The sequence below is a fragment of the Lacerta agilis genome, chromosome 8 (assembly GCF_009819535.1).
Source record: "Lacerta agilis isolate rLacAgi1 chromosome 8, rLacAgi1.pri, whole genome shotgun sequence".
Taxonomy (NCBI): Eukaryota; Metazoa; Chordata; class Lepidosauria; order Squamata; family Lacertidae; genus Lacerta; species Lacerta agilis.
This window is the reverse complement of record NC_046319.1, coordinates 54204315-54270591: the sequence shown is the minus strand read 5'-3', so window position 1 is coordinate 54270591 and position 66277 is coordinate 54204315. Positions and strand designations below refer to the sequence as shown.

The 66277-nt window shown below is 46.8% G+C and overlaps 1 protein-coding gene across 1 annotated transcript; it reads left to right on the top strand.

Moving 5' to 3' along the window:
* The first annotated feature begins 26614 nt into the window (after positions 1 to 26614).
* On the top strand, positions 26615 to 58551 carry FNDC5 (fibronectin type III domain containing 5). Its single transcript, XM_033157565.1, has 6 exons — positions 26615 to 27400; positions 44268 to 44383; positions 45802 to 46000; positions 47572 to 47664; positions 54706 to 54839; positions 57264 to 58551. The coding sequence occupies exons 1-6, from the start codon at positions 27304 to 27306 to the stop codon at positions 57303 to 57305; spliced, it is 681 nt and encodes a 226-aa protein (XP_033013456.1). The 5' UTR covers positions 26615 to 27303; the 3' UTR covers positions 57306 to 58551.
* The last annotated feature ends 7726 nt before the right edge of the window (positions 58552 to 66277 follow it).

Sequence of the window (66277 nt, the reverse complement as noted above, 5' to 3'; positions counted from 1 at the left end):
TCTGCAGGTATTCCCTCAAGTTGCCATGGCAGCTGGAGAAGAATTTCTCCACTCAAGAGTGCCGACCTTGCCACAGATTTTGCACGCGAGTCACAGATTTTGCACGGCAAGGAGGATTTCCATGAATGCCAACCGTGAGCAGTATTTGCTGTTGGAAAACCCCTTCCTAGACAGAAGAGCCCGGCAAGTTCTACATTTGCCTTATTTTTTGGAGGAAGCGTTCGTAGCCCCAGCAAGCTGGAGAACTGCTATTCCTAGATAGCCTGGCATCAGTAACCCAAACTTTAATAACCCTTCTCCAATCTGGACTGCTGCAATGCACTGGGTATGGGGCTGCCTGAAAGCTGTAGCAGGATGCTGCCTGGGCAGGGAAGAGAGATCAGATTGCACCGATCTTGAGAACTCTGCGCTGGCTGCTAGTTAACCAACGGGCCCAATCCAAGGCATTACTACTGGTGTACAATATCCTGCACAACTGTGAATGCAAGAAGTGCCTCCCTTGCATTGATGATGGGGGTCTGGGGGAAAGGTTGAAGGACGTGATAAAAGTGATATTTAACAGGTTGCATGGAAGCCACCTTCAGATATGTTGAAGGGTAGATGACGGAGCAAATGCTCCATCTGTATTGCTCTAGAGCAGCCTCTGCCACCCTGGTGCCCTCTGGATGTTGTTGGATTACAACTCTCATCAGCCATTGCTCCAGAGGGTACGACCTGGACAAGAAAACACATTTAGATTAAACATTAGGAAGAATGTCCCAACAGTATGTGCTGTTTGACCTTGGAACAGATTTGCGTGAGAAGGCAGTAGCTGTTAAAGGATCTTAAGCAGAGACTGGCATGTAACAATGGGCCCCCTGCCCTAAGCTATGGGTTGGAATAGATGAACTTTGGGGTCCCTTTCAGCTCTACGGTTCATAATCATTTAACGGGTATTGACCGGCAATCACTGTTAGGTGAAGAAGCACACACAGCACTCAGTACATACTGTTATTTCAAAGGATTGCTCGTATTGTGCACACCCACAATGATTGCTCAGGTGAAATTAGCTGCCGCCTTCTCCCCACAGCAGCAGTGTCACCTCCAGTGGTGTGGGCAAAGCACAGAGGGATAAGTGGAGAGGAAAAGGGTGAAACAACCCCATCAGTGTCTGAAGCCAACTGCAATTTTTCTTGTAGCTTCCAGAGGAAGAGCAATGATTGATTAGCACTAGCAGCAGTCCATCTGGAAGCAGCCTTAATTGATTAATCAGTGCAGCCGATTTTAATTGGTGGCATGGAGAATTCAGGGACCGTGGCGGTTTATACAGAGGCTATTTTGGTGATTGAGTGTTCTTACGGCAATGCTCTAACTGTCACGGCTGTTTATGAAATTGTTATCTCACGCTTGCTTCCATATTTTGATATTTGCTTATTTCATTCTTGCCCTGCCTTTTCTCCAAGGAGTTTCAGGCTGTGTACACAGCTCTCCCCGTCATTTTATCCTCACAACAACCCTGCAAGGGTTAGGTGGGGGAGAATAACTAGCCCAATGTCACCCAGTGAGCTTCATGGTGAAGAGGGGGCTCAAACTGGGCCTCTAGTCTATTCAGTGGTGGAGGAACCCCCTGGGGGCAGGGCGTCGTGATGTCACGACAGGCTGCACATGCGTGGAAATGCCGCGCATGCGCAGTCCATCGGCCTGGCGCTGCTGCTCCTGTGATGACCGGGCAGGCCGCCAGGCAGGCAGTGGCTTGTGGGTTGCCCCGTCCATACTGCTTTACAGACGGGGCAGCCCCACGAGCTGCCGCTCGCTTGGCGGTTCGCTTGGTCGCTACAGGAGCAGTGCTGCTGACTCGGATGCACTGTGCATGCCCGGAATTTCCGGGCATGCGCAGTGCATCTTGCCTGGCGCTGCTGCTCCCGCGGCTACCGGGGGAGCCACCGGGCAAGTGGCAGCTCGTGGGGCTGCCCCGTCTGTCCATGGAGCAGCACGGATGGGGTGCTGGGTGGCGGGGAGTGGCAGGAGGGGCCCCAAGTGTCACTCCCCTCCCCTGGAACCTCCCCTTCCTACGCCACTGAGTTTATTCACCGTAGTGGCTCAACCGAGATTTTGCCAATGTGCAGATGTATTCAGATCTGATAAATGATTACAAAAGTAGCACAGAACTGGCAAGCTTGTAGCATAATGACCTGGCAGAGGGGGAGTTTTTGTTGTTGTTCAGTCGTTAGTCGTGTCCGACTCTTCGTGACCCCATGGACCAGAGCACGCCAGGCCCGCCTATCCTTCACTGCCTCTCGCAGTTTGGCCAAACTCATGTTAGTAGCTTCGAGAACACTGTCCAACCATCTCATCCTTTGTCGTCCCCTTCTCCTTGTGCCCTCCATCTTTCCCAACATCAGGGTCTTTTCTAGGGAGTCTTTTCTTCTCATGAGGTGGCCAAAGTACTGGAGCCTCAACTTCAGGATCTGTCCTTCTAGTGAGCACTCAGGGCCGATTTCCTTGAGAATGGATAGGTTTGATCTTCTTGCAGTCCATGGGACTCTCAAGAGTCTCCTCCAGCACCATAATTCAAAAGCATCAATTCTTCGGCGATCAGCCTTCTTGATGGTCCAGCTCTCACTTCCGTACATTACTACTGGGAAAACCATAGCTTTAACTATACGGACCTTTGTTGGCAAGGTGATGTCTTTGCTTTTTAAGATGCTGTCTAGGTTTGTCATTGCTTTTCTCCCAAGAAGCAGGCTTCTAATTTCGTGACTGCTGTCACCATCTGCAGTGATCATGGAACCCAAGAAAGTGAAATCTCTCACTGCCTCCATTTCTTCCCCTTCTATTTGCCAGGAGGTGATGGGACCAGTGGCCATGATCTTAGTTTTTTTGATGTTGAGCTTCAGACCATATTTTGCGCTCTCCTCTTTCACCCTCATTAAAAGGTTCTTTAATTCCTCCTCACTTTCTGCCATCAAGGTTGTATCATCAGCATATCTGAGGTTGTTATTTTTTCCGGCAATCTTAATTCCGGTTTGGGATTCATCCAGCCCGGGCCTTCGCATGATGAATTCGGCATATAAGTTAAATAAGCAGGGAGACAATATACAGCCTTGTCGTACTCCTTTCCCAATTTTGAACCAATCAGTTATTGGTTCAAAATTGTCAATCAGTTATTGGTTCAAAATTGGGAAGTTAGCAGCCTACAAAGCCTATCCAAGTGGGTGAGGCACACAAAGTACCACTGAGATCTCAAGAGACAAATCTGGATCAATGCACCCTCCCATAAAAGAGCGAACTTGTTCCTTCCAAGTTGTGCAACCTCTCCAGAAAAGATGGTGACTCTGGACAGAAGCATGACCAACAGTACCTTAGTTTTGTCAGGAATGAAATAAGTCTATCAAAGTCACTAGCCTGTTTCCTGATACAGATCTAGCCTAGGGGACATGGGGAACAAGAAAATTTGGATAGATATATATTATATGTCAAGAAGTATAGTAGGGGGCAGATACAAATGTCAGCTTTTCAATAACCTGGGGGGAAAAGGGGGGAAAGAAGAGGGTTATGAAATTAAAACTTGGTACTGGTTGATATTGTAGTGATATAGAATGGATGTAAAGAGAGGTAAACATATTGGTTACACTCGTAAATAAGAGCTAGTTATACGGATGGGTTCAACAGGAAGTCAATTCAGTGCGGAACTTGTGTTGATTTCAGTTTTTAAAAAGGGGGGTGGGGGGAGGGAAGTTTAATTTTTTTTCTTTTTTTCTTTTTTTCCTTTTTCTTTTTTTCCTTTTCTTTTTCTTCTTCTTTTTCTTTTTCTCGTTTTTTTCTCTCCTTTTTTCCCTTTAGTTTTACATATATGTTCGTAAACGACACAATACGCTGGGTTTGATGTAGATAATTTAAATTATGATAGATCTTAAAGGACAAGCGTTAACAACAATAACCAAAATAACAGATGCTTCCTCTTTATTTTATGTTTACAAAGTTTCTATTTTTCTGTAAACGGAATGTACATGTTATATTTTTTCTTTATTGGTTTACGAAGTATATACTGTAAAGCTTTGTTATACAATGCAATAAAGTTTTTGCTCTAAAAAAGGGGGGGGGACATGGGGAACAGACCTAGCCTGTTCTCACAGCAAAGGGGAGAAATGCAATCCAACTCTTCCAGATTACTAAAAGCCCACACCTGGTCACCTGGAAGACATCCTTACTCACCATATTTAGTAACATCTGCATGAAACCAGAGTGAGGTCAGCCATGGTCTGGGAACTGGGTATCATCAGAGGACTAAGCTCTTTTCCTTTTCCTTTGCATCTCTCATTCAGGTGAGCCAGCAAATATGCTGAATTGGCGCTTGGGACCAGTAATGGCCTGCGTGTGTGGGCCACTAAACTGAATCTCTAGGAAGGGGGGGGGGAATGCTTCAGCATCAAAAAAACAGGGAGTGCAAAGCATATCTTTTTTCTGCCAGGGGAAAATTTATGCCAAATATCCTGAGGGACTGTCTGGCTGGGCTGCTGGCTTTATCCCCAGGGCCTGCTTGTAATCGTCTCCAATATTTCACTATCACCCACAACATACATCTCTAACTCTTGTCCTGTTGCTGCACAAGACCCTACAAAATCGAAAGGGACAGTCAAGGTAGATCAGGCTGCGGAGCCAGGAATCCGGGGCATTTGTGGGGGAGGAGTGGGGGGGGGGAGAGAGAGAGAGAGAGAGAGAGAGAGAGAGAGAGAGAGAGAGAGAGAGAGAGATGGGAAGGCAAGGGATTAATTGCAAATGCCCAGATAATGAGGATCTCTGCTCAAAAGCCCATTCGTATAATTTAAACCTCTAACGAGGTTTCCTGGAATACAAAGCCTTTTGTGATGTCTCTGCTCTCATCTGAAATGGAAGCTGTACTCTGGCTAAATCTAGACTTAAGGCGGTTTCAGTTGTGGGAGGCAGGGGATTCATTTAATAATGGACAATGCACGCGCGCGCACACACACACACACGAGCATGCACCCATCTCTACTTCTGTGGGCATGTTATCTGTGCTCCAAGCTCAGCAATGGTCAAGGTCAGAACAGGCTCAGAGATGGGAGAGGGAGGAGAGGAGAGGGCAATGTCAAAGCAGGGCAGCTGCTGAAGAAAAAGGGACCCTCCTCTTTTGTATGCGCACTGGAGAAGAAGGATGGTAACAATAGGATTTACTGTGTGCCAGAAATATGGTTTTAAGGTTTTTCTCTCAGGGGACCCAGAGCAACCTCCATGGAATAACATGGCTAAACTATAGACAAGTGAGAACCACAACACAGTTTTTCCTCCACTCCTGAAGACTGTCTTCCCCAAGTGCTGGGAGTTGTAGTCCAAAACCTCTGGAGACCCCCTTGCCTGGGGAAGACCACTGCAGAAAGATCATGCCTCTTCAGGCTTGCAAGCCTTGGAACTGGTTCATAAGCCCTGCAACAATGCTGTTCTTCAGGTCCTTGGGGGGCACCAGTTTTCCTTCCTCATCTCTCACAATCTTCCCTGCTTTGCTCTCCAGGACCTATATAATACACCCACCCTATATAATACACCCACCATGTGTTCATGGTGAGTTCCGGCACCTTTTTTTCCTAGAAATATAGCAATGTTTATACCCCACAGTCTCATTTCAACGCTACATAGCAAGGGGGCATCTCTGAAGAGTGGGGGAAGTTTATAATTCCGGGGAGGATTTCTTTCTTTTTTATAACCTCCCCTAACCAATATCTCCACATACAAGCCAGTCTCCTCCCCACCCATCTTAGCACTGGACTGAAACAAAGGAAGGAATATAGCTCAGAGGCATGACACCTGTTTTATATACAAACAGTCTCAGGTTCAATCTCCAGCATCACTTAAAACCTCAGAGGGTTCCTGCTAGCCATCATCAACAATACTGAGCTAGATGGGCCCTCCTAAGGCAGCTTCATGTGTCCCTGTGTTCTAAGGGTGATAATAATACTGCCTGCTTTGCAGGGATGTTGTGAGGATGACTAAGATATGTGCCTGGTTGGCATGTCATGCTAAGCCAGACCATGGCTCTTCTAGATAAACCATGAGCAGCAAACGAAGAACAAACCATGACTACATAGCTCCGTATGGTGCAGCCGCATAACAACCAGGGAGGAACAACAAGGTCAGAATCTTTTCCCTGGTAGCCTGCAGGCTCACACATTTGCACTAAGCAGCTATGGTTTGGCTTAGCATCATGCGAACCAGGTTGGCATATGCAAAATACCGAGGAGAAATCAATACAAGACATTCCTTTCAGAAGAAAAGTTACCGGTATTTTTCTTTAAGCGAGAGCTATCTGATGGAAGCCGGGTTCAAAACTTGAGGTGGGAAGCTAGGTGGAAATCCAAGTCTTCATGATATGAAGACTCTAAAAACCCACTTTGTGGCCTTGAACATTCAGAAATCCTCTCGTGCCGTGCAAATCCAGGTCACAGAATCGCAATATCAAGAGTTCCTTATGCAGAAGGCATTACTGTTAAACCCATTTAATTCTGTAAGTGTAGGTAGTCTTCATTTTCACTAGCACCGATGCCTTCAGTGCGTTGCTATGAACATTTCTGATGCATTCTGGCACCGCACCCTAAATATGCATTTGTGAGGCCAGCAGGCTGAACCACCAGGCGTGACTTTGCACATGAGCTCTCTGAATGGGAAGGAAATGTGAATCTGAACATTGCATTTGAGGAATCTGTTCCACTGTTTTCTTCTGAACAGCACATTCCTTCTACGCTGCCCCAGAGAACAGGCGGTGGCTGGGGGGGGGAGGGGAGGGAGCCCAGTCTAACTGAAACCAGAGAGGAAAACGACAAGAGAAAATTAATTCTCGGAAGAGATGACAGGAACCCACCAACCACTCCAGCACCTTGTCCTCTGAGAGCGGATTCAGACAATCATGTTTTATTCATTCTCACTGGCAACGGAGGAGGTGTGTGGAGCTGCTACTCTGGTATCAGGCTTCAGGACAGGCTGTCCTCAGGATTTCCACCAGGAGGTGGGGGGGGGATGAATAAACATTTGAGTCCCAATGAAAAATGGAGCGCTGGCAATGAATGCAGCACCCGTGGGTTACACCAAGCAGAAGGCAGGCGTGGGAGGTGAGCTTGGAGGCATCTGGCTGCTTGCTGGTCTCTGTTCTGGAGAGGCAGGGGAGCTTTTGGTTATATGGAGCAGATCCTCAAGGCTTCTTTTTTAGATGCAGAGAAAGAGGAGGACCCCCCCCCTTTCCCAATTCTAAGTCAGGCCCTGCTCCTGAGGCTGCCAGGGCACACTGATCTGCAGAGTTTCCCAGGGGGAGCTTTTCACAGGCACAGCATTGTATCTTGAAACATAATTGCAACCCATCAAGCTGCTGTCAAAGGCATAGGAACAGAGGCTTGCTGAAAAGTTGGCAACCCTCCCTGCCCTTTAGTTCTCTGTGTGGTGTTATTCACATATTAAAATGGTGATTGCAGTTTCCAGTTCAATTCTTGTGGGGTCTTTTCTATTGCTCGTGGTTTAAGAAGAAGTCCTCAAAGATAAACGAAAGTTCTGCCTCGTAGTGATGTAAATGCATATCCAATTATTTGCGACTTTAAACAAAGAGGAGGAGAGGTCAGCTAGTGGCTTATCAGCTAGGTGGAACATCCATGTTTCAAGCCAGTCTACCTGTGACCACCAGATGCTGAGAAATCAAGAGATGGCTATCACCAACTTGCCTTGCCCTGAAGCTGAATAACCGCCCCCTGCAAAATCTGTTTGACCAGGAAGAACAATAATTAGCAAATAAGCAGGCGTACTGTGAGCCGCGATGGCACGGCTGTGCTGCCTTCAAGCCTGTGAAAGGGGCTGTTTGTGCACATCCACAGCCTCCTACTCTTCCATGTCATGCCTCAACTTGGAAGCTCTCAGGAAGGAAGATGACTTATAAGCATAGCCACTGAATCGATACTGAGCCTGGGCAGCACAGAGTTCCTTGTCTTCCCATTCAGAGAGACCCATGCCTCTTCGCCCATCTTCTCTGACACCGAACAAGAAATTCTCCTTCCCCTCTCCTGTCTTCTAGGCAAACCATGAAGCAGTTGTTTGGGGCTCCCCGCTTTTGTTCTCCTTCTGCAAGGCCTGCCCCCCCACCTTCGAAACTGGGTTGATTAAAGTAGATGATTTACATTCATAAGTAAGTCTGATAGCTCTGCAGTTTACCCTGAAACCCAGAGGAGGCTTCTCTGTGTAAAGGAAGAACCAATATCAATCTCTCACATATGGATATTTATTTACCCTCTACCTTTCTTACCATATATTCTAACTATCAAACAGGCATTTAATGTTCGTCTAATAGACTCAGTGTGCATCAAACTCTCAATCCTGGGTTTTTTCATTTCTGTTTCCTACTTTGGTTTTCGGAGTAAGGCAGAGTGAAGCAAACAGAAGCAGTAGGGGAACACCTGTCAATTTTGGTTCCTTTCACTTTCCCTGTATTTCAACATCAGCTTGTGAGATATACATATATATATCTATATATATATTCTCATGAAAATTCATGAACATTTTAGTGTGGGCTTCTCCCAATGTACACATTTTTACAAAGCCGTTTCCCCTAACAATATATTTGTTTGCTTGTTTTTATTTACTACATTTATATAGCACCACCCAAGGATCTCAAGGTGGTATCAATGGTTATCCTCCAACCCATTTCATCCTCACAACAACCTTGTGAGTTAGATTAAGCTGAGAGATGGTGACTGGCCCCAGATCACCCAGTGAGCTTCATGGCTGATTGGGGATTCAAACCTTGGTCTCCCAGGTCCCAGTCCCACACTAACCATTATGCCACACATTGAAGATACACTTTTGTATGTTATCTTCACTATTATAGGATCTTTTCTTTCGCACCTTACTCCAGTAGATGCATTTCTGTACAGATGACTTGGCTCAAGAACCGCATGGCGAAACAAGGGTCACATATGACCAAGTGTGAATTATATAGGTGTGAACTGAACTGAATTCCATCACCATCTCTAGGCAGCGATAATGAGGAATATGTCCAGTGAGCAGGTTCCTATATCCAACACATGTAGACTGCCATTCCATATCCACTCACTGTTGGAATAACGCCTCTGGGGTCCACACAGCCCCCAGGTGAGACAAACCTCCTGATGAAGTGCAGCCTGGCACGCTCCCAGCGACACATATCAGAAGACTATGTGCACGCTCTTACCAGCAAAGTTTAGCAGAAACAAAGCGGAGCGTTGGTGTGTGCATTCTAAGTATTTATTAAGCAATATATACAGGACAAAGCAATCATGGCGTTCTTCTCCTTCTTCTCCAAGAGACAGAGAGAAAGACAACAGTACAAAAGTACAGTACAGTGGAAGAGATAAGACTAGCTTCCGTTCTCACACTTTCCAAGCCTGGAAACAAAACACAGACATGTGATATAACAATCACATATCCAGCAACAGAGAAGTAAAATGCTGACACTCACTTCAGAGTAAGCCCCATTCAACTCAATGGACCACAATTCTGAGTAGACATACAGAGGACTCTGTTGCTCACCTGACAAACAGCCCTGGGTGCAGCTCCTCTATAATAGAACAAATAAGAAAGACCCTGTAGGAATGACTTAAAGACTTTTGTTCGGTGGGGTGGGGTGTGCGTGAGAAAATACACTAGGACTTTAAAGAACATTCAAAACCAACTCTTTCCCTCAAAGAACTCTGGGTACTGTAGTTTACTTCCCACAGAATTACATTGCCCAGCAACCCTTAGCAAACTACAGTGCCCAGAAATCTCTGAGGGAAGAAATGTGCTTTGAATGTGCTTTATAGGTACACAAGCACATTTGGCTCCCTTTCTTGGCCTCACCTTATCTGATTTGCTCACACCAATCCCCTTCAACTGGAGATTTCAGAGGATGTCAAGCTCTGTGTATTATCTCCCCGCCCCCCGCCCCGGGGGAACCACAGCCTGCTGCTCTGTGTAAGATGCAAAAACTCGAAGGGGTTTCCTGGGTTTGCAAGATGAACAGGAACAAGGTATCCATGGCAACAGGATCCACTTTGGAAGGATGAGCTTTCTTGTATACAGAGCTCTTTCAGATGGCCAACCTTGTAGGAAGACCACCGATTTCTACTGACCCTGTACCTGTGCACACAGAAATCAAATCGGTGAAGCCCCCGACTGCACGCACGCCGCTCTGCCACCACCATGCCAGAGAATAACGTCACCTCCTAAATTTCTGCACTCATACGGCTCCTAAAGGCACAATCCCTTAAAGCAGGAATATCTCTGGACCTCCCCGGCCGACGAGCGCGGTTTGAAAGGTTGGATGGCTGCCACGCCTTTCCTTGCTGTGATCATGGAGCTCCCCCTTCTGGCTGTCTGGGCAATAGCCCAGGAGTTTGCGTTGCCTGGCTTATCAGTTTCAGAGCGGTGGGAATAGGGGAACCGTCTCCGGATAAATTAATGAAATCTATACATAAACGAAGAAAGTTTTGAAGAAGAAGAAGAAGAAGAAAACATGTGATTTGCTTTCAAATTATGCAAGATCTTCCCTCCTCCTCTCTGTGGAGACAGCAGAGATACAACTCCAAACCTAAACTGGTTGGGGTTTTTTTTTGTATGCACAGTACTCGGGTTAATAATAACCTGCTCAACTGGGGCATCCATCAAAAGGTTTTTAAGCATTGCCTCTGGGCCCTTGGTGTCATCTCATACCATGAGCCACCTTGAAGAGAGTCAGGTTGCCCCAGTGCCAACTTCGAGGGCATCTTAACATGGTTGTTTCCAATGAGCCCAATATCTGTGCCCTCCCTGCATCTGTGGGGGCTACTGCTACCCTTTTGATTGATCGAAAATGCCATTGCTCCAGCTGCAGCTCTGTGAGGCCTATAGGTTTTATAGTTCTAATCTATATATTCCATACATCCATTGGCATTAGTGGTTGGGGCAACCCAGCCAGATGGGTTGGGTAGAAATAATTTTAAAAATTATGCGTACTATAATTATTATCTATAGGCTAGGGCGTTGCATTTTAAGTCAATTAAGATGGCAGGCAGCCGTTGTGGGCAGGAGCCTAGCTTTGGCCATTCAAAAGTGGCTCTGCCACCATCTGGCAATGAGTAGAACAGCCATCTAGGGGCCTAGCAGGGAGGGCCGGGAGTGTGAGCCCCCCAGATGAGGCCAGTGAAGGGCCCTTCCGCCTCTCTGGAGCCCTTTGCCATTGCCAGGCCAGACCTGATGAGTGCTGCTGCCAGGCCGGGTTGGCCCCTGTGAAATAAAAAAGGAAGCTTAATTGTTTGTTCCAAGAAAGATCTTAGATGGGCTGTTGAGTAAACAGTACAGAAGCATTCTGGACTGAGCTAGGAAATCCAGCAGTTAACAGGATAAAGAGTGAGAAAGAGCTGAAACTTGAGCCTGGCTTTGACAAAACTGTACCTAAGGTCAAGTTTTGTAACAAATGTTTTTACAAGGCCTTGTTTAGATGGCACCTCACTCCCTTTAGGCTGGATAGTTATTTATTTATAGTATTTATGGCCTTCCCAGCTCACAATAAGATGCTCAAAGCAGTGAGGCACAATGTAATTGAAGAGCAATCGTTTAATGAGGTAAAAACCACACACCAAACCAAGCCAAACCACACAGTGGACAACCAGCAGCACATTGTTCAGCAGCGAGCCAAATGCTAACCCTCCTGGAACATAAACCTGCCATGGCCTGATGCTTTGCAGATGTTTTGGACTAACTCCCACCAGCCCCAGCCAACATGGTTATCTGGAGGACACCAGATGTGGGGTGGGGAAGGCTGGTCTGGCATCCAAAGTCCATGAAGGATGGGGAATGGTCCTTCAAGTACCCTGGTCTCTTACCCTAATGGCAATAAGCTCTAATGGCAATGATCAGTGGTTTAAATTGGATTTGGAAGAAGCTGGATGGTGGAGGAGGAGGAAGATGGACAATTGTAGTTGTAGCAGCTTCCGCACAGCTCCTGGGGCTTGGAACTGGATACTGCATTTTGGGCTAGCTGAAGATTCTGAACTCAGCAGCCGATCCGAAAGAAATCAGGAAGAGATAAGGCCACTGACCCAAGAGAAAAACAGTGCCGGTCAGCTAGAAGAAATGAGAAAATTGCAAATGCCTGCATCCATATTAGGGAAAAAGCTTTCTTAGGCCAACCAAAATGTCAGAAAATAGGGTGCAAACTTTTGAGATTCTCCAGAACTCTTCATCAAGCTTGATGGTAAATAAAGCAAGGGGTGAGGGGGTAGTTGGCTGCCAATAAAGCCAGTGACACAAAGAAGTAGTATTATACCAGTCAGGTGGCACAAATGAAAAGATCAGGAATACGGCAAGAAGGAAGGAAGGAAGGAAGGAAGGAAGGAAGGAAGGAAGGAAGGAAGGAAGGAAGGAAGGAAGGAAGGATTCTAGTGGCACCATGACTTCATTCTTTTGTTTCTTGATACTGAATTAATCCTTGGTGACCAGGCTGCCATTATTTTTGGATGAGATTCCATCACCTGCCACTGGCAAATTCAGGCTGCACAATTACTGCTGATCAGGAGGTCCAGGACAACAAACCCACTTTCCTGAAAGACCAGACTTTTTGTAGTAAGGAAAGTGATGGAGGAGTGAACTGGAAAATGTGGAATAGCCCTTGCTTCGACCTCACACCATCTAATCTACTGTACCTGCAAACAATGAGGATAGAGTAATCAGGCTGTCTGGGAGTGCCGCAAGTTACCTTGCCCCCCCCAAGGGTGCAGTCTCATGAGGCAGCAGCAGGTGGCAGCAAATCCCCATGGTTCATGCCTTCCTTGCATAATGTTGCAGGGGCTGGACTTTCCTCACTCACCTTCCGGCCAGGTAAACCAGCTGGCAGAGGGCTGCCATATTTAAGGCTTACAACTCCCTGATTATTACTATCCACCTGATTGCTGCTATCCACACCCTCACATACAGTCTGATCCCTAAACTGAATTCTGTTGCAATACAGAAATCTTACACAATACATCTTCCACTTATTTAAGACATGTGTTCATAGATTTATATGCGTTGCCGGGGTGGGGTGGGGGCACCACACTCCAGGGAGAAAAAAGAAAATGGCATGAAAATGGCAAACACACGGGGAACGTGGGTGAGAGAGAGCAAGAATTCCTGCAGCCTTCATGAGAGTGTTTGGGTGTGGAAGAGGCATCTGGAGAGGGCTTGGGTTTTTTGTTTTTGTTTTTTGAGAGAGACAATGAAGGGGTTTGGAGTGTTGGAAGAGGTGGTTGGCAGAGCTTCAGACTGGAGAATGGCCCCCGAACAAAAGGTATCCTCACCAGCTGCTGCTGAGAAACCAAAGATGCAGAGGGTGGTTGCCATGCTGGAAGAGAAATGGCTGTGCTGGGCTGCTTGAGGGATGCATGTCTGTATGTGCTGTGGCATGCAAATATGGCAAGAATGTGTCCAGCATCCGTGCCATCAAGGTGCATGAGAAGATGCGTCGGGCTGTGGCAGCACATACATCACTGGCTGCAAAGGTGGCTAGCCAAGTGCAGGGCCAGGCTTTGGTGAAGGCACTGACTGGAAGACATGAGCCAGTGGATGACAGCATCTTGTGCCAAAAGACTCTGAGCTTCTATGACCACTTTGTCGGAAAAACACTCTGGGGTGGATGGCAAACTCCCCCAAACTCCAGAGTGTTCTCCCAGTGGCTCTCTCTGGATGGAATCCCCCATCAGTCCGGAGCGCCGGTAATCTGTGACTCTTCTCTCATGAAAAGAGCACACAGGTCTTTCAGCATCAAGCAGCAAGAAGAAAGACTCATCTGTAGAACTAAGCTACTTTATTTACAGTCTTAAATACAGAGTCTCCATAATCACGTCTGTGTTCTATGAACACCAGTACAGAAGTGCGACACTGTAAAAAGTGAAACTAAACAAACAATAAACATACTCAGGCGGAAGAGAGATAAGATGAACTTCCTTTCTCACAGTCTAGCTCAGACTCGTGTGATTTACACCAAACATACTATCATAACAGTCCTGCTGTAGCAGCATAGGATAGATAAAAATCCCAACACACTTCACATCTTTCACCACAGATGGGGACCAGCCTGCCAAGGAATTCAAAGCCAGCCCCAGTTGGCTTCATGGCTTTAAGATCTGTTTCAGCCTTAAGAATGTCCAAGTGACTGGGGAAGCTACGTCTGCAAACAAGAGGCTACAAAAACGTACCTTGCACAACTAAAGCGGCTGCTGGATGTCAAGGCATATTGTCCAGAGCACGACTTCAATGCAGACAGGGCTGCATTCTGGATTCAATGCAGGGCTCTTCTGGATGAAAATGCCTGAGCAAACTTACCTTGCCAAAGCTGAAAAGCAAGCTCCTGGCTTCTAAATTGCAAAGGACGGAGTGACTATGCCATGGGTGTAGCCAGGATTTTTCTTGGGGGGCAGGCCTTTTGTTAGGGGGGCAGAACCTCAGTTAGTTATGTATTTTTATTTATTTTCATTTATTTAGGGGGCAACTGCCCCCCTGGCTCTGCCCATGGACTGTGCTGCTCTATGACACTGCAGCTGGGCATTTAATAAAGCCAAGCTTGCTCAAAACTCCTATGTCCTAAAAGGCAAGAACAGGAATCTCCTTCCTGTGTTTTGGCAATCCAACAAAAGGCCTGGGTGACTGCATCATTTCTGGACTGGTTCTACAAATACTTCATTCCAGAGATGAGGTGTTAATTCAAGGAGAAACGCCTGGAGTTTAAAGTCTTGCTGCTTGTGGACAATGCTCCTGGGCACCACAAGACACTCCACTTTGCACACAGTGAGGTTGAGGTTGTCTTTCCCGCCCACCTCCCCTCATCCAACCTCTGTGTCAAAGTGTGATTTGCTGCTTCAGGGCTGCTTACATGAAGCTCGCCTTCTTCTGGGTGATCGATGTGATGGATCGGGACCTCACTGCATGCTAAAAGTTCTTCATCATTGCCTGTTGTTGCATCACTTACATCAATGGATGCAATCAAGCTCGAAACAATAAATGCACGTGGAAGGAATGTGTGCGCCATTTCAAGGGTTTTCCATGCATTTACAGTGAGGTGGACGACACTGTGCAGATGGTCAGGGAAGTGGGTGGTGATGGCTTTGTTGACCTCATCCAGGAAAAAGTGAAGGAACTAATTGAGGCCCGACAGGTGTTGAATGTGGAAGAGCTGGAGGAACAGGTCAGATTGATTTCGGAATGCGAAGTATGAGCTTGGAGAGCAGGAGCCAGCAAACTGGACCCTGCAGAAACATTATCAACTCTTCCAAGTCATAAAGCATGTAAATGATCTGTTTGCAGAGTTTGATCCCTCCATGGAACGCAGCCTCAAGATCATCCATGGGATTACAGACACTCTGAGACCCTACAAGGAAATATTGGATGAGCTCAAGAGACAATAGCAGCTCTGTCTCTCTCCTCTCTGGCTTTGTCTCTCCTTAAGTCTTTCTTTTTCTTTTCTCCTTTCTGCCCTTGTTCTATTTTATATTAAGTAGCTGTTTTATTTCAGTATATTATAAAAAAGATACTTCGTAATGAGTATCTATTTCTGTATACAGTACAGTACTGTACCTTTGAATAAGTATCAATAAATAAGTATATTTTTATGCATTGAGAGAGAGAGAGAGAACAGCATCAGCTGCCAATCACCATGTTCCTCACAAAGAAACCACCAACACTGCCAGATGTGGCCGCACAACCCATCTCTGGATCTGAACCACAGCCAAGTACTTCTTCTGACTGCTGGTCAACTCCCCTCCTTCCCGGTCCACATATCATCTGAAGCATCATCCAGCAAGGGAGAGGAGGAGGAGGAAGACTAAGAGCAACGTTTGTCCCTCACCAGTACGTGCAGTGATTTTACAAAATAGTTTTTCAATGTCTTTCTATGGGTTGTTCTGGCTTTATGTGATTTTGCTTATATACATGATGGCCAGGAACATAAGATGCAAGTAACCTGTATTTTCTTTGATTATTGTAGCAAATTCAAGGGGGAAAGATGCATAAAATATAATCGGTTCTAGAAATGCAAGTAGCCTTTCCAGCAATTAGGAAATCAAATAGTACATCTTTGCTTTTAAAAACAGGATGCCTTGTGATACATTACCAGTTTTACACTCATTGGAGACTTTTCCATTATTTTTGTGACCCCACAGTGCTAAAAGTACCATAAGAAAGTGACATTGCTACAGTGGTACCCCGGGTTACGTACTTAATTCGTTCCGGGTTACAGTATGTAACCCGAAAAGGACGTAACCCAAACAATTCGTTCTGTGCATGCGCAGACCGCAAACCCCCGAAAAACTGCGAAAAATGCTCTGCACGTGTGCAAATCGTGCACGTGTCGGGTTGCGCTTCCGGGTTAGCGGAGTTTGTAACCCGAGAAGTACACAACCCGAAGTGTACATAACCCAAGGTACCACTGTATTTGGATGGTCCCAGGATTCAAGTATCTGAGGGTTCCACCTGAAATGGCTAGACCTCTATTCATCCTGATGGAGACACATTGAGTCAGCACAGGAGGAAGAGCAGGACAACTGCAGTGCAAGAACAGTGGGCACACTTCGAATGTACTGTTTCCAGTACGGCTCAGGCTGCCTCACCTCAAAAAGGATATTGCAGAGTTGGAAAAGATTTGGTTTGTCCGCTGCTTTCTTCTCTCACTTGCATTTACCCTTTAAACTGCAAACTGTGCAGGAACTCTACATTTATTTCAGTTTTGCCCACAAAAGCCCTCAGTTGCGGCAGAGTTGTCAGTGGAGAGGCTCCAGGAGGTGTTTGGCAGATGCAGAGGAGGAGGAGGCCTGCTTGGCCTGCGTCCAGGGAGCCTTCGTTTTTGGAGGTTGCCCAAGAGTGAGCTTGACATGAATTCTCATCAATGTTCTCAGTGCATCAGACGTGGAGCAAGGAGGAGGCACCTCCCCTCTCTCTCCCTGGTACAAAACCTAAAATGATAGTCTGTTTATGCAGCGGTCTGTAGAGTCCATTTAAAAAGCCAAGCCAAGCCATTTCTCTTGATTTCCAGCCTCTGCATTTTCTCATTCTCCACTTCAGGAATACCAAATCAAAGTTAGATCATGCCAGTGTGATGCATGGTCAGGAATCACTACATGTCAGGAGCCCATAGCCCAAACACTCTCTGTCTGGTCAAACAGCCCAGCATCTGTGGATCTCCAGTCTTTACAGCATTCAGCTCCAAAATTCAGAAGGGGGAAAAGGTAGACAGGGTATGTCCACTCTCAAGAAGAAATGGCTCCATATCAGGACATGGAAAAATACACCTGTTTGCTATCCTATAAGTTCCCTTTCCTCTACCTACAGGACCTCTCTCCTGTGAATTGTGCATCCTTTGGTAAAAATGTGGCCTGGTTCTGATATTTGGTGTTTAGGGAAGGTTTTAATATCTGATGAATTATTGTATTTTAATATTGCATTGGAAGCCGCCCAGAGTGGCTGGGGGGGCAGCCAGATGGGCGGGGTATAAATAAATTATTATTATTATTATTATTATTATTATTATTATTATTATTATTAATTCCCTTTATTCAGGCCCCGTCTGTGTAGACATAACAACAACAACAACAACAACGGTTTATTGCTTATTAATCTGCCAGTCACTTTCCCCTGCACATGGATTTCTTTTCTGTGGATTCCACGTGGATGTTTGATGCAGCCCTAATTCTCTTCTGCTCCAGCCCAGCCCTATTGCCTTAGTGGATTCGTTTAACCATTTCCCTCCACTTTCCTTTGTGTATGCCCCTTGGCTCACTTGCTTGAGTAACCTGCCAGCTATTTGTGGCACAAGCACATTATGCATGTAGTACATTGTTAATTCCTGTTGAGTTTCTGCCCTCTTTCTTTTCTTTTTTTTTACATCTGCTTCCTTTGTTCATTGTTAGCAGAACACAAAAGTTCTAAAAATTCCACCCCGCACACAAAAGCCCTGACTGACAATCACTGAAACTCCAATGACACATCTCACAATTAATATCGGATTTATAATTCATCAGGAAGAAAAGCAGTGGGCAGGCCATGGGGAACATCCCCGTCAGAGGTATTGGAAATGTATTTCATTCAGCAGCGTAAATTGGCTTTGAAGCTTAATTGTCAGTTCTGCTTGGGGCGGCGGGGTTTTTGCTCTTTCTGCTTGCATCCTGACCAGGATGTTGTTTGCTGCTGCAGGCACTTGAGAGTAGTTACCCCTTAAAGAGTGGCTTTTCCCACTCCTTCACTAAAGCCACAAGCTTTAATCAGTTTAATCAGCAGATGAACCAACTACAGTTTAGCTGATTAATCACGAGAGACCAATTTTAATTAGGGAGCGCCAATTTTAATCACCAGGGCTGTGAGTTTTAAGCGCCTCCTTGATTATTATTTTGGGGGGGGGGGTTCTATTTCAGTTCTCGTGTGTTTACCCTGCGGGGGAAAAGGAAAAGGAAGTGCTAGTGTTGCCCTTTCCCGCTAACTAGAAGGAGTCACTTTTGTTTCTCAAGCTGTAAATCAGTCACAGGTGAGGCCAGAGGCAAAAGTAGGCAGATCAACAAATGTGATTCTGACCTTTGTACGGTAGGCTGGTTTCTATACACACTCAGCTTGCTCTGTCCTCCTTCCAGACAAGCAAGTATGATTCAAATTCAAGACCACATATTCCAGCCAGGCAAAAACACTCAAGAAGGGTGCAGAGCAGGGGCAGTGGTGGGCGTGGCCTGTGGAGAGGGGTGTGGCTTGGGAGGGGAGTTCCAAGGACCTGAGGTCAAAGGTGTCTCATCCCTGATCTTGGGTATGTTCCAGCAGAAATGAATGTCCCCTGCGAAAAGGCATGAAGCAGTCCAACGGAGGGACAGCAATATCCTTAGTTGTTCCAATGAAGGACCTTACTGATGTGCAGTGGCTGTGGCAGTCCAGGTCTCGCATGGCTTGGTATCCTAACACAGATTGATCCCAGCCTCATCCTGCTGAGGCTGCTTTAAGTGAGCCACAAGACAAGTTGCTGCAGTGTTTCCAGGTTATTGGTTTTGTTACTTCTAAATCTTCTGCCTTGGCTCCAAGGAGCTCAAGATGGAATACATTATCCCTATAATTTATCCTCACAGCAGCCCTGTGAAGTAGATTAGGTTGGGAAGCTATGGCTGCCCCAAAGCCACCTGGTCAGCTTCATGGCTGAGTAGGGATTTGAACTTGGGTCTTCCTAGTTCCAGTCCAACATTCTGACCAATATGCAATGCTGCCTTTGCTCCAGCCTTGCCTGGGCGTCCCCTCCCCCAAGAGTTGCTCCAAACACCCCTGTTGGCTCTCCTCTTTGTACTAGCCTCCACTCATGCCCGCAAGTGGTTCTGTCTCCTGATGGACCCTCCCGTGGGTTTTACCTTTCTGGCCTAATCCTGCCTGGCCTTGCGCTTCAGCTTGATTGCTCAGCAGCTTGCAGCCGATCTCTGACACCTGGAGAGCCTTTGAAACAGGCTGCTGCGCTTGTGACAGGCACAAACCTCTTTTAATCTCTGACTCACGTGTGGGATTAACAGAGTCAAAGGCTTTGCTTTTATTTCACCCCAAGCCTTCCGCAGAACCTCCTATCAGTGCCAAGAACTGGCCTTCCCCACCCAGTGACATATTGCTTGACAGCTCATGTATGAGAGTGGAAAATTGCTTCTGTTCCCATCAACTAGTTACCATAAATCAGGCCACTGCTAGTTTAATTAACCTAAATGCACATTAATTTCCATGCCCCATCTAATATGCACATAGCTCTGCATTTAGAATGCAGCCTTCTTGCACAAGGCGCATTAATCCTTCCTGATAAAGCATCGGTGTGCCTCAGGAGACTTGTGGTCAGCGAATGGGACCTCCACACACTTTTACAGCAGGTTAGAAATCAGAAAACCTTATGTAGGGCAGCGAGTTTTGGTCCAAATCAGTCTTGTAGACCTGAGTCAAAGTTCTCCTTCTGTCTTCACCTAAAGCTTACCCCAGTTGAAAAACACTTGTATCCTACCTGTTTAACCAGACCGAGTTATGAAGTGACTGACTACCTACAATTGTGTTGAACACAACTTAATAGTAAGAACAAGCAAATATTCATGTAACTCATGTGTGCATTCGTTTTTATTCATGTTTGTACCGGTACATTGCCCTTGAACCTTTTGATGAAGGACAGTTAACCAATATTTTAAATAAAAACACAAACAATGGTGGCCGAGGCAGGGGTGTCTCATCCAAAAAAATTGGGAAGAGCAGCGATGTGTTCAGCCTCATAAAATTGACCAGGGTTGGAGTCAGGGAGAAAGCATTCCCATGGGGAGGCGCCACCATTGAGAAGGCTCTGCTCTTTGTTGCTTCAGAAACTGAGGGACTTCAGACTTCCAAGTCTGAAATGAGAAACTAGGGCCCTTCCTCAAAGGGTCTCCACTCCCATCATTCAGCCCGGACACTGAGGTCCAGCGCCGAGGGCCTTCTGGCATTTCCCTCACTGCGAGAAGTGAGGCTACAGGGAACTAGGCAGAGGGCCTTCTCGGTAGTGGCACCCGCCCTGTGGAACGCCCTCCCATCAGATGTCAAGGAAATAAGCAACTATCTGACTTTTAGAAGACATCTGAAGTTTTTAATGTTTGGCGTTTTATCATGTTTTTAATATTTGGTTGGGAGCCACCCAGAGTGGCTGGGGGAAAATAAATTATTATTATTATTATTATTATTATTATTATTATTGATGCTGGGAAAGTGAACATGGTAACCAACACTATCACCATTTTTAAAACGATAAGTTCTGATTGGACGTGTAAACTTGTAAAAGAACATCTCTTTAAAATGCATTGCAGAAGCAAAACTCCAGGTGAGGTTCACAAAAGAGTTAGAGATGAGAAGATGAGAACATAAGAACACAAGAAAATAAGAAAAGCCTGGTGGATCAGGCCGATGGCTCATCTTCCCACAAGCAGAATTCAAGCACAAGAACACTTTCTCCTCCTGTGGTTTCCAGCAACTAGTATTCAGAAGCATTGCTGCCTCCAAGAGTTGAGGCAGAGCCGAGGCATTGTGGCTAGTAGCTGTTGATAGCCCTCTGTGCCCTGAATTTGTCTAACCCTCTTTTAAAACCATCCAAGATGGTGGCCATCACTGCCTCTTCTAGGAGTGAGTTCCAGGGTTTAACCATGTGTTACATGAAGTCCTTTCTTTTATCAATCCTGATTCTTCCAACATTCAGCTTCAATGGATGTCCACAAATTCTAGTGTTGTGAGAGAAGGAGGAAAACTTTCTCTAACCCCCCTTTTTGCTATGCATAATTTTATAAAGTCTATCTTGTTGCCTCTTACTCACATTTTCTCTTAACTAAAAGGACCCAAAAGCTGCAACCTTGTTTCACGTATTGTTTTCTTATGATCATTTTGGTACCTCCTTTGTTGTGCCCTGCAATTGGGAAGAGGGTTTTGTCTGCTTTCATTGTGGGCTCACACACCCGCCACCAACTTCCACTATCGGGGGGGGGGGAAGAGACTGCCTTTCACCAATACAAGGATCTCATGGTCTCCACATCATATGTTAACCCCCCCCCCATGGCCCCAGCAGATTTGACATTGCGAGCCTGACCCAGAGGCAACTTGCTTTCTCCTCCACTTGGGCATCACTGCTCCAGCTAACCAGTTTACTCATTCAGCAGCTGTCAGGTGACATCAAGGGCCAATAGAAATTCATCTAACTGTATAAAGCTAGGCAAAAGATGTGACTCTGGCTTGATTCTTCAGTCAGAGCAATTTGTCTCTAGAGTGGAAGCCAGCAAGTGATCATCCAGCTTCTACCCATTCCTTCTGCCTGCCTTAGGAACATAATAAGAGCCTGGCTGCTGGGTCTGACCAAAGGCCCATGCAGATGGTATATGAGAATAGCATCCTGGGTCTGATCAAAGGCCACCATTGCCTTATGCTCCATAAATTTGTCTAATCCTTTAAAAAAGCCATCCAAGTTGGTGTGGGATAATCAGCTGATCGAACAAGTTAAAGTCTTTAAATACCTCGGCCTTGTTGTTGTTGTTGTTGTTCAGTCGTTCAGTCGTGTCTGACTCTTCATGACCCCATGGACCAGAGCACGCCAGGCATGCCTATCCTCCACTGCCTCTCACAGTTTGGCCAAACTCAAACAGGGTTATGGGGAGCACACTAGAAATATGCAAAGCAAAAAGCGTCCCAAAGTGCCAAAATTCTGACACGCTTTTTCCCTACAAAAGGTGGCAATCATATACCATTAGCCCTTGAAGTGTTTAAAGCTAAACCCCTTGCCCAGTTATTATATGGGGCTCAGATTTGGACAGGCACTCACCTTAGATCTACAGAAGCTTTTCAATCTAAGTTCCTAAGGCAATTTTTTTCTGTTCCATCCTGTGTTCCAAATGCTTCATTGCACTTAGAGGCTAACCTCCCCTCTGCTGAATTACAGATTTGGTGTAGGACATTTAATTATTGGCTCCGCATAAATTTAAACCCCACTGGTCTACTACCATTAGTATCATAAGATTGTCATGAGAGCGCTTGGACTAAAATTGTCAACCAAAAGCTTTACTTTTCTGGTTTATCAACAGTTGCTAACACTGGGCTTCAGTAAAGCAAATAGTTTAATTAGACAGCGCCTATATGATATCGAGTGACAGAATAATCTGGCCACAAGAAGTAAAATTTGTCCATGGTATGATTATTTTTCACCTAGTCATTTTGACACTTTGGCACCCTATTTGCAAAATTTAACAATTCCAAAATACAGACGTGCTTTCACTTTCACAAGATTGAATATACTGTCTTCGGCTGTACTTGAGGGTCAATTTAAAAAAAAAAATCACTGGAAAAATGGCTATGTCCCTGTGGAGATGGCAGTATTGAATCAGTGGCTCATGTGCTTCTGGCTTGCACACTTTATAAAGATTTGAGGAGTGAGGTTATCACCCCTCTATTATTGTCCATGCCGGGTCTCTCAACCATTGCTACTGTCTCCATTCTTCTAGCACGGGGGTCAGCAACCTGCGGCTCCGGAGCCGCATGCGGCTCTCTGACAGGTCTCCCGCGGCTCTGGCATGCCCCCTTTCAATGCCCTTTCAATAATAATTAAATGGTTATCGGCAAAAAAAGGGCCAAAAAACCATGAATAATCCGCATCAACGTTGAACAGCTGGGCGGTCTTTCTCAGCCCTCTCGGGGTTCCCGAGGACAGACCCAAGATTGATGTCCACCTTGACCACTCCCAGAGAGAGGAAGCAACTTCTTCACACCAATAAGCGTGTGGGGAGGGCTGAGCTTTTACCACCTCGGCGTGCCGATTGGCAGGACAGATCGCCCGCCTTGGCGCATAGGCTCGGAGCCGGGGCCTTACCGCCGAGGTAGCCACTGAGGATGAAGGCGGGAGGCGGGCACGGGAGAGCGATGCTTCGTCCGGCCAATGAGCCGCTAGGATGCCTGTTCCTGTTTGAGGGGAACATGCCAATGAGGGTGACGTTATAGCGGGGAGAAGAAGGAGCTGGGCTTTGCGAGTTATCGAGAGAGAGAGAGAGAAAAGAGTCGGGATAATAAAGGCGGCGGGAGGTGGCGGCGGCGATTGGAGCGGCCCCTGTTCTGAGCGGCCCCTGTCGGGCGGAATCCTTTTTCCAAGCGGCCGCGCAGAGGGCGGAGCAGACGGGCCAGGTGTCGCCGTGACGGGAGGGCGGTGATGGTCGCCGACAGGATGAAGTAGAGCTGCTTTGGGGCGGCGGCGGCGAAAACGTCCGGGCTGCTTCTGAAACCTCCGCCAACCGGTGCTTCGCCAGCGCTCGCTGCGGGCGGTGTACATGCTCAAGACGGCCCCAAGGGCGGCTCGGGGCCCCGGAGCCCCGAGGCCGGCGCGCTGCAGTGCCTGGCGTGATTCCCCTCCCCAAAAACCTGTTTTTTGCTTTTTGGCTTTTTGCCTTGCTCTCCCACCCCCTCTCTTTTTCTTCCTCCCCTCCTTTTTTAATCCAAGGGGAGAAATCCCATTTTTAAAACAAACAAACAAACGAAAAACAAACAAACACCCCCCACAGCTGCTGCAGCCACTCTATTTGAATTTTTATTATTACCCTTTTCTCCCTCTATCCCCCCTTTTTCTTTTCTCTTCCCCTTTTGTTTTTGTTTTCAAAAAAAGGAAAAAGAAGAAAAAGATTTTCCCCCTTTATTTTTTTTTTTAAACTACTACATATTTTTAATAGATATTCTCCCCACCCCACCCCACCCCCAATTTATATTTTTCCACCCCACTTTTCCATTCCCACCCCCCTTTTTCTTTCTTTATTAGTTCGCTTGCCAACCTATCTTAGAGGGGGAAGCCCTCTCTCCCACCCACCACACCCCCCAAAATACAACTTTGAGCTGAACCCCAAAAAACGGGGGTAGATCACTGCTGAAAGTAGATCACAGTTTCTTGGGAGTTGGCCACCCCTGGTATAAGACATGTAACTAGAATAAAAATTTTAAAAAACCAAGCAAATAATTGTAATAACTACTGTAATAAAGCACTGCTATAATTATATATAATTTCCCTAAAATTTTGGTTTCATTCGCCTTTCCGTGCTGAAATGTCACAACCTGAACAACCATGGCTTGCCCCCCCCCCTAGTTTTGATCCTGGGTACGCCTCTGAGTCAATGCAAAAAAGTAAGAACTTATTCTTGTTGTTTTTACTAATTATACTTTGCATTGGCTCCTATACGTTATTTATTATTATTGCATTAAGGTAAGAAACAATATATGCAGCGTTATATTTGTTTTAAATGTCACAATGGTTTTGCGGCTCCCAGTTGTTGTTTTTCCCTTTGGAAACGGGTCCAAGTGGCTCTTTGTGTCTTAAAGGTTGCAGACCCCTGTTCTAGCAGATCAAGATGATCAGATGACAGCAAAAACTGCAAGGTTTTTAGTGGGGGCAATGAGAATAAGATCTATTATTTCATTATTAACGTAACCCCCCCCCCAAATGTATTTTCTATAGTTAAGTTTTTAACACTGTCTTCAGTACATTTTATTTTATTGCTATGGCTAGTGGCTAGTGGCTGATGCAAATAAAGATTCTTCTGATTCTGTGCTGTAAGAAGGAGTCCTAGAATCTTGGGGCATTCAGCTTCATCAGATGGCCCTGAAAACTACTCTTATGGTGCGAAGGACTTCTGCCTATCCAACTTCTCCACACCATGCCTTCCATCACCCCAGCCTGCCTTGGACACAGCTCTGCCTCCAGGCCAGTAGCCCTGCCAGGCTGGGGAAGGAATATCCCCAGATCAGATTATGACGTGACCAAAGAGTGTGCTTTTGCCTGTTGTGTATTGCTCAGCTGCTCACCTGTCTAGTCACCTGAAGCTATTGCTTGACATGAAGATAGGATAAAATGGACACAGTAAGGGAGAAATGTCCCTGCCACCCTGAGCTCTCGGAGAAAAGGTGGGATATAAATGTAAAAGTGGTTGACTGACTGAATAAAGGACCTGTGGGATAATTAACATAAAAGAGCATAAGGCAAGCCCTGCTGGATCAGTCCAGAGGGGACTCACCCTGTCCAGCACCCTGTTCCAGCAGTGGCCAACTGGGTCACTGTCAGCCTGCAAACAGGACCTGAGTGCAAAAGCAGCCCTCTCAAGAGGTAGAGGTTGCGCATGGCCGTCAGGACTAGTAGCCATTGAGAGCCTCATCCTTCCTGGATTGATCTCATTGCTTTTATCTTGAAGCCATCCCCCCCCCCCACAGCCATTCTTTTTACAGTGACACATCCTCCCCGCTACCTATTGTCAGGTGAAGTATCCTTTGCAGTTTTGGAAGCAAAAGCATTTTTGTGTTCCAGGGTGTCTGTACCATCCTCCACACTGAACTCACATTATGCTGAGGAATTTGATTGATAACCTGGCAGGACTGTAAGACACTCCAGGTCTGGGTCTTTTTTCAGAAGTCTCCTGCCAATGTGATGGCCTTGAACGGCCCCAATTAACCTGTGCTATTAGACCATTTAAGGTCATGGGTGTCTCCCCTAGGGAGCCTTTCATGCCTTCTCCCTCCACAAACCCCCTCATGTCTTCTTGTTGGGTGCTTCTCTCTCATCCTCCTTTCTTCCTAACAAGCATCAAGTTTGGAGAAGCCTCAGGAAAAGGGGACCCCCACCAAGCCATCCCAGTCTGTGGCCCACTTTCTGCTGTTCTGTTGTTATATAATACAGTCTCCCCTGATGTTTTATGGATTCTGGCTGGGATGCCCCACATTCACCCCCAACCCCTTTGCAGGCCCAGTTCTTCCCCAAGGGTGCTAGAGGACATCCTTCCAACTGGGAAAGGGAACTGGGAGTTGACACTTTCCCCCCAGTCATCAATCTCCTTCCTTCCTTCCTTCCTTCCTCACCTCCCTGCCTCTGTCTCCCTCCAGTCAACCGAGACACACGCAGCGGAACCTCTTCCAGCGGGGAAGGTTTAAATAAATGATCTTTCTCTCCCTCCCTCTTTTTTAAAAATTGGTGTGTGTAGACGTGGTGACCTGCGAGATCCGTTTCCCCTTCAAACAGTGTCGCTCTCCCATTAAGGTTAATGAGGGAGGGGAGGAGGAGGAGGAGGAAGAGGAGGAGGAGGAGGGACTGAAGACCCCCCCCCCGCTTCCCGCCTGGTAGGATCTCGGAGCACAAATCGCCCAGCCCGGGGAGGGTGGCGTGCTTTGGGCCGGGGACGCTGGCAGGCGAGTCCGGATTCGCCCGTGGCTGTTGTTAGGGCAGGGGGAGCGTCGGGGGGCGCCTCCATCCTTTCTCTCGCTGCCTCCTCTGGATGGAGCTGCCTGGCTGATGGTGGAGGAAGCGGCCCACTGGCGGCACGTTTGCACTTTGCAGGGACCCAGCGGCTCCTCCAGCCACCGCCGCCGCCACCAGCAGCACCAGCAGGAGCGGGAACAGGAGCTGCTCGGCCGCGTCTCTCTGGCTTCGCCTCCGCGGAGCCGAGCTGCCTCACGCCGCCTCCCAGAAACTTTCTCCGGGCCCAAGAAGAGAGACCAGCCCGGCCTCGGGAACCCCAAGTCGGGGCTGCCCTTCTGCTGCCGCCGGGAGAAGCCAGCCATGAACCGGGAAGCGGCGGTGGCGGCGCGGAGCTGTCCGTGGTGCTGAAATGTCCGCGCCGGGTCCGGGAGCCTGGCGGGGCTCCTCGGCGTCCCTCTGATCGGAGGCGGCCGCCAAGGGGAGCCGAAGGGGCGCCCTCTTTCTCTCTCTCTCTCTCTCTCTGCCTGCCTGCCTGCCTCCCTCCCCATGTTGGATCGGGACCTCTGGGGCTGAAACAGCCATTCCCATGTGGATGCAGGATGGACCCGCTCTGGAGGATGGATCAACTGCTTCTCTACATCAATGCAGCCCTCCTGGTTTATTTCAGCTGTGCCGGCTTCTGTCTGGCGGATGCAGGTAAGTGGGGAAGCAGTTCCTTGGAGGGGTATTAAGAATGGGTACTGGTAGTAGGCACTCTTCCCTCCACACACCCCTCTGCTGTTCTCTGGGTTTATGTGCTCCATTCCTTAAGGGTGTCGTTTGTTTCTTGGAAAAGAAATTTTCCTCAACTTCCCAGACCTGTTGTATTCTCATGCAACGTTTGAACATCCCTTCATAAATGACTTCACCATCCAATGACACAAGAGTAGAGGAGGATCAACAAAGGAAAGGGGGGGGAATGTGTGCTTAACGTGCGGAACTCATTGCTACATGATTAAGGAAAGGTGAAGAAAGCACCACTGAGAGTTCTGTTAAGATATTTGCTTTAAAAAGAGGGATCAGCGCAGGGCAATGTAGTTTTTACTGGCTGTTAGTCATGCTCAGAGTTTCAAGGAGCCCCTACTTGTTGCGGTGAGATGGAATCATAGACTTGACCTCCAGCCTCCTATTCCTTTTGTCCAACTGTGCTTGAGAAGAAGGAGCCAGTAGGTAGCTGAAGTGACTTCCCTTTCTTATAATTCAAATGATTTATTGTGATGACCATATGGAACCAGCTCATGCAGCACCAGGCATGTGGCTTGTGACTCTTATAATCTGATTCCTCAACTACATGGGCCTTGTTCTGTCCCATGTTTGGTTCTACACAGCCTTAGTTTGTGAGTCTTCTTATTTGTGGGGGCAGGGGGAGAGACCCATGCAGGACTAGGGAGGGTCCTGAAATGTGTGGAGAGACAAAATGGAGAATTCTACATAATAGCTGTAATTGACCTCCTGTAAAGTGATAGGTTAGTGTCCAGATACCATAGTAGACAAGGTAATCTGGGGATCAGCCAAATCTGGCCACCAAAAACCACCAGCTGGATCCTCAACCCACAGGTAGAAGAGCTATGTGTATGGAATACAGTATTGGCTGTGAAGATTGAACTTGTGGGAGAACCCATCAGGCTTCTCAGAGTTGCTCTTCCCTAAGGCTAAGTTACTTTCTAGGAGAGGGGAGCAGACCATTAAACAAGCATAGTTTAATAGGTCTTGTGAAAAGAGCAGGTATTTAACTTGTACCATAATTTCATAGCCTGCCTCTGGCTTTAAGAAATTCTCCAATGGGAGAACATTAGGGCCTCAGAAGGGTGCTCAGCAGCAGCCTCACTAACAGATGCATAGGCTGGGAAATGTTGTTGTAAAGACCTGAGTCGTCCTGTGGATGCTGATAGCTCATGTGATGATGCATTGTAGACCACAAGGTCAAGTTTGCTGCTAACTCCATTATTTCTGGAGGGATACAAATTGTGACACCTCAGAAAAGGGATCTCGTCAAATAACAGACCAAGAAAATTTCCAGCTTTGAAAATTTGGGGCTCTTGTTACTTTGCTTAGTGGATGTATTTCTGTTACTCTTCTCCGGGTAAAAAAAAACCTCTCAGTGGCTAACATAAAAAAGAAACCAAAACATGGTAACAACAATACTTAGCAGCAGCAATTAGGAACCAGATTAAAATGGTTTAAAGTGCTATATTTTTTAAATGGTCTTTCTCCAAATGTCATCCAGTTCAGTGCTTGGCGAGTCTTCCAGAGCCAGGGAACCAAAGGTGACAAGAAGGCCCTCTCAGGCTGACCATGCACCTTGCCCCTGTAGGTGCAGAAACCTGAATGAGGTCTTTTGAAGAAGATCTCAGTGCAAGTTTGTATGGGATAGGATGGCCTTTGAAGTAACCTGACCCCAAGTTCTATAGGACCATATGGGTTAAAATCAGCACCTTGTACTGAGCCTAGAAAAGGCTTGTCTTATTATAGGCAGTTTTACGTGTGCAGGCACACACACACACACACACAGAGACATTTGTATCCCACCTTTCTTCCATAATGAATCCAAGGAAGAGATGTTTCCCAGGCAGTCGTGCATTCAAGCACTGACTAGCCCCAGACCTGCTTAGCTTCAGCAAGGTGGGAGCCTCCTGTGCCTTTATATGAGACCCTGGGACCAGAGGAATGGTCAGGTAGTGCGAAGGTTTGAGAAGACACTGTAGAGCAGGGATGGTCACTTGGTAGCCCACAATACAGATCTGGTCCCTGAGCCATGGTTGCCCTACTAAATTTTTGCCAAGGGTTGCTCCCAGCTTTGTTGATAAGGAAAATGAAACCTTGAAAAAGTTGTAAGCAACAGTGGTATTCCACAAGTTAATACTCCATCTCTCATTTGGGCTATGTATGTTTTGCTAAGGCAGGTGCTGTATTACTGCAGAGTCTCTCTTGCTCTCTGCTGCCAGAGTTGTTATGGAATCTGACCTCAATGAATGGATCTGTTTGTGGGGTCAAACACCATCCCAGCCTCTGGTGTCAGAGCCCAGCAAGGCAAGCAGCTTGCATTGTCCATGGCAGGCAGAGGTCAAGTCCAAAAGTGGCACCTGAGATTCTGAAGAGCCAGAGGCAGGTGAGCAAAACTGATGGTTGACTTCCCAAGCAGTTGTGGCACTTGAAAAAGAATTCATTAAGGTGGCAGTATGGAAGTGGGGAAAAGTATATTTCTAGTTGAGTGAGATAGCATATGTTAATGACAGGATTTCAGAAATGCAGTGTAAGCTCCTTCTTGGGGGAGTGCCTGCCCTCTGCCACACACCCCCATACTGCCTATGCTCCAGAGTAGGCAGACCAGTCTCAGAGGCACAGAGGCAGGTGATGCAGCACCAGACAGGCACATAGCTTTTGGTTTCCACAAGGCCCCAGAGCCTTTGTGGCTTCTTTAGTTACCAGGCCTGTCAGAGCCTACTGGAGCTACTGACAGTCACTGACATCACTTTCTCATTTTTCCTCCTTTTTCTATGCATTGGGCACACAGAAGCAAAGTGAAGCCCTGGCTGAGGCTTCAGACACCCACCAGCTGCATTTCTCCAGGATGCCATCTGGGCCATTCTGTCTCAAGGCCCAGATGCATTCTGGGGGAAAGAAGACGGTGAGTGGCTGCAGCCTTGGCCAGCAGTGAGCCTTCTGCAATCAAAGAAACATAGAGGGCCCACTGCTTCATCTACTACCCGGTACTTTACCTGGCAGCAGCCCCTGCCTATGAATGTTCTTGCAACAGAGCCCCTGTTGGTGTCTCAGGCCACCTGATTGCTTGGGGCTGACCAGCTGCAGTCCCCCTTCCTGCTACTATACAGGCAGTGCTCAGCCATTCCCTCTCTCTGCAAGCTGCCCTGGTGGTGCAGATAAAAAGAGATCTGCTGTCAGGGTCCCTTGCACTGGGACGTTAAAACTGAATTGCTGTCAGGATACAGAAGTTCCCTGTCTTGGCATAGAGTACACCAGGAGTCTGTCTCTGCCCAGGAGCACCCTTGTTACCTGATACTTCAGGCAGGGCTGCAAGCTGGCCCATGGTGTGTGCTCTTCCTTTTATCCTTCAATGACCCTGAAGCTTGGAAGGTATTGTCATGGCTGGGCGATCTTTGGTGGATGAAAGCATGTAACTCAGGGGGCTCATGGATATGTGGACCAATTGGATTCTGTGAGCTGATAGAGCAATGAACAGGCACAGGAATATGAGAATCATAGAACTGTAGAGTTGGAAGGGACTGTGAGGTTTATCTAGTTCCCTGCAATGCAAGAATCTTTTTGCCCAAGGTGGGGCCTGAACCTGCAGCCTTGAGATTAAGAGTCTCATGCTCTACATAGAAAGCTGTCTGCCCTACTGAGCTAAACTCATTGGTCCATCTAGCTCAGTGTAGTCTACACTGACTGGCAGTGGCTCTCCAGAGTTTCTGGTAGGGGACATTCTTAGACCTACCTGAAGATGCCAGGGATTAAACCTTGGACCTTCTTCACACAATGGAGGTGCTCTGCCAGTGAGCTGTGGACCTCTCCCCCTCCCCACCTCCCCACCCCGGCATGCGCACACAGCAAACTTGAGAGCAGTGTGACTTGTTAATGGCTCCCAAGCATGCAACACAGCATTTCCGTAAGGATCGGGTCTGTTTGCATCCCATGCCCATCACACCAAAATGGAATCCAAAATTTTAACAGAAGAGTCTTGGCTCCTGAAATCTAAACAATTCACATTATCTAGAAAGTTTCTAGTCATCATAGATTCACTGAAAATAACTGGGATATATTTTGCAATCAGAACAGTGAAGTTGTGTCATATAAGTTTGCATAATATAGTATGCAAATGAACCATACTTCTATAACCACAAGTTTCTTCTAAGTATAGAATTAGGGGGTGCTGGTACAAATTGGGATGAGTTGGATGTCTCTGTCAACTGATTTTATATGTCTGTGAGGAAGTAACACATGAAGAGCTTCATGCAACTAGAACTTGCTTGAAGAAGTTGCCTCAGATGGATAGTCTCCATTCTGCATGTGACTGTTTCAGTTGCACACTGAGGCATATGAACGCAATTCCCCAAATATTCTGACTCAAGTTTAGCTCCTAAGCAAACAGGTCATGTGATCATTACACATTTTCCCCTGTGCTACCCTTCTCCCCAATTCTAGACAGGTGGCATCTGGTTCTTTAATCAGTATTAGGAAAAGCACTCTGCACATGCTTCCTCTTCTCTAATGTTGCTTCACACATTCCAAGTTCCGAAGCTAAGCAGGGTCTCAACCAGAATAAGTCCAGGTTCTGATAGATGCTGCCCAGTGACCAGCAATTTCCTACCCAAAAGTCCAACCCAAAGGACTTTTCCTGTTCATGCAAAAATGCATTTTGCTCATGTTCTAACTGCAAAGAAATGGCGACCTCAAAGCAATGCAGATGGCAAGCATGTCTCATGCTGCTGGATGCCGTTCCTAGTTTAATGGGGTGACATACTCTCTCCAGGCAGAGCACATCCCCTCCCCCCCCTCCCCGGCAATGCCCATCTGCTTTGCTTCTTGCTGCCCATGCTGAAGTAGACATAACAGACACATGGTTGTCCTTGACTGCTTCTATTGTGAAGGAGCAAGGGACTCCGGAAGTCACTTTGTCTGGGAGGCACGGCTGGAGATTTATGAAGGTGTCCTTAAAATGGTGACTGTGGGTAAGATGTGGCACACACCCCCCTCCAAAAAGTCCTTTGCAATTCTAATAGCCACCCATTTCTCCTTTTTCATACCAACGCCATGGCCTCCTCCTCCTCCTCCTCTCACCTTATCCTTAGTTCACCTCAGATTCAAGCAGCTGAGATTGAATAAAGGAATGGGATGAAATAAAGGACTCAGTTTTTAGCTGATTTCCTCTTCACCTCTGCGCCCCCCTGGACACGCATACAAACCCTCCACAAACATTTTACTGCGTACATTATGAACTCATCCAAACAGCATTCTCTCCCCCACCCGCCCCCTGCTTCCTAAGCCAGCAGGAACTTATCCCACATCAGCACCATTCATAGTGTGCAAAATCCATCCCTTCAGGATGGCTGCTCTCCTTCTGCCTAACCATAGGTCCACCTCCATGTGCCATTCAAAAATCCTCCTACCTAAGATGGATAGGAATGTGGCTCTGTGCAGGCACCTTTGGTCTTGGGCCTCCCCTTCTTCCAGCATGTCACCCTCATTCACCAATTTTTAATAAAGCAGATAGGAACAAACCTTTCATAATGAAGGTTACCTCTGCCTGTGTACCTCTCCCTCAGCACTGGGCAGCTACAGGGTAACCCTGCTCTCTTAGAATTCAGGAAAAGCACATGCCAAGCAAGGACTGAACCCCAGCACCTTTCTGTTTCGCGAAATTAAGCGCTGCCCCCAACCTCCGATGACACTTGCGCCCCACCATGCTGAGGGGAACCCGTTAGCCATCTGTTGTAGCCTGCCAGCCAGGTTACAATCCCCCTCTTTCTGCAGTTCCAGGACAGACAGCAAAACAGGAAGCTTATGGAGCTCCCAGTGGGCATTTAGCTGGGTGGGTGACACTGTGCAGCTCTATGATGGCATGCAAAGCCCAATGGCAGGGCTGAGAGTGTGTTCTATGAGTCTGTGGGGAGAGGGAAAAAACAAGGTGCAAAATTTGATATTGTGTTCAGAAACCAGCAAGCAGGTTCTTAGTCCTTACTGTTGTGAAGAGGAGCCAGAAGTGACACAGGCAAAGTCTGTTTAAATCCCAGGAGATGGAAGAAGCTGAGTTCAATGGTCAGGGGTGTGGCTTTGGTGCTGTACGTGTAGATCTATGTCCCTTTCTTTCATTTCCATAAGTTATACAGAACCCAGCTTTACTTTACAAATGTGTGTTAGCTTGGGACAGAAATCCCAGTGTTTTGGGGATGTCCATGTTTCCTCCTTCACAGAGGGCCGTCCTCTAATTTGAAAGAGCCCTCTGCATTTTTGGGGGGGTGGGGTGCAGTTTGGTCCAAGTCAATTTTATATATAAAGAAGCATAAAGGCAGAGAGCCTTGAAGGAGAGAGAGCAGGAGAAGCCGTGAAGCTGTCTGCCAACAGTACTGAGAGCAAACGGAACCGGACACAGACTTTCCCACTTGCATTTCTATCTAAATTGCAGATTATTATTTCCTTAATGTGCATCTATTAACATATGCCCATTTTATGCAAATCTGTGTCCTCCTTCGGATAATTTATCTCCACTTCCTTGGTGATGTTTAAGTGGTCACCTTAAAGTGTTTTATTTCAAATCTTCCTTCCCAGCAGTTAATCAAGCCCAGGGATCATTGCCCAGGTTTCAGGCATTGGTTGCTGACAGCAACAGTTACAGCCAACACAGTGCAAACCTGTTGTTGGCTTGAGTGATTTGTGCAAACACGGAAGGATGCAAACGGTCTTCATACGGATGGTCTACGATTTAGTTTCCCTGTGGTGACTTCAGCAATCTGGGTGCACAACACGATCGCCCTCTTCCTCACTCCCCGAGGTGTTCATAAGTCATCTTTTGGCAAATGGCACACGGCTAATTTGCACCGCTTTATTGGCCCTATACATAAGCTAAAATCAAAGAACAGAAGAGCAGGATTCATTTAACGAGGGGTGTGCAGATGCCAGAAGGGAATGAAAAAGTTAATTTGGCAGCTGGCTCTGCAGGGAAAAGACTCATGCTGCCAGAGAACTTGCAGGTTTTGACTGGAGCAGAAGCCTCACTGGAAAAGTCCTTCTCCCCACCTCCCCTAATTTCTATTGTCCGCTCAAGGCAATTGCCAAGATAATATTTAAGTCATTTTTACAGCTTGGAAATGTGATTTAGCTCTGTAATAACACCAGGCCTGAGGCCTCTGTGGCGAGCCCTGGCTTAGTCCCTTAAGCTGCTGCGGAAGTGCTGCCCATTACTCAGATGCTGATGAAAGAGGGAACTGAACTGTGCACAATCTTTAAAGGCTCTAGAGTGGTGGTGTAGCAAATGGGCCCTAGGGCAGGTAAAGTGAAATGGACTTATCCTTACAGCACAAAACATGTGCTTCCACCGGGGGTGATCAGCAGCAAGGCTTTCAGGCCGTTTTATTTCCACATGTGCCCACATCAGAGGCATTTTTGCTTGCGGTGCTATCCAAAATTGTTACGGTCACAGAGATGTCACATTTGAAGGGCAGTCAAGGGGACGGGTGTCCTGCATTTGGGCTGTGAGTCTTTATTAAAGCCAAGTTTTAATGGAAACGTTTGGTCCCATTTTACCAAATCTCCAGTCTAAATCTCCAGATCTATTTGACTGTCATAGCTCAGGTTTGAAGACTTGCCCAAGGAAAATTCAGCTGGCTAGTGACACTGAGATGGGGAGCCATGGAGCGGCTGAATTTGTGGGAGGTAGTTGGTACCCAGTTCAGATCTTACCTCAGCCATGGACTCAGCATGTAGCCACTCTCATGTAGCCTCCTTCCTCCAATACCTCACCTCACCATGGTCTGGATTATAGGAGTTGGGACTGAGGCCATTCTCTCCCTCCAGTGTCCCAGAGGTGAAGACAGGGACATTGTTTTTGAGTACTTGTAACATCCTCACACCCGTTACCGCTTCCTGCCCCTTCATTCCACATTCTTGACAAGATGGGCGCTGGACCTTTTTCTAACCACCCCAAATGTTTCTGGTGGACTATTGATTGGGGAGGGGAATTGAACTGAGGAAACATTTGGGTTACCGAGTCAGATTGAATTTGGGGGAATAAACTTTTAGATGTTTTAATCTAGAGATGATTTGAAGGAGATTTGAATTGATTTGAAATGGGATATGTTGGGACCTTAACTGGGATAAATGAAATGAAGAAGAGCTGGTTTTGAGTGATTTGGGGCAAATTAACTGAGGGATTTATCTGAGAAGTTAGTTGTCTTATCTCAGTATCATTCCAGGGTAGCTACACTTATGTACACTTCCCTTGCAGTAAGTCCCTCTGAACTGAGCAGGCTTACTCCACCTTCAAAGGAAAAATAAAGACAATTGAATGAGGACATTAGTATGGGAATGTTCAGGGTGGCAGGAGAGGATATATTGCTTATTAATATCCTTCCTAACTTGCGCTAGCAAATTTGTTCACTTAGCAGAGTGCATTCCCCTTTACACAGCAGAAAACTGGTTGCAAACTCATGTGAGTTTCTTAAGACAATAAGCAATTCATTCTGGCTTGTCCAGATTGAAATGTGTTCTAATATTTTCCTGGTAAGACCCCTTGAATCTCTCCTAAAAGAATAAAGACACCACAGTCTTATTCATAAACAATAAAAATAAAGTTTACTCATGATCAGGCAGAGCACATTGTGATCCCTGAAGGCAGGCTTTAGGCTTAATGTTACTAACATGTAAAGACAGGTTTACCCCATAAGGGAGATGACCTGGGGGACTGCTTGGCTGGCAGCCAGCAGCTCATTCCAGGAAGTTCACAGGACGAAAAGAAGATGGAAAAGAGAGAGAGTGGCAGCATGCCTTGTCCTTTTACCAGGTCTGGAAAGGTCACGCCCACCCACTAGTCACATGCAAGGAAGGCTGCTCCAGCCCAGGAGGAACAGGAAGTTTTGACTGGCTGGAGCAACATCCCCTTGCATGTCCACTCTAGCAAAACAAGGAATGTTGTACTTGACTGCTCTCAGTGGATTACATCCCACAATTAGGAGCATACATGAGGTGTGGAACGTGGATCCCTGCTTGGTCAGCTGGAAGTGATCCTTCTTTGCCACAAGAAGCTAAGCAACAGGATAATTACAAATCTGCTATTCCTCTCTGGATTGGGAGAATGACAGGAGGGCTAGAGACTAGCAGCCCCTTTGAGAGCCCTTTTCTATCCACTGCTGTAATCAGGATTGCTTGGGTATTCTTGGAAAGGGGGCAAACAAGATCATAGATCACAACGAGGCTTCTGGAACACAGTCCCTGAATGTTCAGATTTCATTAAAATAAAAAGTCAACCTTTAGCCATGTCCCCTTGGATGTTGCTAGACTATAGCTCCCAACAGTGCCAGCCAGCATGACCAATGGCCAGGGATAATGGGAGTTGTAGTCTGAAAACATCTGGAGGATGGTTTTGCTTGTGGAAACAGAAAAAGAAAGAAGAAGAAGGCAATTTCTGCCTTTCCCAACCTGGTGCCCTCCAGATGTTTTGGACTACAACTCCCATCAGCTCCAGCCAGTTGTGGTAGCTGAGGCTGATGGAGGTCGGGGGTCTAAAACATCTGGAGGACACCATGTTGCCAAAAACTGTTGTTTTACTCATAACTGTTGTTTTATTCTAAGGTGCTACTGGAAGGATTTAAAAAAAAAAAATTCTTTCGACCTACCTGTAACTTGTTTTATTCAGTTACTCACTCTGAGATGAGCCTGCTTAAGACTGGAGCAAATAGAAACAGGACAAGATTCATTAGTAGTGATTTCTCTTGTTCAGGAACAGGGACAATTGATTTCTAGTTCCTGGTCCAGAAAGTAGACATTCTAGTAACAGAATCTATTTTATAAGAGCCATTTCAGACAAATTAGCAATTTTTTGCCAAATACTTTGTTACAACCTACTCCCCTGAGGGTGATGGACTGATTCCTTTAATTAGAGCCGAACATGCAAGCTGATGCAAAGCTTGTTAATGTGGGTGGAAAGGGGGCCTCTGAGCCAGCAGGAAACAGCCTCCCAATCAAAACAGAAGGACGTCAACAGTGAGTGGTGGGTGCAGAGTCCAAGAGTGGCACCCTGCTGGAAAAATGGCCCTTTGCAAAAACGACATGGGTAAACTGACAGATTGCTGCCCCGAGGACCTTGCAATCTGGAAATGTGACAGTGGAGGAGGCAATGAAGGAAGGCAAGCAAAGGCTGGGGGAAGCAGCGGCAGGGAGCTAGCGGAGTTACATGCAGAGGAAGGAGCTTTGCGCATACTGGGGAGGGGACTTCCTGGAAGAAGTTTAAAAGGAGGTGTTTAAAGGGAGTCTGTTCTGGGAGGAGGTCTCGGAGAGAGGGGGCTAGTTGGGTCAAGCAGGCAGGATCATTGAAGGGAGCAGGGCATGCCTGGGTGGCTTAGAGGGGGAGAGGGGGAAGGTGGCAACACTGTGCCACAAATTGCCCTAAGCCAGGCAGTGGGGAAGGCAGACACTCTCACCAGGGTGCCTACCTATTTCTTCCTGCGCTCTCTCTCTCTCTCTCTCTCTCTCTCTCTCTCTCTCTCTCTCTCTCTCTCTGTAAACTGATATAGCATAAGGTGCTATCAGTCTCCAGCATGCACACATGCTCTCCCCCTCTCTCAGAAATAGGGATGCATGAAAGCTGGTTTCTCTCGGGTTCTCATTTTTCCACCCTTTCACTTCAAGTCTCCACATTTCCATATCAGTTTGCAACTTTTTCTTTTAAATAACCCTCATTTAGTGCCCATTTCCCCTGATATACCAATTTTTCCTATGCAATTTTGCCTAATATACACAATTTTGCAAAGTGATTTCCTCTGAGAGAATGCATTTTCGAATCTTATTTTCTCTTACATTTTGAATGCACACTCAATGCTGCCATATGCATTTTTGTCCACTTTGCTCAGCTGGAGAACGGCACCACAAAATTTGGAGAAGTGCAAATTTTGAGGGGGGGGCCCTGCATTTCGGTTTGCATATTGTTTGGGAAAGTGTGAATTAGGGTAGGTTCGCCTTTAAATGTGAACTGCATCAAATTCCTCCACCAAACCTAGGGCTCAGAAGTAAAATACAAGGCTGCTTCTACAATGCCCTACCTCCCCACCCCCCACCTGTGGAGCCTTGAAAATCTCTGTACTTGGTGCTTTCCTCTTTTAGAAATCAACTTCTTGGGAAAGGGGTGGAGTGTATTCTAACACACCCCCCCCCGCCCCAGCTTGGCTGCTGGCTGCAGCTACACCCACCCATGGCTTGCTGGAGGCCTAAAATTATGGTGCCTCTGGCCCCATTTGCTGCTCAGTGGTTTTCAGAGCAGTTTCTTCTGTCCTTTCAAGAACAAAAGGCCATGATGCCAGGGGGGGCTTTGTCCTCTCAAAGTGGCAGGGGGACAAGGTGGTTCAGCATCCATCCCCATCCATCATTTCTTCCCACGGCCTCTGCGTGACTCCAGGTCCAAATGGCAGAGGTGGGCCCAGGATTTTTATGTGTACCTTTGTCACTAAGGCACTCTGAAGAGTGCTTTCAGCCCTTGCTAAAAACCCCATAAAGCTGGCACGCTATTATTCTGCATGTGGGAGCCCCACAGAGAAGAGTGCAAAAAAGAGTTCTCTGAATAGCAAAGTGCATGAGGGAGGCGGGAAACCCTTTTATATCCACACCTCCACTTCCAAGAAGGAAACAAGGACCCCCACAGCCCCAGGGGAGGAAAGAGAATGAGAGTGAGAGAGGGGTGGTCAGGTTCCATCTCTTGAGCGAGTGAGAGAGTGAATAGAGATCAGAAAACTTAGCAACGGAACTGCAGGTCATGTTCTTACGCCTCTCATTTCTGCAGAAAAGGTCAAGGCACAGGGAACAGAAAGCTGCCACGATGGCATCTTGACATTTAGAGCTTCCTGGCAGGTTCCACTAAGCGATGCCTCGAAGTAGACAAAGGCAGCCCAGCCCAGAGTCTCAGCTATAGCTTCAATCGGCTGGAGGGACATCCAGGCCAGGGGCCCGGCCTAGAGGTGGTGGCACTTTGGCACAGAGGCTTGGTCTTTGCAGCCGAGCTGGTGAAGAATCACCCCCACCTTGGTGTGGAATTGCCCACCTGTTTCTTTGATAGCTCCGGAATTGGGCATCTCGCCATGTCTATGGAACATCTGTAAGCAGGCTTGCCATTCAGATTGGGAAGTAGTAACAAGCAGGGAACCTCTGATTTGAGGTTCCTTTGGCTAATCTGTATTAAGCCATTGAAAAGTCCTCCCTGAATTTCTCCAGTTGGTAAGCGTGTGATGCAGGATCCCCAGGTTCAAATCTCATCTTAAACGTTGATGGCCTTATCTAAGGCCCTGTTTCCTCAAGTTCCCCCAGATCTGGGCACTCTTCCCCCTCACAGGTCTCTTGCAATGATGACTACATGTGGGAAGCACTTTGAACCCACAGCAAATGGTGTGTGTGTGTGTGTGTGTGTGTGTGTGTGTGTGTGCATAAGCTTTTAGGGTGCTTCCTATGGCTGCTTAGAACCATGAATGAATGCATAGTATGCCTGTTCATTTGCAGAAAAAAATGGAAAACAAAAGGCAGGAATCTGGAGACTGCAGGCTTTGAAACCTCCAAATCTCTTGGCTGGGAGGGCTTTTGACTTCTCTGTTGGACTGTGTGGGTGCTAGTGTGTGTTTGAATGAGTGTTGTGTGTCTGTATGAATAGAGTGTGTGGGAAGGTGAAGTGCAAATGGGCGCAACGCAAGTTCCACAATGAGTGCACCACCATCCGTGGCTCTCGCTTGCTGTCAAAAAGCTTTTGGCATCTCTTGACCCGTCTGGAAAGGCTCTGCAGTCTTTAAGCTTTTTACAATGTTGGGGGTGCACCCTGCAGAACGGGAACAAAGTGACCTACAAACTCCTCACTACCTGGCCTTGATACAAATTCCGCTCTGCTCCCTTGCTGCTTTTAAGTGCAGCTTAGGAAGCCCTGCAGCCAGGAAGGTTGCTGCTTTTTGGCCCTTCAGAGTGGCCAGCAGAGATGGGAGCTGAGCTCCAGTGCTGGTTGCCCTTGAGAGAGCTCAGCTCCAACAGCAGGATGCAGCTGCAGTCATGCCGAGACTGCAAGACTGTGCCCACTTGACCTGGGAGGAGTAAGCCCCCGCTGAACTCAGTGGGACTTACTTCAGAGTAGGCATGTGCAGGATTGTGCTGTAAATCCCTTTTGTCTGCTGTTTGCATGCCAAAGGAGCAGCTGCTAAATTGGCACGCATCCATCTAGTTGGCTGTTCAGAGAAGACTTAAGTTCTAATCCATGATTATTTATTTTTAAAAGTAATGCTTTAAAAGTAAAGCTTAAGGCAGTGATGAGACAGCTGTAGCAGAAATGGACACGCTCATCCTATAACTAGATATGTGCTTTCTTTTTTCTTTTTCTAAGAACCTTGTATTCCTCCCGAATCCCAAAGAGTAGCTATGATCAAAAACAGTGACAGGCTCTAGGTAAGCGAATGGGTCACTGGCTAGTTTCTTGTTGGCCTCCTCACACCTGCTGGGAATCTTGCAGACCCTGTTAAGTAACAGGCACCAAATTTACTGGCTTGCTTTTTACTTGGGTCTGGGCTTTTGCAATGGCAACTAAATATCTTGCTCCAATATAATTTTGGAATTAGAGCAATGCAATTAGTGAGAGAAAGGGACGCGGGTGGCACTGTGGTCTAAACCACAGAGCCTAGGGCTTGCCAATCAGAAGGTCGGCGGTTCGAATCCCTGCGACGGGGTGAGCTCCCGTTGTTTGGTCCCTCCTCCTGCCAACCTAGCAGTTCGAAAGCACGTCAAAGTGCAAGTAGATAAATAGGTACCGCTCCGGCGGGAAGGTAAACGGTGTTTCCATGCACTGCTCTGGTTCGCCAGAAGCGGCTTTGTCATGCTGGCCACATGACCTGGAAGCTGTCTGCGGACAAATGCTGGCTCCCTTGGCCTATAGAACAAGATGAGTGCCGCAACCCCAGAGTTGTTGGACCTGTCAGGGGTACCTTTTACCTTTACCTAATTAGTGAGAGAGAGGGAAAGAAGATATCTTCTTACTTGCTTCCCTTTGCCCACCCCTTCATGTGAGATTTCTCAAGTGAGTTTTCCTGTCTCCAGCTGAATTCACTTGTCCCTCTACATCTCAGGACCCACCCATATCATCCTTATGCATATTGTGAACCCCTTGTGCCTCCTTGCCTGTCTGACGTTCTTATGCAGCTACTGCTGTCCCTCACTTTCTTCTCCCTAAATCCAGAGATCCCCTTTGCTTTGAAAATACAAATAGGAGAGCTGCATCAATTGCATATAGGGAATCACAGTGGTACCTCGACTTATGAATTACTCGACATACAAATTTTTCGACTTACGAATAAAAAAGTGCCCACACGCCTATGAATTTTTCAACATCCGAAGGACATCCGTTGGCGGTTTTAGATGGGGTTTACTTGACTTACAAATTTTAGATGCAGTTTACTCGACTTACGAATTTTTTTGAATTTTTCGTTTCCAATGCATTCCTATGGGGAAATTGCTTTTTTAGACTTACGAATTTTTCGACCTACGAATGTGCATTCAGAACGCATTAAATTTGTAAGTCGAGGTACCACTGTATATGGAGGGGAAAGCTTGGGACATTAACAGTTGGAGGGGGAGCACCACGTAGATGAAATCCACAGTAATATGAGGTATGGAAAGCCCATAGTCTTACCTATTTCTTAGGACCATTGTGAGGCTAAATGTACACAAAACAGCCTTTGCCTGCATTCCCTCCTCTCCCTAGGGCATATTCTAATGTGTAAACTAGTGTGTTTTTCCTAGCGCCTATCCGGTTAGGGGCTTTTCTGTGCTGCATATGTAGATCCATGCACACACAGAGTCTTCATCACCATTATCCTTGCACATTTATTCTTCTTCATTCAAAGCATGCTGCCTACATTCTCCCAATCTTTTAAGGTGGTGTTGTAAGATGGGGAGAGGTCTGTGCAGGAGAAGGCTAATGGATCCAGAGGTCTTGCTGGGGTGTCTCTTAACAGTTCTGGGCAAAGTTGCCAGATGCATCATTTATTAGGGAGACTACAGGTGATGTGTTTCCATGGGAGTTAATTGTTCAGTGATTGCTTCTTGATACAGATCCATTATGGAATGCTCTGAATAGGAAAAGCTTAAAAGGGCAGCCTACCTTCCTTCCCAATAAACTGCAGTTTTTGAGTGGAGCTATGAGGTTTTGAGGGGCTGCCTCTCTCTAGAGTTCTGATGTGGGGCAGTAAATTTGCCTCTCATTGGAGTGTTTCAGGTGTGCCTCCATTGCTGCCAGCATATTTGCATTGCTATAGGGGTGGGGTGGGGTGGGGTGGGGTGGGGTGGGGTGGGGAGATCAGCCTGGGACCCTTCAGGCCTCTTATTCTGTAAACTTGAGGTTTAGAATCCTAGAGCCAACTTACTAGCCAAACCAGTTAAGGCAATGGTACCGGTCTAAGTGCCTGTCATCAGCATCTTAAAGTGTGAGCCCTGTTGCTGTAGAGACAAATGGGTGGGCCTTTCCCCACCTCACCTGACTGGATGTCACATCTTCCTAGGATGGAGAACCGTAGGCCAAAGAGAGCTGCAGGTGGGGTTAGTTTGGCTGGGCTGGAAGTAAGACAGAGAGGCTTGTCTACCCTGAGTCTGATGCTGTGGGGAAAGCAAGAAACTGAATGGGGAAGCAAGATCTGTTGGAGTTTTAATGCTGCGAGCCTTTCCACCCTATGCTCAAGTTGTACATATGTGTAAATAAAACCATACTCTCCGCTGACCTTCATACCAAGGAAACTGAACCATGGGTAGACACAGGCACCCCTGGAGTCTCTTGCCACTCAGGGATTGGGGGTGCATGCAAGGGTAAATGATTTGCAGCTGGCAGCAGGATTAATTACTAACCAGATGGGAGCAGTCTAGATAGAGCCCAGGAATGCACACAGCTGGAGAGGTAGGTAAAGCAGTTATAGGGGATAACTCCGCAGGGAGAGCAGCCAGAAAGGGGGCAAAACAGGAAACAGAGAGTGGAGGGTTTGGGGAAAGGATACAGAAGACTGAAGATAGGAACAGGGAGAGAGGAACACCAAAAGCTTCCAAAGGAAACTGTTCCAGATTAAAGCTGCACCCCCTGAAACTTCTCATTGCTTGAAGAAGTGTGGCAAGTGAGGGAAACAGGATTATTATCCCCATATCGTAGATGGGGATTGAGGCTTAGTAAGCCTTGCTGAAAGCCACCAAATGCATATGGGGTTTAAGAGGAAAGAACACAATTGCATGAGAATTAAAGCATGCGCACCAAACCAAAGAAAGAGGTTGATGCAGCTAGGGGAAGGTGTAATAGAGGCTTGGCTTTACCCACTGCTACTGGCCAGAAGCACTGCAATGCATGGCCTCTGAATACTAAGGTTCCATTTAGCTGTAAGGGCTACTAGCTATCCAGACATGTTGCCTCCACAAATTTCCCTTCTGCATTTCTCCAAACTACCCCAGTATGAGCAACCACCAGCTCTCCTTCAGGTGGGAGCGAGTGCCTAATAATAATAATAATAATAATAATAATAATAATAATAATAATACTGCCCTTCAGCAGAGGATCACAGGGTGGTTTATAATATAAAAACACAAAAATGCTTAACATAGTAACAAATAAAAACAATAAACTCCCCGCAGTTTAAAAAGCCATAGATTGTTGTTGTTGTTGTTGTTGTTATTTATTATGTTTCTTCTGACAGTCAATTCCATTAGCTTAATCATGTGTGGTGTGAAGAAGTCCTTCCAGCTACCTTCTCTCCTGCTAAGCATCTTCTCCATTCATGTGATGTGAATCTCCCTCTCCTTGCAGACAGCCCCTCCGCTCCGGTCAATGTCACAGTCAAGCTCCTGAAAGCCAACTCAGCTGTTGTGACCTGGGACGTCCTAGAAGAAGAGGTGGTCATAGGATTTGCCATCTCCCAGCAGGTAGGTGGCAAAATCCCTTCCCTTAAAACTGGACTTTTTTGCGAGATCAGAATGGAGGCTCAATAAACAGCCAATGTTGTCTAACCTCCCAGCAGCTTTGTGCAGTTGAATCAGTAAAGAGGTTGTCTGGAAGCAACCTCAGATTCAGAATTGTTTCTTTGCATCTAGTCATCGGATCATAAAACAAGAATTTAACAATGGGAACTACGTAAAAGATATACACAAACCTGAATAAATTTATATGAAACTTGAACAAACTGTTACAGTAATTAAGAGTTACAGGTAGGTAGCCGTGTTGGTCTGCCATAGTCAAAACAAAATAAAAAAAAAAAAAATCCTTCCAGTAGCACCTTACAGACCAACTAAGTTTGTTCTTGGTATGAGCTTTCGTGTGCATGCACACTTCTTCAGATTATAATTAATTATTATTATTCAGATAATTAAGAGGTTGATGCAACTCACTGCCTAAAGAGTTTCCTTGTCAATCAAACTTCAGAAAGATGCAATGACTTTCTCTTCCCTCCTTCCATTCAGACATTCCTCTGTCATCAGAATTTAAAGGTCTTCTGACACCTTGTCCTGCGAGAAAAAACAAGTTATTTCAAAGCAGCAAGCAAATGATTGGGACCAGTGGCATAGGAAGGGGGTGCGGTGGGGCAGTTTGCTATTGGGTGTCACAACTGAGGGGGGTGACAAACTGGAGAAAATAAGTATTTTAAAAATAAACTTATTGAAGTGCCTCTCCGAGAGATTGGCAGGGCTCTCCGGGTCCCGGATGCCACCCTGCTTGCCTTGGGACCTTCGCCCCGCCCCTAACCCAGCTGGCCAATCGGTGGTGGGGTGAAGGCAAGGAAAGGGCTGATGCTGCCAAAGTCGACTTCCTTAGCCCCCTGCCAGCAGTGGTTGGGTTTTTGGGGCTGCTGCGGCGGACTGTGCAGGCCGCTGCTTCCTGTTTCAACCACCCTGATAAGAGGAGAGGAGAGTGATCGAAAGCAGTCACTAAACTGTGTCTCAATGAGCTCTTGCAAAAACATTGGAACCAAAAGCGGCTGGGAGGCAGGGCAGAGCAGGTCCTTGAACCAGTGGCCTTAGTCCCCGCCAACAGCTGTTGGGCTGCAGGGGGCGCGGGCACCGCGGACGATCTCCTGGGCCGCTAAGCCAAAGCTGTTTATGCTCACAATGTTCAGTAAATAAAACAGAAAATAACACTTGCGACTGTAAGTGTCTTATTTTTCTTTCATTTAATAATTTGAATGTGGGGGTGGGGAACGTGACAAGAAATTTTCCGCACCGGGTACCACCTAGCCTTGCTACGCCTCTGATTGGGACAGGCATTGGTTTAAACCATGGGACCTGCTGCTGCCATTTCTCATTTGGCCCTTTGGAATATGCGGGTGTTTTGCTTTCTCCCCCTTCAGAAGAAGGATGTCAGGATGCTGCGCTTCATCCAGGAGGTGAACACCACCACCCGCTCGTGCTCCCTCTGGGACCTGGAGGAGGACACCGAGTACATTGTGCACGTCCAGTCCATCAGCATCCAAGGCCAGAGTCCAGCCAGCGAACCAGTCCACTTCAAGACCCCCCGGGAAGCGGAGAAACTGGCTTCCAAAAACAAAGGCAAGTCAGGAGGATGCTGTGGGCCCCGGGAGGTGGGAGACAAACGGCACTGTTTGCAGGAGGGCAGCGAAGTGGAGCTGCAAGAAGTGGCAAAGGGACCCCACTGAGCCACTGCTGTCAGCTGGGATGGAGTACCAGAAGAAGGTGAGAGTCAGCAGGAGATAATTCTCATTTTGTGCACCCTGCCTCTTCCAGGGGGAGGCTGTCCGCTGCTGTGGCACCTTCCTCCAGGCCCTCTAGCTGGTCAGATGAACACCCTTCTTTCAGCACAGCTGGGAAGTGGGAGCAAGCAGCTTGAAGGCCTAAACTGGGGCTGTGCAACATTTGCTGCTGCTGCTGCCAACACCTCTGCCAAAGAGGAAATGTATCAGCCCTGCCTTGCGACCTGCCAGGTGCACGATACACCCCTTGGGTTACTGGGCCTTTTCAAGCACCTGTCCAGCTGGAACAAAAGGCGAATCTGCTGCGTGCGTATTGAGGGGGAGGGTCTGTATTGTGTGGGTTTGTGCAAAAGGGCTAGGGAGGTATACATCCACATCAGGCACCACAGACAACAGCCTTTCCAGGTTTGCAAAGATCAGTTTGGTGCCTGGGATAATAGCAAGGAGCAACAGAAAAGTGTGTGGGGTGGGGTGAGGGGGTGACAACTGACCTAGCATCCAGCAAGGCAGAAGGGAGTAGAAGTTGCTCATCACTCAAGTGTGAGAAAACCTTGAACATTCTGAAATCCTCTGGGTTGTACCCAGATAAGGCTTACTCAGTGCAGACCTAGTATGACTGACGTTAGGGCTAGTACGTTCAAGGGGCCTACTCTGAGTAAGGACAGGATGACCACTTGCACATCACCCCAAAAGAGGACACAGATCTGCTTTTGTTTGTTTATACACATGTAGAAATAATAACTATGAATTAAATAAGTGCAAACAAAATAGAAAATTCTTTCCAGTAGCACCTTAGAGACCAACTGAGTTTGTTCTTGGTATGAGCTTTCGTGTGCATGCACACTTCTTCTTTCTTTCGTGCATGCACACGAAAGCTCATACCAAGAACAAACTCAGTTGGTCTCTAAGGTGCTACTGGAAAGAATTTTCTATTTTGTTTTGACTATGGCAGACCAGCACGGCTACCCACCTGTAACTAAATAAGTGCAGCACATCTTCTCATAGCTGGGGAGACCTTGACCAGGTTCCTTGTTGGTGAGGGAGGGGCTGGGGGTGCCATGGTTTGTTTCTCCAAGCTGAGAGGTGTCTATCTAAAAAGCCTCTGCAATGTCACAGGATGCTGCTGCCTGGGGCTGATGGAAGGTGTGATCCAAATTGCCTGGACGCCACCAGGTTGGTGAAGGCTGCTAACAGAGGCACTGAGGTACATTGGGGCAGCCACATGGTCCTCACACCTAGGGATACCTTGCATACTTGAAAGCCGTGCTTCACAAAGTCAACTCTTTGCCCAATTCTTTGCTTAGGGTAACAAAAATCTGTGAGGGTAGGTTTGGAATGGAGCTAAGGTCCGCCTGCCATATCTCTTTCTTTCTCTTTCTTTCTCTCTCTCTCTTCCCCCATCCTGTGCAGATGAGGTGACGATGAAGGAGATGGGAGAGAAAAACCAGCAGCTGCGAGCCGGGGAGATCCTCATCATTGTTGTGGTCTTGTTCATGTGGGCAGGTCAGTAGGAGTCCCCTAAATGCATGCAAAATAAATGCATGCATTGGGGTTTTTGGACAGAGAATTTTGTGCACACAAAAAGACCCTGAAGACATGTGCACAGGTGGACATAACTGGGCAGTCGTTTTCAAAATATATCCCCGCCTGTGTGCATTGGATGCTTTAAAAAGCACAAGAGGAGAGGCTGCTGCCCCAATTACGTTTGCAGTCTAATAATGAACACAGATCAGACAGCAGAGGAAAGAGGGCAGAGGGATGGATGAATGAGGAAGAATATGCAGTTATTTGGGTTACATGCATAGCTGTCAACTTTTCCCTTTTCTTGCGAGAAATCCTATTTGGAATAAGGGAATTTCCCTTTTTAAAAATGGGAAAAGTTGACAGCTATGGTTACATGTGCTTGGGTGTGACTATAATCAAGTATGGAGATTATTAGAATTTTACCAACTTTAGCCCAGCTTGCACACATTCTGTTGTGTTTCCAGTGTGCTCTTATCCAGCTTGTTTCCTGGGGTGGACCTAAACACCGGGGGTGGGGGTGGGGGATGCTATATGGAAAATTGTGTTTTAAAATTTCCTGCTCTCTGTCACCATCTGGTGCACATTCAAATAGCTGTTTCTTTAGCTGAGAAACAGCTGAGTCCCTGGGGAGTGGGACTTGTGAGGAACTGAAATAACTTCACAAAAGCCACTCGCCTCCCTGGATAGTCCCCAGTGCCACAAGACTCTTTTACCTTTATTTATCCCATCAGAGGCTTGCAAATTGCCAACCAGTCAAGATTTCTCACTATTTGCCTTCTCTGAAATTCTGAAGAAGTCTAAACAGACAAATCAAGTGTAAATTGCCACCCTTTGTCTGCATTACAAACCACTCCTGTTTCTTTGTGTTATTAGTGTTTTTTACTAGAGTGCCTGTTTAACTACACCCTGTTAAAATGACAGAATTGTTAAAATAATAAATGGCCTGAAGCATTATTAGAGCATAAACCAGCAGGATGGCAGTAAGCCCCAATCCTCTTAAAATCTACTACCAGGAATTTAGGGGGAGGGCAGGCGTGGAGAGACAAAAAGGAAACTTTCCTGTAAGCAAAACTGCTCCCTCTGTGATAGAATCATAGAAAAGTAGATATTGGTATGTGACCAGATTATGAGGAAACAAGGATCCACACCGTACATTCAAAGCACATTCAACACACATGTAAAACACAGAACATCCCGCAAAGAACCCTGGGAATTTGATAAGGGTACTGGGAATCCACGCTTCCCAGGTTTGAGGAAAGCGACGTGCTTTAAATGTGTGTTGAATATAATTTGTGTTGAATCTAAAGTCTGCTTTTGGAATTAAGATTAACCTGCAATACTGGGCTTTTCTTTTTAGACTTCTTAAGAGATGTCATAAGGAAAGACTGCATATGGAAAAGTTAGAGGGGCAACTCCCCACCATCCCATAATGGTTGCTGTTCTGTCAAAATAAATAAAAGTGTGCTAGTTATAGTCTCCATAAATATTCAAGCCCCTTCTGCTATAATTCTGCAAGTTTGCCAGCGGGTTGTTGCCAGTGTGAGTCATTTGTAAAAACAGAAGGCTTGGACGTGCCTTGAACTCATATCCTCACATTATTACCCTCTATAAACCCAGATGTGCGGTGTAGGTGAGGAAAGCCTGTACTTTCTGCACATGCCCAGAGACTCCTGTTCTTTATTGTCTCTCTTCTTCCATCCGTATCGACTGCTCTGTATATTTAGGTGTATTTGCACATATTGACAAATAATTCCTAGAGTCAATGCAGAGTAGTGTCTAAGGCCGTTTCCCATACAGTCACTGTTTACAGGTGGGATTCAGTCACATCAGGCTGCACAATTAAAACTGACCTGGAGCTCTTGAGAAACAAAACCTCCCTTCCACCTGGAAAGATTGGACTTTTTGGGATAAGGAACATGATAGGGGAATGCACTAGAAAGAGGAGGATAACAAGATGGATTATCATTCAATAGCTGCTGCCGCCTAATCTCACTGTGCACAAACCAGGCTGAATGCTCATTAAACAGGCGGCATGGAACCGACTTAAGGGGGTGTGCGATAAGCCCCCAGTTTATTTTTTTTATTTTTATTTTTTAAATTAAAATAGCTTTATTTAATTTCAGACTTCTAAAATACAACCATATCAAATCAACCAATAGAAACAAATAAACAAACAACCCCCCCCAAAAAAACATATAATCTAAACATTTGTTGTTCAGTCGTTCAGTCGTGTCCGACTCTTTGTGACCCCATGGACCAGAGCACGCCAGGCACGCCTATCCTTCACTGCCTCTCGCAGTTTGGCCAAACTCATGTTAGTAGCTTCGAGAACACTGTCCAACCATCTCATCCTCTGTCGTCCCCTTCTCCTTGTGCCCTCCATCTTTCTGTCTTTTCTAGGGAGTCTTCTCTTCTCATGAGGTGGCCAAAGTACTGGAGCCTCAACTTCAGGATCTGTTCTAATCTAAACATAATAATCCACAAAAATTAATATTTGAAAAAGCAAAACACACAGAAAAAAGCAAAGAATTATAAATAACAATTAAAAATTGACTTCCAATTGTCTGTATATCGCTTCCCTTAGTAGTGAAACAAAACTTGCTATACCTTATACATTGATTGAAAAATATATAACTAAATAAATAGCTCACATTTTAATATAAATAAAATAAATATAAGCCCCCAGTTTAAATACTGCCTTGGCCATGAACAAATTTGGTAGCCTCAGGCATCTCTCACACTCTCTCAACATCAGCCCACCTTCCTTCTGTAGAATGGGCATAAATATAAGCAGTGCTTTCCTGCAGGGGATACTAAAGGGTGCCAGCACGTCTTTCCATTGTTGTTAAAAAGTGTGATACTTACTGTAACCACTTCATGGTGAGTACAGCCACCTATTTTTCTAGAGGGAAAGTGCTGAATATCAGTCTGTTTTACCTCCTCAGCCAAAAATAAATAAATGTTCCCTGAGCAAAACAGCTTACAAAGATCAATAATAAAAGGCCATTTATTATTATTATTATTATTATTATTATTATTATTATTATTATTATTACATTTCTATCCCACGTTTTCCTCCAAGGAGCTCAAGGTGGTGGTGTCCATGGTTCTCCCCCCTCCTCATTTAATTCCTACAACAACTTTGTGAGGTAGGTTAGGCCAAGAGGTGGTAGCCAGCCCAAGGTCCCCAGTGAGCTTCATGGCCGAGTGGGGATTTGAACCCTGGCCTTCTGGGTCCTAGTCTGACACTCATGTGCAGCCCCAGTCTCCAAGCAGCAAGAGACTCCAGGGGTGCTTGCACTTACCCAGGGTTCAGTACCTTGCAATGAAGATCATTGGAGACTGCAGTGTCTTTAGGATATATGGTTTTATTTACATATCTATTTACACACACATATATACAACCTGAGTACAGGATGAAGGGGCCCAAAGCATTAACACTTCCACAGATCTTGCCTCTCCTTTACCGGTAGGTTTCCAGGGAAGCCCCAAGCCACAGCTTTGGGTTCAGCACAGAGCAAGACAAGCCGCTCTGTCCAGCTTCCAGCCCAGCCAAACTCACCCCCACACAGCCCTGCTTGGCCTATTGATCTCCATCCTAGGATGACCCTGGCATCCAACCAGGAGAGGTGGGGAAAGGCCCACCCATTTGTTTCTATGACAAGGGAGCTCGCTCTTTTCATATGCAAATGCAGGGTACTTAGCTGAGAAGCTAAGGCCATTACACTGACAAAGGGACTGGTCTGACCAGTCCAGCAAGCTTCCTCCTATAGCTTCCACCCCCACCCCAAATAAAAGGACTTTTGCAGTAAGGAAAGTGATGAGGAAATGTGCTGGAAAGTGTGGAATAACAATTGCTTGTTGTGTTCTTGTATACCCTTCCCACAAATGGCTCACTAAATAATGGATATCGCGAAACCTACTTGCCTACAAGTCAGGAGGCTCGATAATGTTGGTTTTGGGTAGGAGTCAGTCTGGGTGGTAGACACGCAGTAGGTCCCTTCAGATCTGTGATCTTGTGTACGAGAGGCTAAAATCTATAAGAGGAAACCCGTCAGACCAGTTTGTTTGTCAAGATGATGGCCTTGGCTGCTCAGCCAAGTGCCCATCTTCTATATCTCAACAACGAGCTCTGTTGCCATGGAGACAAGTGGGTGGGCTTTTTCCTCCCTCACTGGGCTGGATGTCACATCACCCTAGGATGAAAGGGGTAGGGTTGCACGTAACAATAAATTGTTCAGGTCAGTAAGGTACTCCAATGTGATTATTTTCAACATCTCCCCAGTATTGCAGAGGTTGAGGCCAAGAGAGAGGAAGAGGTGTTTGGACCCACAGTGAGTGCTCTCACTCCCCGTTGTAGTACAGCAGCACAGATCCCTGCTAGCTTCACCTGTCCCTGGCATTTTGAAAACAAGCTCTGAAGTGGCTCCTCTTCATACCGCTTCTGCATTGCCTTCTCCTGCCAGCTGGGACTTGCCAAGCACGAGCTAATGCAAAAGGCAGCTCAGGATTGTTTGCTTTCTGCGCTCAGCCCCCCAGCTCCATCGACAGCTGCTTTTGCCCCTTCTGCAGTATGAAACATTTATGAAAAGCAGAAACACTCTGCCAGGGAGGTTTGCAATTGCTTTCGCTGGAAGCGCGGGGGAAGGAGGGCCGTTTCAGGTGAAACAAGCAGGCCAGCAAATCAATGAGACAGCAAACTGGTTAATTTACATCCTTCTCTGGGGACGAATCTTGCCTCTCCCTTCCTACTCTCCAGCTTCCTGGCCAAAGGACTTTCTGGTTTCTTTTAGACAAGATGTGCACAGAGGGGTACAAAACAAAGCTGTTGAACAGCCAGCCCTACAGAAGTAGCTTTGCAAGCTGACGAGTGCTCATTCTGCAATAACTTATTAATTGCTTTAATTGTTGAGAGCTTAGGCAGAAGGAACAAATCTAAGGTTCCCCCTTCCATTCCTATCAGCCTTCCACTTATTTGGTATTACAGGGGTTTCCGAATGAGATGGTCTGGCTTCCAGGCTGGCTCGCCATCACTTCAATCCATAGCTGACAGGCGTCTGCATGAATTTCATGGGAGGGAACATGCTTATTGGAATGGAATACTTCCCTGGATAGCTCAGCTGGTAGAACACGAGACTCTTAATCTCAGGGTTTGGGGTTTGAGCAAAAAAAAAATATTCCTGCATTGCAGGGGGTTGGACCAGATGACCCTTGTGGTCCCTTCCAACGTTAGGATTCTCTGATTCTCTGAACACAATGCTCCACTTTTGCAGGGATGGTTTGAGCTGATCCTACACAATCTTGGTGCAACCTGGTCTTGGACTGCGGCTCCCATCAGTCCTAGCATCATGTGACACCTGTTGAATCTGATGCGAATTGTAGGCCAGAACCTCTGACCTGATGCAGCAGGGTGGGGAAGGCTGTTCTATCCCCTGAACTGAGTTGCAGGGCTGATGATTTGGCCATGTTAATCTCTCCAAAAAAAGCCTTCCTCAAAGAGGAGAACCAGCACCAAGGCCTCAGTTGCAAGCACAAGCCAGCATTTCCTTTTGAATCCAGTCTTTACCAAGAGTGTAGAAACGTGTCCTCTTTTCGGAGCGTGTTACAGGGGCAGAGATGGGTCCTTTCATTTCCACTGCTGCCCCTTCCTGCTACAGCCGTCACATCGTGTTTGCAACGCGCAAGCAGAAAGCCTGCCAATTCAAGCACACTAAGGCACGGAGGCTGTTGTGGGAAATGCTGCCACCCCCCTTCATTTGTCACCGGTGCCCAGCCTGGATTCTGAGACGAAGGAATTTTCCACTGTCCTCCTCTTCCCCACCACCCTTGCGTGTGTGCCCTGCCAAACAGACACCTGATTTTTGCTTGCCAGCAGACAGGGCTGCCTTCCAGCCCCTTCACGCAAGTGACGCTCCAAAACTACTTTGCTTAAAACAGCATTGTGTAACCGTTGAGGTCAGCCAGCCCACCCTCTGACTTGCAACCTGAAATTATTCCTCCGGTGCATATATGTATAGCAGGTAGGCAGTGGACTACAACTCCCATCATCCCCAGACAGCATGGCCTATAGTCAGGGGTGGCTGGGAGGGCACCATATTGGCTACTGCTAGTCTATCCCGATGGGCAACTCACTGGTGCAAGCTGAGCAACTATAGATATTAGCTATTTGGAGAGCCTTTGCTGTATTATCCTTGTGGCCATGAAGCCTCTGGTGCTATTGGTTGAGCTGCTGTGACGCCATGGAACGTTCATATTTGCTGTGTTTTGGTTGCTTTTAATCTGCCAATAATTAACTTTATCAGAAATGTTGACAGAACCCTAAAGACTCCACAAAACAGCCAGAGATAGAGGGAGTGAATAATTTCCCTCATATTCACTCCCTCTAATGCGGTTGATATTTTATAACACTTCCGTCACCATCATGCCTGTCCCAGTTAATTCTGTTTTCAGTTGACGAAGAGGAATAATGTTTGTTTCTTCAGTTGTGATATAAAAATATGTACAAATGCCAATAATAGACCTTGACAGAATAACACCAAAGAGACAGCCTGAGAAGGTCTGAAGCAGCCTTCGCCAACCTTGTACCCCCCCCCCCCACCCAATGGTTTGGACTACAATCCCCTTCAGCCCCAGCATCATATGGCTGTGCTGCTGTGGCTGTTGGGAGTTGTAGTTCAAAACATCTGGTGGGCACCAGGTTGGGGAAGATTGGCCTACATTTTCAACGAGGAGACAACTAAGGAATGACATGGAACATTCTGCACAAATACAGTTCCATGTAGTTAAGCTTCATGTTGGATTGGGGTGAGATGGGAGCTGGCAGGCTCTATCTTTTATTTCCAGCTGCACTCACTTCCTTGCAGACCTTGGCCTGGTTAAGGGAGCTGAGTCAGCCACAGCTCCTTGGGCAGGGCCCCAGGCGGTTCACGGTTCGCTGCAGGAACAAATGGTGTTCAGGAGATACTCCTGGTTGCCCTTCTGGAAGGCAGAGGGACCTGTGATGCTTTTTCTCCCCCTCAGGGGTGATCGCCCTGTTCTGCAGGCAGTACGACATCATCAAAGACAACGAACCAAATAACAACAAGGAGAAAGCCAAGAGCACCTCAGAAAACAGCACCCCCGAACACCAGAGTGGGGGCCTCCTGCGTAGCAAGGTGAGATGGGCCAAGAATTGGGGAGGGAGAGGCAAGGCAACCAACCTCTCTGAAAGTGGCCTTTGCTTTGACTGGAGCTGAAAATCCATGTTCTGCCTCTGAACACATAGCATGGCAGCCTCACAAATACTCTGGTGGCTGCCAAGGTCCCATGTGCCTCCTGGCTTTTTGTTTTTTTTTTTAATTGAGTTTAAAGTTTTTCTTTTAAATTGAGATGTATGCACCTTGGGATGTCTGCTTCCTGCTTTTTTTTGGTCTCTGTTTAATTTGCTTGGGGCGGTAGTGGCACTATGTGAGATCTCAATATCTTGCGAGATTTCAGTGAGATCTCTCAAGATCTTTCTAGAAATCGACACCGATGTTGGCAGAGGTGGTGGAGCGAGCAGTGTGCCCGCAGGGGTTTCTGCCACCTGAGGTGGCTGCTTCACCCTGCCTCATGGGTGGGCTGGACCAAAATCATAGCTAAACCTCACCAAGCAGTGATCCACCCATAACAACCAGGTGATAACCAACCCCCCCCCCAAAAAAAACCACCCCGCTGGATCCTTCTCCATCTCTCTAAAGTAAAAACCAGATCTAGAGTATGACTTGCAATGTGTGTCAAGTGCATGATGTGTTGAGACAGCCCCCTGGTTGTCGCAGCAGCCATCAAGTCCTGAGCTAGCCCAGACAAGGCAGTATTGACATGGATATTGAAGACCCCCAAAGCTAGTGCCCTGGGATTCTCTACAGCACACCAGAGACCACCTCTGGCAGCTCAGTCAGGGAGGCAGTTGGGCGGACACCAACAAGACCACTGTTCTATCCCTGCAGCCCAACACAATACACAAACCCTCACATCCAGCTCCCAGGTGGACTGGCCAATACGTGCCAAGTCAGTTGTCTCAGTTCGGTGCTTCTGTAGCTACTGCCCAGAACACTGGAAGGGTTGACATTTCCCTGAGCAATCAGTTCAAAGGCTGCTGGCACCATTTCCATTTTATTTCTGGAAGGAACAGAGCTAGAGAGATACTCAGGTTTTCAAAAGCAGAAAGCGAGACTCAAGGAAGGAGCTTGGAATATCCACCAGGTAGGGTGGGGGGTGCTGTCAAAGGCCAATGCCAACTAAGGGTTAGGGTTTGCCTGTAATGGACCAGACTTCATAAAATCTTCTTCTCCTCTACTAATCGTGATGATGCTTCCAGCTTCCCTGTGCCGTAGCCATTTGCCCTTGCCAGTCATGACCCTGCCTGCACCAACTTTCGACAAACCTCCTTCATGTTCTGCTAACTCTGCTGTTGAAGGAATTATTCATGCCACAGCGACGGTCTCTTCAGTAGCAGAAAAAGTCACTTAAGGACACATAAGGCCCCCCCACCATGTTGGAAAACCTTAGTGTGTTAATCAAAGGGACACTGACAATTGCACAACTCCAGGTGTTTCCAAAGGAAGTCAGAAAGGGAGATACTTTTCTCATGGCTTCACTTAGTCTTTCTGGTCTGGTGCTAAAATGCCGAATCAAGAGGTTTTTTTAAATTGATTGCATTTTGCTTTGGCTTGACTGTATGTTGTAAAGCTGCCCTGGGAAAGAAAAATCTTCAGAACAGGATGGTATAAATCTATTAACAAATAACACTTATCAGTCTTTGGAAGAGTCTCTCTCTCTCTCTCTCTCTCTCTCTCTCTCTCTCTCTCTCTCTCTCTCTCTCTCTCTCACACACACACACACACACACACACACCCGAGAAATAGGGGAAATGCTCCTTCAAAATGGTGCCTGCTGAGATGCATGCAACATCCCAAAACAAAAGAAACACTTTTTCTTCAGAATTGTAGTTATTAATTATAGTGGCCTTCCCCAGTTAATTTTGGACTACAACTTCCATCAGAATTGCTGGAAGGCACCAGGTTGGCAAACACTGATTTATACAGATTTAGTGTGAAAGGTGGGTTGATTGCTTATTCCCTGTAGCAAGGAAGTACCTCCTCTTAGTTCAGAGCTACAGGAGATTCCTCCTTGGCCTCTTCCATCTTTGTTCCCTGGCTACACACCCTCTCCGCTCCCCCTTTCCTTGTTCATGAGCTGCTGTAGCTGCCAAAGAGAGATGCCCCTGGGATTTTTGCAGTGATGCCTCCCCACCAGAAAACTGTCAGAGGCGGTAATGCAACAAGGTGTCTAATGTTGGCATTTCTTGAACTCGGGGGTTTTCCAAATGCAAGCCTTCCATGGATCCTGCGAGTCTTTTCAACATAACCGTGACTGACTCCAGGCCCCTTAGATTTCTCCTTTGCTCTGTAGGACTAAAATGGAAGTGAAACACACACTATCTGTTTAATCCTAGCTTCACCTCCAGGCCTCAGACTCCATTTCCCCCTGGGTATATTGACTTCACATTCCTGAGTATCTTATATTTCTCTCTTTCTTTCTCTCTCTCTCCCCTCTAGTTTCCAAAAAACAAGCCCTCAGTGAATATCATTGAAGCATGACAGCCTGATGGATGGACTCCGTTTCTCCTTCTCTGTCTCTTTCCCTCCCTCCCTCCAAGATTTGGCAACTGGGGAAGTGAAAGGTTTTTTAGAGCTGTTTGGAAAGAGTTCTGTCCAGCTGCTGCAGGATGTAGGCACAAGCCTCTCCTTCCATACCCTGGAGGAAAAAAACCAACAAACCCATCTCCATTTGGGATAGAAAAGAAACTCTGTAATGTACTGAGCTACAGCAGACTTTGAACTAGGCTGTATCCCACACACCAACAAATGGGCATTTGCTGGTGGAGCTAGGAGAAGCGTCATCTTTCACCTTGACCGTCTGTCTCTGTCTTGTCCTGAAACATTCGTCTCTTGGGAAATGCTCCAGCTCATTCCTGGTTTGCTTTCTTCTTACCACAGCTCAGTTTTTCAGTAGGAAATGCTATCCTGGATTCCAGACACGACTGCCTCCATGATCTCCTCTTCGTGACAATGCTGGAGAACGCTCTGTCCCCTCTGACCACAGACCAAACCAATGACTTTGGCTAGAAATCCCACGCAGACGTCTTGCCATTTGTGCTTTAAGTAGAAACAACTGTTTGCAGGCATTCAATTTTGTGTCTTTAATACAGCCTCTGGCAATCTGGTGCCTACCAGCTGTTTTGGACTACAAGTCCCATCAGTCCCAGCTGGCCAACAAAGTGAGCTGTCGTTCCAAACAGTTGGTGGGCATTAGGTTGGCGAAGGCTGCTTTAAACAAAGAGACAAAGAAACCAGAAGCACACATTTTTCCACCTGGACTCTCAGGACTCCGCTAGCTGCTTATTATAAGTTATTTTGAGCAGTTGTGAGTTTCTTATTTCCCCCCAAGTTTTGGTGTATATTTAATGTTGTTTCTCCAACTGGATAACCAACAGAGAATGCAAAAAACAACAACAACAACAACAAACCCCTAACCCCAAATCTTCCAGTTCTGTAGAACAGCAAAGAGATCTGGCGAAGACTTATAGACAAGAATGGTGGAAACATCTGGTGTTTTTCTCCCAGGGTGAGCCCCATTTAGGCTGCAAACTTGTTCTGGTTTTATTCCACTTTATTGTCATGGCTTTTCCAAAGAATCCTGGGAATAGTAGTTTGGTGAGGGGCTGGAGATTATAGAAATCAAGAAGAACCTTGCTGAGCCAGGCCTAAGGTGTGGTCTTGGGGTGGGGAACCTGTGGCCCTCTAGATGCTACTGACTACAACTCCCACTATTCCTGACAGATGGGCTGGCTGGCTGCAGGGGCTGATTGGATCTGCCATCAGCCAACAGGTCCCACGTCCCTGGGCTATGTAGTTGGGAATTCACTTTCCAGTTGTGGGCAGCCCGGAGCTGATTAAGAAGCCCACAAGCAGGGCACAACTGTGGTGGTCGCCCTCCTCTTTTGCTGGCCCCTTATAGCTAGTCCTGCCTGTGGGCATGGGGGGATTGATTTTATGCCTGTAAAGCTAATCACCACTGACAGCTTGGCCCCTCCATGGATTCCCCCAGTCCTTAACTAAGGTGATGAAAGCTGGTGACCACCATTAACAGATGCCTGGAGTGAATTATCTGCTGTGTGAAGAAGCCCTGCTTTCTTTCCCCTCTGCTAAAATCACTCTCACTTTTATTGGATGACCGTCTGGTTTTATTGCAGGGGATTATCTGTTGCCGATGCCAAGGCCCATCATCACCAAAATTGATAGATGCCAACTACGATTCCCAGGGGTTCCCTGAAAAGCAGGAAATGGCTGTGAAACCTGTTGTAATCTGTACTTCGGATCTGCGCGTATCAAACCATTTCTTCTTAGCCGGGTCTGATGTAATCCGCCCACAGTGTGCCAAAGCAGCTACACTTTGATCCTTGAAAACAAACAAACACACCAATTTAATTCGCATTGTGCCAAGATTGCTTGATGCAAAGTCAAGCACCTTTGTCTAGGGGAGCCTCGTACCAACACGGAATGGCTGCTCTGCAAGTCATCCCAGAAACTTTGTCAGCGCAGGGGTGGAATTGGGGCTCTCAATTTTCAGTGGCACCCTGTGCAATGCTAAAATTTGGCACCCCCTGCATCTTGCACTCATTTCTACGGTACTGTTGTGGCATCCCTTGAAGTGCAGTGCCCAGGGCGACTGTACCGCTTGTCAGTGCATGAGAGGCCACGGAGGCAGGAGCTCCTTTTAGACAGGAGCTGAAATTGGTTGGAGAGGGAAAAACTCTATGTAGAAACTCACTCCAACTGGCCAGAAAAAGCTCAAGGTGGTTCATCCTCCTTTATGGATGCTGTTAGATTTAGGGGGTGGGCTGTGGTTGTTTTTAAGGGGGCTGTAAATTATGAATTTTGTCGTTACTTAGCATCACTGCCTTATTGTGTCTTATCAACGAGACTTACTTTTTAAAATCCCTTTAAAATGTCTTCTACAAAATCAAAATGTGAGAATCATCAATTTGGTTCAATTACTTGAACCTGACCTTTCCTTTCTCAGAGCAGTATTTTGGCCTCACAACAACCCTGTTGTGAGGTAGGTTAAGCTGTGACTCACCCAAGGCCTGAAAGTATCCTTCATTGCTGAGCAAGGATTTGAATGTGATATGCGCCAGGAATATGTGCATGATCGATCCATGTAGCAGGGGGAGCTAGACTAAAAAACCAGGCACAGTTCTTGTGTGTAGGAAGCCATATGAATTCACCAACTGGAATTTCAAAAAACTTGCCTCATTTTGAATTGGAACTCTGACCCCAAACCCATCTTATGTGCTGTAGGGTAGTCATCTCACCCACAATATAATAAGGGCAAGGCATATCCTAGATTCCTTTTTCCATCATTTCTTTCTTGCTCCTAGGGTTAATCAAATTGCCAGATTCCTGCCTTGGTCTTTCCCGACAGAAAGGTGGGAGAAGTGGTGGACAATTTTCTGCAATAATAAGCTTTTCATGGTTGAAAGTGGACAGATCTGTGCATGTGGCAATGGTGTGGAAGGTGCTAAGGGAGGAGCAGGAGGAAGATTCCCCTGTTGTGCTTCAGTATTAAGCCCTCTGCATGTTGCTCCAGGAAGCCTTGCATCCACGCTGGGAGAAGAGATGGGCTTCTGATTGCTCCATCAAAATGCCAAGTTGGCTTGGTCTGAGGTTTAATTCCTCCTCTGTTGAGCTCAATAACTGGCCTATCAGGGGAGTTTGGTTCAGTTCCACAGTTGGCCTGGTTCACACATAACACTAAGCCACAATTTATTAAACTATACATTATTAACCATGGTTTTTGACTGACCAATCTAATCTTGCCAAGCAGCTTAATGTTGGTCAACTACCAGCAAACCATGCTTGTTGGCTTACAAACCTTGAATAAGTTTAACCATGGCTTTGGTGTTATGTGCACACCCAGGGCCCGTCCTTAAGCATGGTTTGGTTTGCCCCATCACTCAGACATGTGGCAAGCTACAAAGGTGTGAGGCAAGAGCAGGTGGAAAACATACTAAACTTTGAAGAAACAAATTGTGGTTTGGAGTATCATCTGTGGGACAACTCACAGTTAATGATGGATTAGTGTTGTATGTGCAAACTAGCCGGGAGGGAGGGAGAAGGGCTTGTATGCATAGTGATTACAAGACAGAGCTGTGACCACAGGTTGGGATGCCACTTTCTTTCCTGGCCCTGCTCCTGTGCATGTAACAATAACCCTACCCCCCCCCCACTCTGCGTACCAAAATTAATAAGGGATGTATTATTTCTTGGCACATTGATAAAGCCATGGAATCAGTTCCACTTTAGGCTAAACGCCTGCATGTCAGGCTCAAGGCACAGGAGACAAGGAAGAAGGAAGGAAGGAAGGAAGACAAAGGAGTCAGGCAGACTCAGATCTCTGCTTCAGATTTTTCTTCAGTCACAAGCTCTGTGTCTGGCCTGAACAAGACACTAGCAGCTAGCTCACTATCCTTCCCCTCAACCTCTAATTGGTTGCATAGGGATAATACTGGCCTTTTAGTGGAGGATAAATCGGGAATCCCCATGTTGAGACTGTGTGCATCACTTAATGCGTGTTTGTCAGGGGAAAGAGAGAGAGGCTGTTCTGCTCATACCCTGCTTTTGGGCTTCTCAGGGGCTTTTTGCTGGCTCATTGTGAGAGATAGGCTGCTGTCCTGGGTGGACCCACCTTGGAACCACCCAGCAAGGCTCTTCAAGCCTACCTTGTAGGGTTGCTGTAAGGACTGTGGAGATAACAAGTCTGACAAAGTGCTTTGGTCACTGTAAAGCATGATATCAATGCTAGGTAGTGTTCCTAGAGATGGTGTCTCCATGATGACATCATGACCGCCTCCTTTTTTGCATTGCTGTGTTTTTCCTGCTTTCAGGCCCTCCTCAGTCCCCCTCATCTCTGCCTTCATTGAGCTCAGGAAGGGCCTGCTCATCTGCAGGTGGAGAAGTCTAGTTGCTTCAGTTTCTGTCATGGTGTTAATGTGCCTCTTCAAAATTGTGTCTCTTCTCATCGGTGACTAAGTCAGCGTCTGCTCTAAAGCTTTCAACATCCACGCAAAGCCACTTGCAACCAGCCCCTCCCATCAACTTCCACACAAGGTGCCGGCAGATGGCATCCCGCACCACCCTGGTGCTCTCCAGAGGTTTTGGACTACAATTGCCATCATGCTGGCCGTAGAGTGCTGAGGATGCTGGGGACACATCTGGGCTGACAGGGGCTAATGGGAGTTGTTGTCCAGAACCACCTAATTAACAGCTACTCACAATGTGTTGCAAAACAGAGGAAAGGCCTCACTCCCCTCAGTTCTTGCCAAAACAATGGCTGAGAGCAGATTGTCTGCCTTGGGAGACACAGAAAGGTTGTTACCTGTGATAACAGTTTTGAGCAATAAACCATGTTTTTAAATGTACAGTGACAGGAACATCTCCTTTGAGTGTAAAGAGATCAACATTTCAAAAGGTCACCAATCCTCAGTCTGGCCTTGTGAAAAACATGATATATCGGGGTTTGGAGTTTTTGCATGGGGAGATGGGAGCTTTCTTAGCCAGATTTCGAAGGGTTCATTTTCTGAATGGCAGGTTCATGGGATGAGACTTTCCAAAAGTGAGCACACAGTTAACACCTTGTACAGGAGTTCTTTGGATCGTACAGTTCAAGTTAGCAAGTAGCAAGGGAGGCTTCGTGCACTAAAAACAAAAATAACTCCCTGCACATAGAAATGTAGCTTTTCCCACAGAGGCACAATTTTTGAGATGGGGAAGCATTTCAAACATACCCATAATCTGAACTCTATCCCAAGTGAGTTATCTCCCCATGTAGGACATCCCCACAGGTTTGATATTGCTCTAGCTATTAGGACACTAGTTTGCTCCATGATACTCAGCTGTTTCTCAGGCCCCACCCGCAGAGAGTGAAAGTAATTTGGGACTGTTGTTTGATTTAGCGTTCCATCTTTGGCTGCCAAAGGAGAGCCTCTTTCCAGCTGGACTCCTGAGAAGCAGTGGACATTCAACCTAATTTGGCTACTTCTCTGCTCTATTTGTGGTACCAAGCTTCCACCGGTGTGTGTGTCCCTTGTGTTCCAAGGGCTGCACAGCCACTTCCCTGATCACATCCTTTCATGGTCAGTGCCAGGTGTTGGTTGGGTCAGGCAGAGGCCAGTGGAGGACCCGCCAACAGCCACCTTCATTTCCTAATGTCTGCCGAAAAGGCTGCAAGCAGGGCTACAAAGCAAGAGCTCACCTCTCACTTCCTCTACACCCCAGAGGGGAGCTAGAGAAAGGGGCACGGGGTTGTGACTTCACTCAAGAGGCCCCAGAAGCTAGGAGCAGCACAAAAGAGACAAGACGCTGTGTCTGATCTTCCCAGTACCATGGCTGCCCCCCCAACTCTTTAGGACATACTACGGAAGGGGAAGGGAAGGATCTCCCATGGCTCATTGGGAACAGGTTAAGGCAGGAAGGGGGGGGAGAAATAAAGAGCGGCAAGGGGGATGCTGAGGCAAACCTGTGGTCCCCCAGGTGTCATTGGGCTACAACACCCATCAACCCCAGAAAGCATGGCCAATGGTTAAGAAAGATGGCATCTGGTCCTGCAACATCTGGTGGTTAAAGGTTAGCCACAGCAGCTAGCGCAGTGATAGCCAAACTTGGCCCTCCAGCTGTTCTGGGACTACAAATCCCAACATCCCTAGCTAACAGGACTAGTGGTCAGGGACGACGGGAATTGTAGTCCCAAAACAGCTGGAGGGCCAAGTTTGGCATCACTGAGCTAGGGGGTCCACTGATGGGTCTTCTTCTTCCAGACCTCCTAGAGTATGCCCTCCATATTACAGTATTTCCACCCCCCTGGACGCATAGTATGACTTGGGAAGTCCCAATCTGGCACATCGTCCACCACATGCCTTTTGGACTTCTTGTCAGGACTTCTGCACAGGTCTGACACACCTTAAAGCAGTACAGCTTTCCCTCCCACAACTAGAACCTAAAGTGGGAAAACGTATGCCGAGACTCACCTACCCTTTCCATGTTCAGCATCCAAATTGGCATCCTGCGAGTGGCAAAGTGTTGGGGTGTGCATATGAGTATGTGCATGATATCATTATCCCCTGTAATTGCAGCCTTTTAAAATGTGCGGCAATAAATGCCATTAGCGAGAGAAGAAACAAACACAGGCTGAAAGCAATTCCACGCTTCAGAGAGATGACTGTCAAGCGATCAAAAAGCACTCTCAGACTCTCTGCAGAGAGATCTTTAAAGCAGAGATGCAATCAGAACATGCTGTAGTATACACAGAGCTGGCTGTATGTGGGGAGATTTCAGGAGGACAGAGATAAAATGCATTAAAATGAGATCCAAGGTGGCACTGCATTATTTGAGAAGAGTATGGACTGAACCACAGGAATGGTTTGTAAGGGATCAAGGTAGAGGACTTGCACCATAAGTGGAATGTCCCAGGTCCAGTCTCCAAGTAGAGTCTAAAGACCCCTGCCTGAAACCCTTGGGATCCGCTGTCTATTGTTGTTCAAATAAGGGTCTGACTTAGTATAAGGCAGCTTCCTATGTACCAGACTGACTACAACATACCGGGTAACACTCCATGGAAAATGGTAATCTCTCCCCCCTGCCCCGCATTTGTTTCCAACAATTGTCAAGCTCCAGTTCAGAATGGACATCCAATTAAATGTCTTGGCAGGTGGGAAATCCAGATTTCATCTGTGAGTGATTTTCTGTCCCAGTTCCAGCTGTAGGGCAAATTACATCATTAGAATTCGCCGCCTACTTCCAGCTTTAGGAGCTCAGGTGAATGCAATGAAGGAGCGAACTCGCACAATACGGAGACTTCATTTGCAGCTGGTGCCTCATTTACTGTTTTAAACCATTGGGTTACAATAACTCAAAGATGCAAAGCTCAATTTCCTGCCCAGAGATATGTGCTGACATGAAAAATAGACACCTCTTGTCAACCTGTGTAGGGCCCAGTGGTGGCCAAATGCATTTAGGATGTACACAGGGGCATTCAGTGTTGCAGGGTTCTGTGGTTCTTCTATGGCACTCATCTGTGGGGGCCCAAATGCTTAATTGTTATTATTTTATTATTTAGATGACGCCCATTTGACTAGGTTGCCCCAACCACTCTGGGCAACTCCAACAAAATATACTTAAGAGTACCAACACACAAAAAACGGGCCTTGATGCACTCTCTGTTGATTCAGGCTTTATGCAATTGATTCCAAAAGGATCTCCTCAAGAAGTTGCTTTGCCACACAGCACAGGAATAGCTTCACAGACTGTTGGGGGGGGGAGAGAGACTAATTTCTAGCAAACAATTAGACTGTGACAGTTGCCCTAGAAATATCCCAAGATGTTTAAAACACACTGTCCTCCTTAGAAGCTTTTGTCAGAGGATGACTGAAGTTCAGCACCTCTGCCTTTGTTCCTTAAAAGGACAATTGACTTCCAGGTCTCCTCCTGCATTTTACTATTTGCAAAACTGTCACAGCAGTGGCAGTTTTGGGCAGAGCAAAAAAACAAAAAAAAAATACTCTCTTTCACACTACCTCATTGCAATTATTTTTTCCTGCTCCTTCATCCTGTACTTTTAAAAGTCACATTACCTTTTGATATTGGAGGTAGAAAAGTCAAAACACCTTCTCTCTCCCCCCCCCCTTCCTCATGAAGGGGAATTCCTTGCAAAGCTATGGTGGCTGTTAGCTACCAACAGACCAACCCTTCTCTTTGGGTTTGTCCAATACTTTTTAAAAACAAGCTTCAGAGTTGCTCGATGATACAAAAGGCCAGCACACCACACACACCTACAAAGTGTCCCACGAGTTGAACCTGAAACAAAAACTTGCAGGAGATGCTGGTCTTTCAGCGTTCAAGCCAGTCTGTAACAGGGATCTTGTTCAGGCTGAGGTGCGTGGGCAGGCAGGAGTCTTGGGGGTTGACAACTTTAGAAGCAGGGAAGGCAAAAAGGACATTTCCCCCCCCTTATACCTCCCATTCCCTGGTGAAGACTTACCCTTCACTCGAACCTGTACTTGCTAGAGAGGAGAGTCTCATCCAAAGCTTCCTGAAGCTCCGAAAAGGATGAAAAACGCATTTCTCCTACTCCAAAGCTTCCTGTATGACAGAAAAGATCCCATCTCTTCCTCTTGCTCCTTAGCAAGCAGAGAGGGGTAGAGGGAGAGATGGGATCTTGCCTCAACGACCGGAGTAGCAGGAACACATGCTGTTTCTTTTTTAGCTAAAATTATTGCACAAGTGAAAGTCTGCCTGAGTGTGTGGTAGCATTCTCTTACTGGGGGCAGCAGGCAGTCAAACTGGTGTGGTAGTGAGCAGATTAACTGATGCCAGCCTCCAAATGTACAGAAATCACTACCTTATTTTTGGGAGGCTCTGTTTTGCTTCCAAATTGATATGTGATAAACCACACGTTCCCTCTTTAAGGGAATGATGCAGCACTGAAGGACGTAGATTTGTTCTGAGCCCATCTC

What these genes read in the sequence shown, in the direction of transcription:
- FNDC5 (XM_033157565.1), top strand. Translation starts at nt 27,304, where the DNA reads ATGGACCCGCTCTGGAGGATGGATCAACTGCTTCTCTACATCAATGCA. An exon ending in CTTCTGTCTGGCGGATGCAG is followed by an intron (nt 27,401 to 44,267) that starts GTAAGTGGGGAA and finishes CTCTCCTTGCAG; the next exon opens with ACAGCCCCTCCGCTCCGGTC. An exon ending in ACTGGCTTCCAAAAACAAAG is followed by an intron (nt 46,001 to 47,571) that starts GCAAGTCAGGAG and finishes CATCCTGTGCAG; the next exon opens with ATGAGGTGACGATGAAGGAG.